Here is a 72,089-nt window from a genome sequence, read left to right as displayed (position 1 = left end):
CCCATTCTGAAGGCAAAGAGCCATTCACACCGAGTCAAAGAGCTATTCAGCTTCTAGTCCACATTTGCACACATCAACTTGATGTCCTATCACAGCCAATGCCAATGAGCAATTTGTGGAGGTCCCTTCTGCATCCTTGCCACAGCGCTATCAGTGGAGCCTCCACCAAGCCAGGGATCACCTCAGAGCGCCTGATTTATAGCTACTTCCCCATGGCTCCTGGAAAGACTGGAGCCGCGACAACGACCTTGCCTTCCTCTGCTTCCCATTCAAATAGGTTCTCTCCTCAGGGTTTGACAAATTCACTGCTCCCAGGAAGCCACCCTGGATTAGCTGCGAGTCTGTTCTGATCACAGTTGATGTGACATTCACCCGTCTATCCCCACCTCCAGTTCTAACCACAGCATTGTTCTGCTTAGTCATTAAGGCCAGGGGTAGAAGGGATGATAGCGCTCTGCTTTCTGAGATCAAAGGCTATATATATTCAGTTTGTTTATGTTTGTGGTCCTTTTTCGTTACTTTTGAGCCATTTTGCAGGTGTTTCTCTTGCCCCAATTACATCACAATTTCCTTTGAGGCAAGACCCACATCTAATTATCTTCCAGTTCCAATACTGTGTAACATATTTAGCTCATGATGGAGTAGGCAGGTGCTGGGAAGTGTTTGCTGGCTCATAAGCTTGGTGCTGTCAGGTGGAGGTTCTGAATAAGACACTGAAGCCAAGCCCTGGGGGCAAACCCTGGCTCCACCACCCTCTTAGCCGTATGAACTGGTCAACCTGCTTTGCTTCTGTCTGCTGCCCCCTCTGCATGTGTCTAAAACAGAGGTGACAATGGCAAACTCCCTGGTTCCTTTGTGTTGATCATGTGGTACAGAAAGTACCTAGAAGACAACCTGGGGCCAGGAGGCAATATGTGCTCCGAGAGGTCTTAAAACTCCACAAGTAAACAGCACTACATTCCTTTGCTCTTGGTCTCCCGTTCCTCTGGCTTTCCCAGAGCAGCTCGGCCAAGGTAAAGTGATCACAGGGCTAGTGGCGATGGTTTCTTTCTTCCCAGAACAGAGGAGGTCTTGCCTTAAAGACCCAGGAAGGAGGCCTGGAGGCATGGTGGGCTCTCTGGCTTGTGCCTTGGTGTGTGGCTTTTCTACTGCTGTGATAAAACACCATGACCAAGGCAACTTAGAGAAGAAAGAGTTTGTTTGGGCTTATGGTTCCAGGTGGACAGAATTTGTCATGGCAGGGAGTTATGGCAACAGGAATAACTCAGAGCTCACATCTCAAAACACAATGGGGAAGCAGGGCACAAGCTGAGAATAGTTCATAGTTTTTGAAACCTCAAAGACAACACCCAGTGACACGCTCCCTCCAGCAAGGCCACATCTGCAAATCCTACCCAAACAGTGATACCCACTGGGGATGACGTATTCCATAGGGATGAGCCTATGGGGTCTACTCTCATTCAAAGCAGCGCTGCCCGCTAGGCCACGAGCCCCCTGTCCATTGTTACTATTTCCGTGTCTACTCTGTCTCCCTCTGACCCCAAGTCTGCCCTACCAGTGCCGACGCAACTTTCATTTATTGAAAAGAACCATGATTCAGCAATGGTGGTCCCAGGACCTGATTGAAATCCCTGGCAGATATTTATTGCCCAAACATCTCTTTCTATAACAATTTAATCAAACCGGGGTGTGATAAGCAGTGAGGCAGCCATTAAACAAGGCTGTTAATTCAGCAGCAGAATCGGCTCCTGCTGATGGATGTGGCGTGGGCATGGCCGTTTGCTAGAAATTAAAGCGGAACCAAAATCCATTTGCTGCCTGGTGGCATGGAGCGCTGTTGTTACAGCTTAGCACAGCCACCTCCCCGGGCATGTGAGGCTGACACATGTAAAGCAGCCGCCTCTCCTGCCCCAGCTGTAATTCAGAGAAAAATATCACTTTGCACGCTTCCTCCACGGCCATGGACAATTGGCCTTGGAGACACTTGATTTTCGTGGAGCCACAAGTTGGAGGCAGCAGGAAGAAGGGCAGAAGCAGCAGATGAAGACAGTAAAAGCATGTCTCTTCCAGGGATGAAAGGCGGCTAGCTTTTTGTGTCCCCTGTGCTTAGAATGACTTTCCAGTGATACCAAAGTGGTCTCCACTTTTCCACCAGATCCTTCCTAATCCTCCTTCTCTGTGAGCCTCTTCTGCTCGCCCATTGTTATCACGAAGGGGGAGGGTGGGAGGAGCAGGGAGGGAAGGAGGTCAATGGGACAAGAGATACACAGCTCAGGCAGATCTCAGCAGCAGGCCCTGAGAGGTGAGGAAATTATTATTGCCATTCTGGACAGGACTGGATGAGCTTGAAGGCGTGGTCCTTGTCAGTTCTCATATACACGGATACCTGGTATAAATGCACGTACCCTGGGACAGGTCTTGCCTAGTTCCCAGCACATTCCCTACCTACAAAAAGTACAGCAGGTTGTGTCTGTGCTGGAGTTGTAAGTTCAGGGATGAAATACTTGCTTCTCACACAGAAAGCCTTGAGTTGGAGGCCCAGCTACACACAGAGAGGGAGGGAGAGAGAGAGAGAGGAGAGAGAGATAGAGATAGAGAGAGAGAGAGAGAGAGAGAGGAGAGAGAGAGAGGAGAGAGGAGAGGAGAGAGAGGAGAGAGAGGAGAGAGAGAGAGAGAGAGAGAGAGAGAGAGAGAGAGAGAGAGAGAGAGAGAGAGAGAGGAGGGAGAGATGGAGGAGAGGGAGGGAGAGAGAGGAGAGAGAGGGGGAGAGAGAGAGGAGAGAGAGAGGAGAGGGAGAGAGAGAGAGAAAGGGGAGAGAGAGAGGGGAGAGAGAGAAGAGAGAAGAGAGAGAGAGAGGAGGAGGAGGAGAGAGGGAGAGAGAGAGAGAGAGAGAGAGAGAGAGAGAGAGAGAGAGAGAGAGAGAAGAGAGAGAGAGAGAGAGAGGAGAGAGTCAGTCCTGTAGTGTTGCCTATTATTTGTCTCCCTATCACTCATCACCGGAGCACTGCTGAGCACACAATGGGTTTGCTTTATGATGAAGTGAATGGATGTATGAACCAAGCAGAATTTTCAGGCATGCATTTTTCTCTCTGTAAGATTCCCACTCAGCATCGCCCTAGGGTTCCCTCAAACACTCAGAGCCTCTAATACATTTTAAATCCAATTTGACAGAATCTGCCTTTCTCTCCCCCTGAACACAATCAGGTTCCTGTGTGACTCTGTAGAGCAGCAGTCTGATTTCATAAAGTAATAGGTTCTTGTCCTTAAGTTCTTGGTAGAATTTCTGCATTTAAAAGCACAAGTAGTATATCATCCTCTGTACCTCCGTGGTGCTTCGGGTAAGGGTGGGGTGTGTTTTCCTGAGTCCTCCAGCCCAGGGTCCAGGGCACCGGCTCAAGGGCAGTCTTTCAAACAATTGCCCATTGCCAGACTGTCGTCAGCTTCCTGAGCTTTGATCCAGGGTCACTAAGACTCTAGGGGAAAAAAAAACAGAAAAGGAAGGCTGTCAGCATCGCCTTCCCTGTCGAAGAATCAAATGTCCATTGTGAGAGTCTATTAGGAGCCACTCATTAAACCAGAGGCAACTGTATCGCTTGCAAACAACAATTCATTAGTTTAAATGGATCTGAATGTCATTCCCATCCGAGGAACCACCAGACAATTAATTACAGTGCAAAGCTGAAAGAAAGAAAGAAAAACCCAGTTTATAATCTAGTCAAGTTTTCTCTGGATTTCAGAAATTGAGAATGAAGAGCAATTCCAACAGACATGAATCCGCAGAGACCCTGCACGGGGATTGTGTGTGACAGGTTTCTATTTGTCCATCTTACTTCCTCTGCTGTGGGTCACCTCACAGGAGTCATTGTGCTGAGTCCTAAGCGATGGGCCAGGTGTAGCCCTGCTTTTGAAGTGTGGGCTTGCGATGTTGCACACAGCACAGGTAAGGACTGTGGGGGGCATTTTGGAATATTCCGAATTGGAAGATCAGGGAGACCTGGAGCAGCAGAAATCTTCTGGCTGAGTCTTTGTGCCCGGTTCCAGCTGCTGCTGCTCCACACAACGTAGGAGGCAGAGGATGGCTGCTAGTGCAGTTAGCTGTGTCCAGGGCTGCCTCAGGCTCACAAGCGCCCAGTGCTCTGGCTTCCTTTCCAAAAGGCTTTTCCTCTCCCCTCTGCCTGGCTTCTGACAGCTTCTAGATTCACTATAAGCTTCCTCAGAATCAGGAGAGGCTTCTCTGGAAGTACAGATGAGCTAAAGCAGGACTAGTTCTCACATGACCACCAACTACAAGATATAATGATATTGTACAGGTTTTTAATGCATATAACTCTTTGAATTATTTTATTCCCTACTATATCACTTTACATCATGTCTTAAATAACTTACCTAGCTAACCAGCCGAAAATAGATTTGGTTTGGTTTATCTTTGGGTTTGGGGTGTTATAACAAAAGTTGTTATAATAAAAGCTGGTGTTTTTTTCCTTCTCTTCCTCCTCCTCCTTCTTCCTCCTCCTCCTCTTCCTCTTCCTTCTCCTTTTCCTCTTCCTCCTCATCTGAGACAGGTCTTACTACAGCCAAATTATGCTCTGGACCTCATGACATAGCCCAGACTGGTCTCAGATTCACATGACTCATCCAGTCTCAGTCTCCTGAGTGTTAGGATTACAAACACAAGCCACCATGCTTGTTTGGGTTATCCTTCCTCTCTTTCCTTCATTCATTTTTTCCTCCCTCCCTCCTTCCTCCCTCCTTTCCTCTTCCTCCTCATTCTCCCCCCTCCTTATTCAAGCATTTCTTAGCTACTTAAAGAGAAATTTCATTCATCAATGGCAGGGGAGGTCTAGACTAGCTAAACAAGCTTTTCTTCTGCTGTATCTTTTCTTCCCCTGAGAGTCCTACCAACACACAAAAAGACATACTTGGCCAGACCCTTCACTAAGTCCCAATGTTAACGAGTGAGGCTCCGGTACATCCAAAGACAGTAGATTTAAACATAGGATAGTAACAAGGCATTGCTAGCAAAGGGACATGGAGATGTGTGTTAAATGTGAAGGTGTCTGTCAGGGAAAACAGTCATGCAAAAGAAAAAATGGTAGTTAGAGGAGTTAAGGAGGCTTTGAGACCTGTCAGACAAGGACATGAATCTAATACGAAGTGAAAGAGGAAGAGAGAAGATTAGGTGGATCATCCTAGATTGTCCAGCTCTGAGGGTTTGGCAAAGGCGTCGAGGAATACTTGAGCCTCGCTGGTTGATAAGGGAGTCTCAAGTCCACGGGCGGGGTCAGCTTCTGCATCCCTGCTGCACTCAGTCATGAAGCAGGGGCAGCCAATGGAGTGCATGCCCTACAGCGGAGATGGCTGTAGATTTCAAATGTAGTGGCTAGCATCCTGGTCAGCTCTTCCTGTAGCAGGAAGCTTGTGAGACTCATCTGAAGGCCCTCTGAAGGTGAGACTTATGCCTGAATGAGGGGGCTACTGATGGGAGGGCAGGCCACCCTGCAGCCCCCTTTAGGGCACAGGAAGTATCTTCAAGCCAGAATACTTTCAGGAGACCCTGACGGCCTTGCTGTCCCCTTTCATCTTCCAGTAGGAATGCCTTTAAAACCCACCTGGCACTCACTCCAGGCAATTCACTCTCCTAAATGCAACTGCCCTTGGGAGAGACAACACATTGAACTGTTTCAGCTAGTTTTCAAGATTAAACCATCATCTAAATGATTTCCTGATTTCACATAATTGACGAAGGGAGAACGCCGGGTGAAAATCTGAGATTGTCAAGTACCCTAAGAAAGGTTGGGTGACTCCTGGGTGTCTGATCTGTGTACCCTCTGCTCCACCTCTTCCCCACCTCCGCTGTCATCCTGCAGATACTTTCCTAGACTCTCTTCTTTCCTAGGCTCAGGGTGTCTACCTAGCAGCCTGCCTTACTCAGAAGTTGGCGATGGCAGGTGCCCTCCTATCCATTCCCCGGCAATTCTCCAGAGTTGCCTAGGAGAACCAGTTGTCTAAACTCAGCTACCAGCACTCACCTTGCTACTAAAAAGAGTGCCCAGGTGCTCTGAGGTGCTGGCGAGAGACCACAAGGTTTAGCCTTGGATTCAGGCTTCCTAACTCTACCTGAGAAAGCCAAGTACTCTGGTGTGGACTTTATTCCAGAAGGCATGAGTTCTAACATTCTTAGAATGTCTGTGGTGGCTTTTGATGAACAAGAGGAATACTCTAAATACAGCAGCAAGTCAGGTGGGGAGTGATATTGAGCAGGCAGGAAAGGGCCAGCTTCCAATAATAACATAGGCCAGAAAGGGCTTTTGTAAGTCACACTGAGACGTGTATTAATGCATCCCAGGGCCTAAAACACTTTCTTCTGGCATTAGAGGGAATCACAGACGGAGTCACATAATGACCCCTCTCAGGTGAGAAATGACCTGTTCTCCCCCATGACTGTTTCTCACCCACACCAGCCTGTGTTTCCATCTCCCTCTCTGTCTTAGGAAACATCCAGGTCTCCAGGTAAGCTCTCATCTTTGAGCCCTGGACTCCAGCCTTCATGACGGTTCCTCTGGTGTACCTCAGAGATGCTATTAAGTGGATATATTATCAGCTTAGCCCACAGCTTTCCACTACAGCTCTGTGTCCTTTTTTCCAGGTTCTATTCTCAGGCAGCATTTACTCTTCCTTCAGTTGTTCCCTCCAGAGATGGGTACCATCCAACTCCATCACATGCTCCTCACGTCCAAACCATCACCTTCTGTCCATCTGTCTCCTAAGTATTTCTCAGAGCCCACTGTTTCCATCTCTACTCACCACCCAAACTGTGGCAACATCCTGCTGATGTGTCTAATTCCAATATATTCCTACTAACACCTGGAGAGAACCTTTGAAAACTCCCCATAAATTATCTCCATACTTCTGATTCAAATAAGACTTTCAGTGGCCCTCAGTGCTCTTAGGATGAAATTGCACATTTTTACGGTGATCTACAGGCAGCCCTGGCTTGATCCCTGATCCCGGTCTGGAGTCACCACTCTGTATTCTCTGCCTCACTCTCAGGCCCCAGCGATACTGTCCTCCAGCCTCCCCGCTGAGCAGTTCCAGCACATACTGTTTCCCTGCTAGTCTCTGCAATCTAAAGGCACAAAGACAGCAGAGCACGTGTTCCCTAAGTGCCTAACAAATGCTCGGTTTCATAAGTGCTCCACGCACATCCACAGAATAAACATTGTGAGGCATGGGCTGCAGTTTTGAGAGAGGCCAGAACCCCTCCAAGAGCTCTCTTCTCTGCAGTATGCTCCTCTGAATAACCATCCTCATGAAAACAACATAGAAAATTGGATGGATTATATATATAAGAACACCTTCCTATAGATATTGCTGAATGAGGAGGAAAGTGAAGGTCCTAAAGGCTAAATACAAAGTGAAAGCCAAGACCTGGGAGGGGAGGGAGAGCCTCAGTCAGCCTTGGCCCTCAGCAGGTCTGCCAAACCCTGGGGACTTGAAGCTTCTATATCGATGGGCTGCAGGTCAAAGCAGGAAATAAAATCTCAGTTCACTCACCACGAGAGAAGGTAATGCTGTACATTTCATAAAGCCAAGAAAACAAAAGGAGCCATATCTCAGTGAAAAAGTGGATTAAAAACAAGGCTGTCTGGGCTCTCACTCCTAAACCCATTCCAGTGTACTCATGAGGAAAATGTAAGGCAAATCCCAGTAAAGGGACATTCTGTGGAATATCTCACCAATACCATTCCAAATGATTAAGGTAAGACTAGGGGTGTGGCTCAGTGGTAGATCTTGCCTAGCATAGGCCTTTCTCTATCTGCAGCGCTGTGAGCAATTCCAATGGCAAATATATATGCCTACATATACATGTAGGCACAATGACAAGAGCAAACTAAAGAAATCAGTAAATTACAGACATTGGTTAATAATAATCTATCCATAGTGGTCCTTAATTGTGAAAAATGTACCAAATGGATGTAAGAAGTTAGCAAGAGAGGAACTAAGTGTGGGATATATAAGAGTACAAACTAGTTTTTAAACTTCTCTGTAAATCTAAAATCTGAAAGAGTAATATATTAAAAACAAATCCATTATACAGGAGAGGACATAGAAAACTTGTAAGTCTTAACTTGATGTTGGGAAGAGGGCAATGTTTTCCATTAAGATTCCTAACTGTTCATTTGAGTTTGTGGTCTGAATCATCAGGCAAACAGTTTAATTGCACATGGCCTTGGGTTGTTATAACTCCCAAATACCTGGCAGATACCAATACAAATTTTCTCTGGAAAAGAAATGCAACTTCTCCGGAGGCCTCTACTGATTTCCTCAGATGAAATTTAAAGAACATGAAATTACCATTGAAAGTTTCAAAACATCTAAGGGGACAAATTGTGATAGGTGAAATTCAGCAAAAATGAAGGATACCAGAATCAGAACCAAACATTTCAGAAGTAGAATATGAGCTTCCATATAGACCCAAGAGCTTCACAGCAATGAGCAGAAAAAAAAGGGCTATAAAATTTTTAAAAATAAATAGAACTTCAGTGAGAAATATAATCGATGATTCAATAAACAGGGGAGTTAGTACAGCTGAAGGAAGAAAATTTTCTGATTTGAAAGAAAATTCAGAAGATGAGCAAGGGGAAGAGATAAACAGCCTAGCATAGCGGAGGAGAGGTAAAGGTGTGGTGAGAAAGTTTAGCATTTACTTGTCTGATTGGAATAAGGAGGAAAGAAGGAACAATGGAGAGAGAGAGAGAGAGAGAGAGAGAGAGAGAGAGAGAGAGAGAGAGAGAGAGAGGAAATGGCAGCAGGCGTTACCTTTGGAGGAGTGTGTGGTCACTGGGAGAGGTGCCTTCACTGCTCACTGGCTTTTATTTTAAAGAGTCTAGATGACAACGACATGAGTATTCACTTTGCAAAACATCACAGTATGACTCATATACACGGACATAAGAAATACATCCTAATTTTTAAATACCAGAGAGAAAAGACAGATTATATTCAAAAGAATGGTAATTAGGACAACTGGCTTTTTGGCAGCAGTAGTGGAAGCCAAAAAGATAACTGAACGATACCTGCAGTGTACCAGGAGAATGACTTGACTTCCACTCCCAGTGAAATCACCATTTGAGACTGGGAACGAAGTGAATACAATTCCGGATAAGGGACTGTCACTAACATAGCCTAAAGAATGAATGTGCATTAAACAGAAGGAAAATATTAATATAAAAATATCAGCAATCACAGTAAAAAAATTCAGGCTAAATTTTACTTTAATTCAACCAAATAGTTTTTATAATATGAGAATAAAAATTGGAAGTAAAAACATGAAAACATGAGAAAAAGATAAGACCAAGAGAGAATGAACAATTAAAAGCCAGCAAGGTTAGATTAATATTAAGTTAAATACTATATACAGCAAAGATGAAGTAATGTAAGAATTAATAGGTGATAATAAAAGCTGCCAGAAAGATTCAACAATTCTAAATTTCTCTATTTTTTTTTAATAATATAGCCTTAAAATTCACAGAGCAAAAATGTGATGGAGTAGCTATACAGTGGCAAATCCATAGTCAAATGTGAGATTTTGACACATTTTCTGGGTAATTAGTAGGTCTGGAAAAGAGAATGGTCAGTAACAACTGAACAATACAAGCTTCAGATTTATATACTAGACGCATACACACGCAGCATCCATTGATGGGGGTATGCACTTCCCAAGGACCCGTGCAAGTTTTGGATTTATATACTAGACACATACACATGTGGCATCCATTGAATAGGAGTGTACTCTTCCCAAGAACCCGTGGAATGTTTACAAAACCCCAGTACTCTCTGCTAAGCCACAAGCAAGTCTCAAGAAATATTAATCATATGAGATTTGCTATCTGAGAACTGTACAATTAATTTGAAAATGAATAGAAAAAAGGAAGTAGTGACAAACAAGAGATAAAACGCAAGTAGGGGGACACGAAAACACAGCTTAACAACTGATGGATCAAAAAGTCAATACTAAAAATTAACATTTAGAACTGACTGGTAACAAAAATGCCATGTGTCAAAACCTGTGGGGTGCAGCTAATTTAGTGATTAGAGTCAGGTTTATAGTCTTGTAACTTAGAAAAGGGGGGAGGATGACAATGAACTATCTTCTGCTTTTAACTTCAGCACCAAGAACACTGTATTGCCCCCCTCCCTGAGAAACTAGTTTCCAGGAGAAAATTGGCCTCTAATGAATTATTCCAAAGCTGTTAGTTTTTTTGTCCTTATGGAGCTAGTCTTGGTAGTTCATGATCTCATGTCAATGCTTTAAGGCTGATGATGCAACTGTCCGTGGGACATCTGCCAGCTGGATCCTTTGCCCTGGCTGTAGAAGTTAGCTGGTTCTCTAGTAGGCAGGCGTGCTGAATGCACCCTCTGACACTTGAGTGAAAGCAGAAAAAACAGCATCCTTTGAGTCTCTCTACTCTCAGTGGGATTTTTAAACAAACAAACTTCTACCAGAAAGACAAGGACAAGGAAGAAGTTACCATACAAAGGGAATGCGAGCATAGAGCCTCTTTGGAGGCCAAAATAATGCATATTTGAACTCTCCCAAGGAAATCATTTGTCAGAGAGAGAAGTAAGCCCCCACCCACCCAACAAAAGGAGAATGGAAGCCCAAGTTCTGAAGCCAGGAGCCCCGCAGTTTGTATTGATTGAGTGTGGAGAAGTGTTTTCCCCAGGGGCAGGCCCAGCAGATGGCAGCCTGGTAGAAGCAGCAGGCGCCCCCTCTCCTCCAACGTCAGTGCATTGCCCTCTCTTGCACTCATTCCGGCTATGAGTCTCTGTAGAATTCATTTAAGTATTTTAAAACCAGGGGAGAAAAATTAGCCAATATGTTTAGACTAGCCATGCACACATCACCAAAAATTAAATAAATAAGACAAAAGTGGAATGGGGGGGGACACAACAGAATTAACTAAGCTTTGAGTGAGTGTCTAATAAACTTGACATTTTTAACAGGCACGTTGAAATTCTCCTCATGTGCTGATGACAATGATAATAATTGAATGCAAAAGGGATAAAAATCTATTAAAAATAGTGACAGCAACCAAAGCTGTCGAGAGTTTTAACATTCAGATTTCTGTTTGAAATGCAAGATCTGTGGCATCTCGTCTCCTCAGCTAGCTTACTGTAGCTTTGCCTCTGTGGAAGCTGTGGAGGAGGCTGTGGACCCCTGCAGGGAGGTGCCCACCACATCCTGCTCTCAGGGGATCTGGGGCTAGGAGTCTTCAGGGACAGGCCCTCTTGGTTGCAGGGTGGCCTTTCTGAAGGGAATCTGCCCTGTATCTGCTCGAGGTCTGGAGGCAATCACAATCTTGGCTGTAGGCTCGTGCATGGTGGGATTACTCCAGCCTTGTCTGTGTTCTAAAAGAAATTGAAACCCCTAATTTTTAAGTATGAATGTTATGTAGCATGGTCTATGTCAAGTTCCAAAATATCTTCCATCATCCCCAAAATAAACTCTGTGCCCACTGAACAGCCTTTCCCTACTCCCTGCTGCCACCCTGGGGACCCATCAATCTGTTTTCTTTCTCTGGGTTTACCTATTCTAAACAGTTCACATATAATGAGATCATACAATATGTGATGTGATGTGTGTGTGTGTGTGTGTGTGTGTGTGTGTGTGTGTCCGTCCGTCCGTCCACTTCTTTCACTTAGCCTGTTTTCAAGATCCATCTACACTATAGCATGCATTTGTATTTTACCCCTTAATATACGTCGTTGTTATTCCAGTTTATGTTTACCGTGTTTTGTTTTGTTTATCTGTTTATCAACTGATGGAAAGAAGGTCTTTGGGAGGTGCTCTGGATTCGTATTATATAAAATTCCATATCATAAAAGTAATTTGGGGCGGCGGTGGCATACACCTTTGATCCCAGCACTTGGGAGAGAGAGGCAGGCAGATCTCTGTGAGTTCAAGGCCAGTCTGGGCTACAGAGTGAGATCCAGGAAAGGAGCAAAGCTACACAAAGAAACCCTGTCTCAAACAAAAAAAAAAAAAAATGGTATACTGGAGAGATGGTTCAGTGGTTAAGAACACTGACTGTTCTTCCAGAGGACCTGGGTTCAATTCCTAGCACTCATATGGTGGCTCACAATTGTAACTCCAGTCCCAGGGGATCTAACACCCTCTTCTGACCTACCTCCACAGGAAATAGGCATGCACTTGGTGCACATGTATACAGACAGGCAAACCATACATATAAAATAAATAAACCTAAAAAAATGTTTTAGCCGGGCAGTGGTGGTGCATGCCTTTAATCACAGCACTCGGGAGGCAGAGGCAGGCAGATCTCTGTGAGTTCGAGGCCAGCCTGGGCTACCAAGTGAGTTCCAGGAAAGGCGCAAAGCTACACAGAGAAAGCCTGTCTCGGAAAACCAAAAAAAAAAAAGAAAAGAAAAAAGAAAGAAAAGAAAAGAAAAGTAATTTGAAATAGAGGAGATGGCTCAGTCAGTAAAGTGCTTGACAGGCAAGCGTGAGGACTGAGTTCAAATGCCTAGCACCCACATAAAAGTGGGGTACAGTGGCATACATCTGTAACCTCAGTGCTGGGTTTGAGGAGGCAGACATCCTTGGAGCTCACTATCTAGACAGTCTAGCCAAAACAATGGGCTTCATCTTCAGTGAGAGACCCTGTCTTAGAAAAAAAAAGGTAGAGAGTAATAGAAGACACTTGATGCTCACCACCACCACTACCACCACCACCACCACCACCACTACCACCACCACCACCACCACCACCACCACCACCACCACCACCACCACCACCCACAAAAGTAATAACAACTGTCAACTGGAAAGTTTATTAGACTCAAATTCTTTAAGCTCAGGGAAAGGATAATGGATGATAGGTGGGTGGATGGGTGGATGCATAGGTGAGTGAAAAGGTAGATGCATAGCTTCACTAAATGGAAGAATACTATATTTAAAGTTCAGAAGCCCAGGCTCCATCTTGGCCATTGTAATTCCATGAATACAAATCACTTCCTGATGGGTCTTTGTTCTCTCACATGGAAAGGGAGGCCATTAAGGTAACTCATTTCTTGTGATCCCAAGACCCCTCTCCCCAACTCTCCCTCGGAGGATCTGGGCTAACTGATGAGTGACAAGTGAGGCTCCTCAGAGCAGATAAATGGGCAAGCTGCTTCACAGACAGATTCACCCAGTGTGAGTGCTCTGTAGTTGCTTCCCAACTTGGGCCGGGTTCATCTAGAACCTTCCTTTTGACTTGACCGAGTCCTGTCTTCTCATACATACTCCCCATGACTCCCTCCCCTGGCCATTCCTTACTCAGCGGCACACAGCATCCTTTACTGACTGCAGTTGTCTCCACGGTAACCTTTGTTTTCTCAAATGTGTGGTTTTCTACTCCTTGCAGAACAACAGAAGCCACAGGCTGGTCTCCGGAGTCTGTGCTCCCAGCTCAATGCTAGTGGAGCCAATTCCCAGCCCAGAGCTCCCCAACATCAGGCACTTGTAAGTTATTTTATCAACAAACTTGTAGGCAGCAAGTTGCCATGGAAATAGAAAACTGACTGTTGGCATTGGTATCTTGAAAATAAAGTGTGAGCCAAGCTGAAAAATACCAGAGGCAGGGGAGGGAGAGGCCGATGAAGAAGGAGACAGAAGATTTCCTTGGGAAAGGTGAGAAGGACACTTCTTGCATTACCTACCCGTGGAGAAATTCTAGGTGGCTATGGAAGAAGGGAAAGCCTCCAGGTCCCACTTGGGACCAATATTTATACCCTAGTGTGGAGTAAAGAAAATCAGAGAGTCTGCCCACAGCTTTCCCCCTAGTAATGAAGATTAAAACCAGCAATTAAGTTAGGCCTGGTAATCTGACCAATTACTATGCATCTTTCTAGAGCAGGAGGCAGGATGCTGGGCCCAGAGCTGGCCTCATGGATCACCATGACAGCAACAAACCAGGGATGGTAATGGCTTTTGGTTCCCAGCGTTTTCTTGGGGGTGTTCCTCCTTATGACCCACAGACAGGCTCCTTAAAGACTGCACCCTGGGATGACTCTAAGAGTCTTTAGCGGGAGCCTCCTCCTTATAGGCAAAGTCTCTGATGAAGAAATTACCATGCGTGGCTTGGCCTCAACACCATTTGTTCAGTCTTCATGGCAAGTTTGATCAAAGAAGCAGCCCCAACCTGGTGCCTGAGAGTCAGCGGGGCCCAGCTGGCTGGGTCTGTGTACCCCACTATCACATGTGTTAGTCCAGGCCTAGGACTTCTCATCTTTCAACTAAATAATCAACCTCCTTTGTCTTTTGTGGCTGAAGACCTATGAGAAAGTAGCCAACACAATGTTGGTACTTAACAAATAAGCATGCATTTCTCCTTCTGAGTTCATTGCAAATCTAGGAGTCTTTTTGCTGGGAAGTGGCTCCTCTGAGGCAACCAGATGTCTCTTTTGTGCCCATAAGTGGCACTGGAATAGAGCAGCAGATTCTGTAAAGAGGTGGAAAAGGAAGTGCTGGGGAACTGTCATGGGCTGAGATTATAGGGTACTTCAATCCTGCCTTCACCACAAACATGCTCACCAAGCCTGAGGAACCCTGTAGCTTCCATGGCTAGCCATTTAGCCAATGTATGTCTTCACCGAGAGAGGGGGGGGGAAGGGAGGGAGGGAGAGAGGGAGGGAGGTAAGAAGGAAGGAAGGAAGGAAGGAAGGAAGGAAGGAAGGAAGGAAGGAAGGAAGGAAGGAAGGAAAGAAGGAAGGAAGAAGGAAAGAAAGCCCTCCCTTTCTTAGTGTTTGGGGCAGGCTTCACGTTCTATTAGAGGAACTTTGGATTTCCTGGGGGGAAATCAGTATGGTATAAGGGGTCCTTCCTTCCCAGAGCCTCAGAAATCATACCCAGAAAACAGCTTCTTCATAGCCAGAGCCAGGCATGGAGGCAGTTGGGTGGTGTGGTCAAGCAAAGACAGAGGATGAGAACGGACTGCTGGTATCTCTGCTGGCTTCCGCAGGATCTCAGTCCCTCACTGTCCCTCACACAGTAACTGTTGACCTGACCTGGGCTTTCCTTGTACAGACCTCTGAGAGTCGCCTACATGCCATCAGAGATTCAGCAGCCAGCCCCCAGTGGCACCCTGCCTGGTGGATAAGGAGGACCAGACTTTAAGGAGTGTTTAGTTGATAAGCTTTGTGTCTTGGGGGGGGGGATCATTTTATCTCTGTGGGCTTCCTAGTTATTTTTAATATGGGGGTCTGGGTTGACTAATCTTGGAGGCATCTTGTGGATTTAGAGAATCCATGACTCTATTGAAAGGGGTTCACTCTTAGGAAACCTTCTCAGGCTGATAGTGATCTATTTCCTCTCACCCACAAATTGCCAGCAGTTAATTGTGAGAGATGGGCCCTGAGTTAGACGCTCACTTATTCACTCAACAGTTGTTAATTGATCATTTACATATGCTGGGCACTCACCTAGACATAGCAAAAGAGGAAAAATGCTCGCCTACAGAGTCTGCAGTTCAGTGAGGGACCGCTCAAGGAAAGGAGGAGAGATGTAGACAGCAGCTCTCCTCCCGGGGACACATTGCAAGAAACATAAGCAAGGCAGGGCTAGCATCTCCTTGTGCTGGGAGTGGAGGAGGATTCTTTGCTTCTTTGCGGGGTGTCTGGGGAAGACCTGTCTGTGTAGGAGATATGGGAGCAGAGATCTGAAGGAAGAAAGGGCAGATACCTAGAAGGGACGACGGAGAGAAAAAAAGGCCCAAATCCTTTTAGAAAGCATCGTGTCAGAGAAGTGGCTTCCCTGTCTCCTGCAGGGGTCAATGCAAGCCCTAGGCCTCCTTCAAATTTCACCTCCTAATCAGTTTGAAAAGCATCCTTGGATGGTACCCTTATTAACCCTTCTGCTGCCTCATCCCAGTCTGGCTCTGGAGTCAGGTGTCCTGGTGGAGCTCCTGCTTGTTATTTGTGTTTTATCAGTGCACTTAGCCCTTCTAGGCCACAACTCTCATTTGTGTGATAATAATTTAAGACCCGAGGCTTTCTTCAGTGGCTGAGGAGAACACTGGGGGAGTGCATGTCCCTGTTTCCAGAGGCCACACAGCCCCTCCTTCCCTCCCACTCCAGGACAATTCTAGCCGCAGTGAGCGAGACTGCCCCAATAGCAGAAATGGGTCTCTGTTTCTCTCAAGAGCCACACGGGCAGAGTGGCCAGGAGGCCAAGGTGGGAGAGCACTTGAGCCCCAAGTCTGCTGGGGCCACCTTGCAGCTCCGCAGGGACCAGTGACTGGGGACAGGCTGGGGAGCTGCCTGCAAATGTGATGGTACAAGGAGCCATTTAAAGTTTTATTTTACAAAACAGAATAAATTAAAAATGCATTAGGAACGAGGCCCTTACTTAACTACAGGGTGTGCTAATGGGCTTGGAGCCTGTACTCCCTCCTCCTTTAAGCTCTTAATGACTGAGCTTTAATGTATTTTATTTCTTGAAAAACAATCCCACAAGCGCTCAGTACAGTCAGAAAAAAACATTTCTAAAATCATTAGACCGCTGCACGGTAAATATTCATCACAACCACAGCTCCCACCTGCTTGCAATGAGCCATCGATTTTTCTCCTTGCCTTGCTCTGCTCTCTCCCTCGCCTTTCATTCTTCCCCCTCCCCCCTCCCAACCTCATCTTCACTGGAAGCTCAGGCAAGACTCGGCAAGGCTCTCTCTGAGGAGACACAGCTTCAAAGGGGGCAGAAGAGTCTCTGTCAATACTCAGTCCAATAAGAACTTCCCTGCCACCTGCTGCAAGGCCTCCAGGTATCTGTGGTGGGTGAGGGGCTTTGTGGCCCTGAGAATTGGCTTCCATCCCTCAACTGATGCTTGAAATATAGCAGGATGCATGGCTGGCTCACACTAGGGAAATGATTAGTTTGGCTCTTCAGGAATCTGGAAGGCACCCTCAGCCCAGGTAATATTACCAATTGACCCTGAGCAAGTCACATCGCTGTCCTAACTCCTAGAGTTGTCATTTATAAGACGACCACGTTAGACAAATTGCCCAATAGCTGATAGTTTATGATCTTTTAGGTGAAGAGCCCAGTTTCAACCTAATATTTCAACCTAATATTTCAACCAATATTAGCTATGTAACTATGTGCAAATTGCTTAAGTTTTTGAGCCCGTGTTTCTTATTTTAAAATTATACGTAAGCATATATGTATAGCTCAGTGGTAAATAGTTCACTGGTAGAGAACATAGCACATGAGTGAGATTATAAGTTCAATCTCCAGTACTATTAAAAAAGTTGTGTGTGTGTGTGTGTATATATATATATATATATATGTATGTATATATATTTACATATATATATGTAAATATAAATGAAACCTCAATCCAAAAGGGGTGTGTGAATTTTAAAGTACACATGAATGTAAGTCATTAAGCATGCTATCTCACAACTATAGACTCAACAGAAGTAAGGTTCTCTCTCCCAAAGTCATTCTCTACCTCCTGTGGTGCACATAGGAACCAAGAGAGAGTGGAACATGCGAGTTCTATTACGGTAGTCCTATGGACGCAGTATGGGAGGACGGGAAGGACAAAGACTGCCCACTTGGCATCTGCACCCATGCTTCAAGATCAAAAGCAAATCAAAGTGGCTGCATTGCCTCAGAAGGGATGAATTCTTCAGCCCCACCTTGTTCATTGCTCATCATACTCTTTCATTGAATCTCCAAAGCTTCATTGGGTGATTAAGATCATTATACCCAATTAGCAAATGAGCAAACTGAAGTATGGTGGTATTTTATTTGTACTGAAATGTGATTTTAATTGTATGTTAATAAATAAAGTTGCCCAGGGGTCAGAGCTATTAGAGCCATAGCAAGAGTGTGGTGGTGGTGGTGGTGGTGCACACCTTTAATCCCAACACTTGGTAGGCAGAGCTAAGCAGATCTCTGTGTGTTCAAGGATACAGCCAACATTGGAGACACACACCTTTAATCTCAATACCATAGAAGACCTGGAGGGCTGTACATACAGGCAGTGATGAGGCAATCATGTGTTTGGGTTTACAACCAATGAGAAGGCAGAACAGAAAGTCTATATAAAAACAAACAGACAGGAAGTAGGTCTCTTTCAGAGAGGTCTCTTGGCTTAAGAGGCTAGCTGCATCAGGCGGGTAAGGCTCTTAGCTCTGATCTCTTGGCTTTCTTCTTTGAATTGGTTCTGTGTTTCTTATTTAATAAGATGGTTGGTTACATCTACACTGAAGTCCAGTGAAGTCTGTTCTGAGGTAAGTGACAGACAGAACCAGTTCACACACCCAGACCTACTAACCCTACAGTTGCATGATAATCATATTTCTCTTTACTCGCAGCTTTTCAGGACACAATTATGACAGTTCATCACAAATATCATGCCAAAGAGGTGTGTCATTAAATTTTTGTGTATAATACCTACTACTGTTGATAGTTCCTTCATTCCTTCCATCTGCCATCAAAGAATAAAGATTAACAATGTAAGTTCTTAAAATTCAGCCAAACTCCCAGCTAAATGAGAAATCCATAGACAACATGACTGGAGTGAGAGTCCTGGGACCTGTTTTAAATCACAGGTTTCTTTCCCTCCATAGCTATGTAAATTTGTCTCACACATTGATTTTTATTTTAAGGTTTATGTATTTTGATTTTTATGTGTATGGATGTTTGGCTCTGTGTGTGTGTATGTGTGTATACTGTATCCATGCCTAGTACCCACAGAGGCCAGAGGAGGGCATTGGATCCCTTGGACCTGGAGTTATAGGTGGTTGTAAGTCACCATGTGGATGCTGGGAACCAAACTCATGTCCTCTCTAAGAGCTATAAACATTCCTAACCATGGAGCAATGTTTCCAGTTCCTGATTTTGCAAAGCATGTGAAAGTTTAAGACATGCCAGGCACTGTAATAAGTAGCTATTATACATCATCTCAGCTAATCTTTGCAACAACATCCCCATTTTATAGATGCATGGAAGGGAATGTTTCTTTAGGTTGAGTAATATAAAGTCATATAGATAGTGCAGAGTTTGCAATTAGTTTCTCTTACTAGAGATTATAAAGCTAAAACATAACCTTTCATACTATTTCTGACAATATGATGTAACTTAGTAAGACATGAATTGACCTTCCTTGGAAATCTCCTAGAACGTTGTTGGTTTTTTTTTTTTTTAATCTGTTTGATTGACTGGTTGATTTTTGAAGAACAGATTCATCTACCATGCCCCTGGCTGTTCTTCTTCAACTGAAATATGGTCGCAAAGCCTGGAGCTCCAGTGTTCACTTTGGAGCCCAGAAGGGAAAACTCCACATGATTTCCCTTAACATCCTGGAAAGATGAAGGAGCAGAGGTTCTCAGTTGAGGTGCATCAGCTTTCTGCTGCCTTCTTTATGTGAGGAACGATTAGCCTGTTTGCTTGTGAAAATTTGGCTTACTTTTGCTTGGAGATATTTCTAATCCTGTATGATACACAGAGAGATAGTATTTGGTTTTTATTGTTATGATTTCTTTTTAATTTGTTCTTCAAGTTTCTATGACAAAAAACTGATGTAGCTCATCTTCAGGGAAGCCTATCATACATTCGTGAACAAAATGTTTCCCTCAATCAAACCTTTCCGAGGCACAAGGAAGACAAAGCTCTATTATGTAAGAAACAGAAGAAAGGTTCAAAGGCGTTGAAGCTGCTAACTGGCAAAGTTGGTGGTGATGGGATGTCTAGAGGTGACAGAGAATTAATCATCAGGTCCGAAGGGATAGAATAAGAAAGACAAGAGGTCATGGTATTATCTCAGATTTTAATTATTTTATTATCTATGGGGGTTGTAGATCATCTCCTTGAAAACACACACATTCACACAAGTTAATGCACATACACACACAGAGGCAGGAACTTATTTGACCATTAGGTCGCATGCTGATGAGCACACTTGTAGGATTGTTGAGTTTGGAGCCATTGAACTGAAGATATAAATAGACTGTACAGCAAACAATCACACAGAGAGGGGGAGTTTTAACTAGGCCAATGGTGAGAGGGTGGGATTTGTTTCAGATAACTTACATACATCCTCAAAATGGATGCCAGGGCAGCAATTCTATTAAATAAACTCCTGGCAGAAAAAAAAAATGCAAACCCTAGGCTATTGGATTACAGATTCTAGTTTTTAACTACTATAGTATCTGACTCTTACCCAAACTGGCTATTTGCCAGTAAATGTTGGATAAATATGAGAAAAAGATTACCCAGAACTGATAAAACAAATCTCATTGCTGCCACATGAGTACCACGTTCAATTTCAACCAGCAATTTCAAAGATCTAGATCTCAAAGGTCTTTCCCACTTCCCCACCCTCAGGAAGGCTGGCACTCAGCAGACAACATGAAAGCTATTCTCCAGCCAAATGCCACTTCGTCCTGAAGGCAGGAAGAGGGTAGAGGCTGTGTGGACCCAGTTTTACTTGTTAATTAAGTGATGGTTAGAAGAGGACAGCTCTGTACTGTTGATCATTCAGAGGACCAAGAAATGACCAAATCGAGGCTCCGCAAAAAGAGGTCTGCTATTTCAGCACCTTGGAGAGTGCACAGCTTTCTGACTGAGACACAGAGACAATGCTAGAAGCCTGGACTTCATTACTGGAACTTGGGGCACCAAATGCTGGCATCCGAGAGACTTATTCCCACGTATAGGGAGCTAATCCTCTTTGTTTTCACTGGGTCACTGTGGTTACACAGCAAGTCTCAGAAGTCACTGAGTTCACCATGACCAAAGAATTCATTGGTTGAAGAGGCCTCCTGGCATGTACTACATAGAGCTCAAAATGATTGTTTAGTGAATGAATCACGCAAAAATTATTTTAAAGTGCCTATGTGATTGAGAATGTTGTCCTTGGGAAGTAGTACATATTATAGTAGAGACATGGAACTGTTGAAACTAAATGATTAATATCTCAGTGGTTAGGTTTAGAGGAGATAAGATACCTAACCTTGAGACTTCATATAATGATGGAGTTGGCAAAAATTGAATTGATTTGTTAGCTTATTATTACAGATATATAAAATAAAGAAAAGTAAAGTGACCTTTTTAAAAGGGAAAGCAGTATTTGTGAAGAAAGTTTATCTACTCTTATTTCTTTCTATGGAGGAAGAAATTGAAAGAGTGAATCATATCTGTAGGAGGAGGTATTATGGTCTAATCAAAGAATAAGGAGCAAGGAGAACTGCTCTAAGTACCCTCTAGATATTTCCTACACTCACTGTTGACACAGGAAATCCATGGAGGAAGTATGAGCATGGCAGAGATGCTAAAGTTGGAGACAAACAGGAAAAGATTGGTCTGGCCCCTTCATCAGCAAGATGTGTTGAATCCCCTACCCATCTATACAGACCCAATGACTAAGAGCTAGACTGGTGCATTCAGTAGAGTTTTGTTTTTGGTGGTGGTTTTTTTTTCCCCTTTTTGGGGGGGAGTGAGGACAATTAAGAGGCAGGTGTTATACAAGGAAGAGAGAGATAGAGGGGGCTATGCCTCTGATTCATATTTACTTTCAAATTTGAGGTGCAAATCAAGCCCACTCCCATCAGGGTAGGGAATCTTTAAATCAATTAAACATGAGATTAATGTTTTTAATGTGGAAGTTAATAAACATTCAGCCTGGTGTGACAGAAAAGGTAAAGAAGCAGGCTGAGATGTTATCTGGGATGTCTTTTCCCCAGTGAGAGAAGGAGATTTGACATATTTAATGGATTCTCTTAACTGTCAACTTGATTGGACTAAGAAGTGCCTGGAAGATTAGCAGAACACCTCCAAAGGTGTTTCCAGAGATGAGTAGATCATGAGGGCTCAGAACTAATGAATAGATCAATCTCTTGATAGAGTCAAAGCATGATGCCATTACCGGGAGGGGGTGGAAAGTGGGGAGGGGGGCTTGGTTGGAGGAAGTAGATCACTGGAGGCTTGTTTTTGGAGCTATACCATGCCCTGATCCCATCCTGTACCCTTTCTCTCTGCTTCCTGTCTGCCATGAAGGATGAGAAAGACCCTTTACTATGTTTCCACTGCTGTGACATTCTGACCAAGGGCATGGGATCAGACAACTGTGAAATGAACCCCCTGAACCTATGAGCCAAAATAAATGCTTTCTTCCTTAGTTAATTCTTGTCAGGCATTTTGTCATAGCAACAAGAAAAGTAATGAATACAATATATGCAATTATTGGAAAAGTAAAAGCATCCTATGTTTATAACTCAATGAATTTGTAACATTCAAACTTGTTACATTTGTAATACACCATAAAGTACAAAACTCAAGACACAAAATTGTATACATGTTATGATTACATTTTGTAAAAAAAAATATGCAAAGAATTGAAACAATTGGAATGATAGGACTAGATGAAATGATGAGTAATTTTAATTTTCTCCTCTAAGCCTTTATTTTTCAGATTTCCTCAGTGGATTTATATTACTTTCATAATCAGGAAAATATTCCAAAAAAATTTGCTTTCTATATGAGTTTTTTTCCCCAAGGCCCTACTTTTGGGTACAGGCTCTCCATCATTCTTAGCTTCCTTGATGCTAAAGTTCCCTCCAAAGACAAAGATGCACATACAATTTGTGTGTGCAATACAGCTCCAGTCTAGTCCCTATTCTATTTCAGAGGTTTATTTTGGTACTTGACCTAGACCTGCAGAGTCACAGCTTCTCAAAAGATGGACCTAGGGCTCCATGGTCTTTTCCACTGGAAATGGAACATTTTTAAAGGAGCCACGTTCTCAGGGGGAACTGATTACTGTGTCAACTCCAATTGGTTTTCCTGGGACTGGAGGAGCAGAATAGCAAGTGCTTGTAGTACATCATGAGAAGCCTGGTGGGATTTTAGCCGTATAAATAATCCACATAGTGTCAGCTCAGATTTTTCATCCTTTGACATAGAAGAATGCTTAGAACAAGGTTAGAGAAACAGAACTTTCCCAAAACACAGTTGTTTGACTAAAGATGAGACTTAAATGAACTAGTTTACACAAAACCACTGTCTCAAGCCCTCAACTGCAAGCATCCAGCTATGTTCATGTTCAATTAAAGTGTCACAGCCATCCAGACGCCACTGGCCTCAATAAAGGAGTAAAAGGAAAGCCATTAGGGTTTGGAAGAAGGCAGTAAAATAAGACTGCATGTCTACTAACAATTTTCTTTATCCAAGTATTTACACTATTCCATCCACTTTACACCAGCAGAAAAATAAAAAAAAAAATGGAAAACTAACAAAATGCAGAAGAGGGGGATTTTCAAAGGCTGTCTCTGGGATGTTACTCAGAACAGCGCCTTAATACCCTACTCTGCTTCCGTAAGACATCAGGGGTTAGAAAATGAGCTGTGTGAAAGACGGACCTGCATTCTAGAGGCTGCCTGTTCACAGCTTATGCCTGTGGCAGAAGGGACTTCAGTGGGCTTCATTTGTCCTACCACGGACAAAAGCCGCAGTTCTAGTAGAAGCCAGCCACCGCCCTGCTCAAAGGACATTCCTGTGTACTAAGGAAGAATATCAGTCTCTCAGACCCTCTCACTCCTGCCTCTCAATGCCCGACCCCCTTTAATAGGAAGCAAAGCCTTTAATACAATGAAAAGGGAAGGTTTTTGTGTAACCAGATCCCTTGGGAAGTAAACATCATTCCTTAGATTTACATTAAGGGGTAGGTGACTAATATAAATTGTGTTCCTGTGTTGAAGGCAAGTTTTCATAGCCACTGAAGGATAGAGATCCAGAGGTGGCATGTGTGAAGAAGAAAAAAAGGTCTAGCTGACCAAGAAAGGAGAAAAAATAAAGGGGAGGGTGAGGGTGGTGAAGTTACTCTAACCTCGCCGTCTAGCACAGAACTGGTGGGGTTTTCAAAAGAACACAGAAACCTTCCAACTCTGGGTAGGAAACCAACACACACTGAAAAACCCTCTGGTTGTTTCTAATTCACATCTCAGTTTTCAACCCTAGGCCTGATCTACACACAGGACTCCCACTAAGAACAGGAGGACTATTAAAACCAGGGTTTAACTACAGTGCATGCCTAGTATACTTTCAATTATCCAGCCATGAAATGCCATTTTGCCAAATTTGCCTTTCCAGTTGTGTATTTAACCAAGGTTTACTTTTCATGTGAGCTGTGCAGGGGATGGGAAGAAAATCAGGCATGTGAGTTGGGGAACTCTCAATAACAATTACCACACCAGCTTCCATTTCAAAGCCATTTGGACTTCCCTCTGGAGCACATTCCATTACTGGCAGGGACTCCTCAACACCACCTCCAAGAATTATCCACAATCTTTGACCACAGAATTTGGCATTGTCATAGATGTGGGCCCCCAGCCAGGGCTTGGAACGCTTTTGTTGTATAGCAATATCCATCACAATAATGCTGGGTCAAAGCGCTATAATGTGATTTCCCACAATTAACTCATGTTAGCCTCAGATCGATTTCATTTCCTTCCCTCCTCCTTCCCCCACGCTCATAATGGTCACCCTGTCAGTGGCCTTGCCCTTTCTCTCCTGCCTTGGAAGAAAAGCTACCTTTCTCCTGCCCTAGGCTACTACTCTTCCTGTGCTGGATATTACCCTAGCCTACCCCCTCTCACCTCCTCAGGGACCAGAAACTTTCCTCCTTCTGATGTTTCCTGTCTTTCTGACATCTTTATCTTCTAAGCCTGGCTGTCTACTGTGGTCACACAAACAGCCCAAATCTCTCTTTCCTCAAAACAAACCAAGAAAATTGCCATGAGGAATCAGGAAGATGACTCAGTCAATAAAGTGTTAGTTGTGCAAGGAACCTGAGTTCGGATCCCCAGAAACTGTGAAAAAACCTGGGCATGGTGGAACATGTTTATAATCCTAGCACTGGGGAGGCGGATCCCTGGAGCTTGATGGCCAGCTAATCTTGCTAAAATCGTGAACTTTTGGTTCAGAAAAAGACCCTGTCCCCCAAAACTAAGGTAGAGACAGATGTAGGAAGACAGCTGGAATCAACCAATGGTCCCCACTTACACACACACACACACACACACACACACACACACACACACACACACGTCAGTGTGTACCAACATACACATACACACACACACATACACATGTATCCAACACACACACACACACACACACACACACACACACACACACACACACACACACCTTGATTGCATGGTCCTCACTTCTCTTTATTGTTCAGTTTCTTTTCTTGTTCAGAGAAGATAAACTTTAACTGCTGCTTCCCTTTCCTTCTCTCATTCATTTCTCAGCCCACCTCATTCTGACATCCCTCTGCTAGCTCTCTACTGAGATCATTCCACCAGCAGGTTCTTCTTGGTATCCACCCTTTTTTTTTTTTCTTTCTGGGATTGGGTCTCATTGTAGCTCAGACTTACCTAGAACTCATGATATAGCCCAGGCTGGCCTAGAACTCATAGCAAATTTTCTGTCTCTATCTTCCAAGTGCTGGGATAACAGAGTCTTCTGTTTGCTGAGCTACAAGACCCTTTCCAGTCTGTAAGTTTACTTGTCTTCCCTTTAGTCGGCTTTAATGACCACATCTCCTGGAATCCCCTACAGTTGGCTTTAATGACCACATCTCCTGGAATCCCTGACAGTTGGCTTTAATGACCACATCTTCTGGAAATGTGCCTTCACTTTTCTGACCCTGTCTTACCACTGTTGTCCTGGAATATTCTAGACATTCCCTCTCCATCTCTCACATGAGCTTCCCTTTTCCTCCTTACCTTGTGAATGTTAATGGTCCCCAAGATATTGTCTACAGCTCTGTCATTGACTCTACACATTGCCCTGGGGTTGAGGAGTATTGTCCTTTATTTTGGTTTAGCCACTCCTGCAATTGATGGCTCTTGCCTGTGTCTCTCCTCCCCAAACCTTTCCCAAGTTCCAATCTCATATATCTATTTTGAATAGTGGAATTTGGGCATATCTACAACCAAGCATTTCCAGTCTGTGGCCTGTAGCCACATGCAGCCCTTTGCAGTAAGGAGTAGCTATGAATACAGCATGACATAAAATCAGACTTAAAACATTATGCAGTTTTTTTTATAACTCAATTGCATGGTCTTCAAATGTAAATTTTGTAGATGACAGTATCATGTTGCAATCTCCAAAGGTTGGATGTACCTGGAAGTTCAAGTTTATCATTTCTAAAATTGAACTTACACATTTCTCCTATAAAAGTTAAGTTCTTTATAAAAGAACTTTATATTTATATCTTTACTGTATGCCCTTAGCCTACCAAACAAAGGAGAAGATCTTTAGTGTAACCCACATGGTCTTTTGTGGAATCACAATTAGTATCTGCCTTCCTCTTCCAGAGATCACCAGAACCTTCTCCCCATCCTAAAATACATACATCCACTCTTCATTGGCCATACAGGACTTCTAGTATCCCATGAATGCATCATACTTGAGTTTCCCCCTGCAGGTCCTCTGCTTAGAATGGCCTCCATCTCATTTCTCTTTTCTTTTTTCAAAATCCTACTATGGAGCAGTCTATTCTCTGTGGACTTTCTTATGCCAAAGAGGAGGCTTTGCTCAGGTCCTAAGCCTTGCACATATTTAAACTATTTTATCTATCTCCCAGAGTCCTACATTTTTGTGGCATATTTGCCTTTCTGACTGAGATCTAGGGTTCTTTAGGGACCAGGGTTTTGTTTTATTAGTCTCCAAATCTCCCCAGCCTTTGTCTGGCCTCTAGAAAATACTCAGTAAATGCTTTTGTACCAAACTGATATTTCCCCTCATGGACTGAGAATTAAATGAGTATTCCTGATAAGTGATAAATACCTCTGGAATGTTCATCATTACTGTTGAGAAGGATCAGCAGGTTTTCCTCTCATCAGTTCCCCTTCCAATCTTGGTTGTCTTCAATTTCTTGAACAATCACTGACACTCTTCTCAAAATGACCAAAGCATAAAGGGTTTCCACATGCAGGAACCTTGTTAGAGTGAGTGATGCTGAGCAAGGATGTACATTTGTTTAGAGAGTAACTCCCAACTGAGCATGCTTGGAAAATCAATACCTTGCTGACTTTAATATAGAACAACAACTCAGAGAAGAAAGCTCTTGAATTCACATTAGAATCAAGGTCATCAGTATCAATAGGAAGGTAAACAGATGCTCCCAGGTCTTAACTTTCTTGATGAAGGAGCAGGACCTTGGGATTTAGTTAATAAAGGAGTAGAGAGCAGCTTGGAAGAATTTTTTTTCTAAATCATTGGGAAAACTAGCCTGTGAGTAATAGTAAGAAAAATAATGCAGGCTGATAATGCAGCTCAGTGTTTGCCCAGAATGTGCAAAGCCATAGATTCCATACCCAGTAATTAAAAAAATAATAATAATAAAAAAAAAACAAGGTCTGAATGGGAACTAGAGGGAAAACTAGATTCCAGTGTCTCCACCTAGGACCTTCCTCCTCTGTGGCTTAAGATCCTGGAAGACAGGTCAGAATGGCCATGGGGAAGGAAGGGAGGAAAAGAGGGAGGGAGAGAGAGAGGGAGGGAGGGAGGGAGGGAGGGAGGGAGGGAGGGAGGGAGGGAGGGAGGGAGGAAGGGAGGGAGGGAGGGAAGAACCCAAGACAACGGTTCTTGCAGATTGAGGAGAGTTTTGCCTGAATAAGAGGCAAATTAAGGAATCCATGTCTTTGGCTTGGGTGGAAGGTACAGCTCAAGTCTTTAATGACCTGGGGTAACCCTTTCTAACAGTGACCATCAAAGCTAAGCTGCAGCTTTTGCACATATTCCAAAATCTGTGTCAGACACGGTAGCTCACATCTATAATATTAGCACTTAGGAGGCTGAAGCAGGAGGATCGCTGTGAGTTTGAGGCTGGCCTGGGCTGCAGAGTAAGACTCTATTACAAATAATCACCACCACCACCAAACTGTCAACAACTCTGCTGGAGGCTCTTCTGGCATTTCAACCCTGCAGGTCCCGAATGATCTTGTCATCTGTTCTTTGTATCACCCTCCATTCTACCAAGAGCTCCATTTCCTCTAACTTTCCTATAATGATGTCCTGGGCTCACCCTTACTCCTGCTCTCTCTATATACGATCAAATGGCAAGTCCCATTTAACTTGCCAATGAAGCCCTTCCATGTCCATCCTTCCCTGTCCATTCCCACTGCCACGGCCTTTGCTTGGACCCTTATTCTGCACCTTGGAGCTCTTCCCAAGTATGTTGCCCTGTACAGGAGTTGTCTCACACCTCAATGCCTTTGCCTGGCTATTTGAGTTTCTTCTGATAACTTTTCCCTCACCTTAAGAATCTTCAAGCTGAGCGGTGGTGGCGCATGCCTTTAATCCCAGCACTCGGGAGGCAGAGCCAGGCGGATCTCTGTGAGTTCGAGGCCAGCCTGGACTACCAAGTGAGCTCCAGGAAAAGGCGCAAAGCTACACAGAGAAACCCTGTCTCGAAAAACCAAAAAAGAAAAAAAAAAAAAAAAAGAACCTTCAAATACTTCATCACACACAGTGAAATCCAGATTCACTACTTTCTAATACTTACGATTGCTTTGTATGGGGGATAAGGGGGACAAAGAGACATACTGGAAATCAAACCTAGGGCCTTGAGCATGCTAAGTAAGAACTCTACCACTGAGCCCTTTTGATTCATTTTCAAGTACACTCTCTAATATGAAAGTGTTTCTCTGTGTTGACCTCAGTCTACATTTACACCCTATTTCTCAGGTTGACCTCACCCAGGTCGTTTTATATAATGAGAACTATTTCTTCTGTGTTGTCATTTTCAGGTTTTGGAAAACTTATCTTCAAATAAAAACACCCTTCAGAGTCAAACTCAAATGTGACCTCTGACATTTGACCTGGTTTCCTTGTTACTAACCAAGGTAACGTCTCCTATAGCAATACGCTGAGCACTAACTTGATGCAACTTGCCTCTTGTCCCTGTGATGTGTGTGTACCAGACCAACTTCTGCAAGTATGCCAAGAGAAAAGGTTATGTCATATCAACTAGTACTTCAGGGCCACACTCATGGATGGTTCTTATTCATAAAAGAAGAGAATGAAGTAGTAGAAGAAAAATGTCTGGGACTTTAGAGGGGATGTGCCACCCTGGGTCAAGAGTAAAGCTCTGTTGCCTTCCCACCTACCTTTCCAGCCACTTCCCAAATCAGTCACAAGAACTCTGAATGAGGAAATAAGGAGGAACGGATTAGACCAGAACATTTCTTGGGGTGGATAAATTAGGAACTGTTTTAGAAGAAAAGTGAGGTGATGTTTCAATTAGGGTAGATGAAGAAGAGTGGGCAGTCAAGGAAAGAGGTAGCAGACATAGGAGAGTGGTATAGTAGCTGTTCTGGTAGGATCAAAGATGTTCTAAAATAGACACTGTGCTCATCCCTTTGTTGATCAGTCAGTTGAGCTGATAGACCACAAAGAAAATCTCCCCAGGAATCCCATGCTAGTCAAGGAAAGTCTGGAGCCCGGGAATCAGCTGCAGGGGAAGCTTGTCTCTAGAAAAACCATTCCCTGAAAAACAACTCACAGCACAGATAAGGGATAGGACCCGAGTCAATGATACTTCATTGATGAGCAGGACCAGACCTTAACCAGGACTGTTTGTTTATGAATACTGTTTGCCTCTACTTAAACCTAAACCTATCTCAGGATCCAAAAGACAGACTCGGGGGTCATTAGACCTCTTTGTTCCTCTTCTCAGTGTTGCCACATGAAATAAATCTCCTTTCTCTGTCTTTGTCCCTTGTTTGCCTGTTTAATTGGTTTATTAAGAATGAACAGCCCAGCTTAGCTTGTTAGGGCCACTAGGGTTTGACTCTAACAGCTCCAGCTGTCTGGTGAGCTTATGATGGAGAATATAGAACAGAGTCTTCACAATAATGAAGGATGCTAAGGGAATGGGCAGGGCTCACACAGGTACCTGAGGGCCAGGCAAAATACACTAACTATGCCTTCCTCTGGGCCTGTGTTCAACATAGTCCCAGAGAACTTGAAAGTCAAGGCATGAGAGAGAGAGGTTTATGGTCCTGGATCTACCACTTCCTATTTTAGGGGAAGTGCTCTAACTTCCATGCCTCAATCTCCTTATCCTAACAAGAGCTGTCCTCACAGCTGGGCTTATTATATCATCAAATAAAGAAATCATTCAGAACAGTAGCTAAATTATACAAGGTAATTAGTTGATTTTTCCACAGAGTACCCACACACACACACACACACACACACACCAATATGTCATAAAATTCATCAAAACAGGTCAATATTAGAACTCAAGAGGCCCACACTAGAACAGACTTCTATCTGTGCTCAATAAAGTTTTTCAGGACAGATCCAGGGAGATGACACAGGCAGGGATGCTTTGAGAATTAGGCAGTGAGTTTCAGATCTGCTGAAGTTGGCTTAGTAAAGTACTTGCTGTCCAAGTATGAGGACCTACACTGAATCCCCACAATCAACATAAAGCATCAGAGAACTTGGTGGGACAGAGACAAGCAGAGCCCTACCACTGGCTAGACAGCCTAGCCTACTTGACAAGCTCTAGGCCAATGAGAGATCCTACCTCAAGTTGTGTGAGAAAGTTCAGAGGGAGGAAAGGAAAGGAAAGGGGGAAATAGTGTGTTTATATTATAACCTCAAAACAATAAACGAACAAGTCAGGTGAACAGTACATAAGAAATAACATCTGAGGTTGGCTTCTGGGCATGCGCATGTGTGGACACACACAAGCACATGTACAGGCACACACACATGCACACGCACACACATATACGCATAAAGAAATTCTGAAATCTGCACTGCATAGGAGACCCAAGGAGGGCCAAGGCCAAGGTCAGAGACCAAGGTCAGACAGAGTCCTGCAGAGAATGAGAATAAGTCCGGGGAAGGGAGGTGATGCAAAGCTGGGAGCTCCTCACCCCTTCATGAGGCGCAGGGAAGAGCACTAAGCTAGGTACTTCATTAGCAAAAAGAAGCTGACTTCAGAGCAGCCACAGCCTCGCCTATCTCCAGAAACGCTCTGAGAAAGTCAGAAAACAGGTATTTGGGGAGGCTTTCTCGAAATCCCTGTGAACACAATCTTAGCCGAGAATGTAAGTTGAGAGAGAGGAGCTGCCAACGTGTGCACGGGGCTGAGTATTCCGGAGCGAGCATTACATCCCACTCTGGGAAGGAGGACTGGCACAGCAAAGAGACTTAATGAGACTCGATATCCTGCTCCTTCGCTCCTCCTCTGCAAGGACTGGTCCGCAAAGCTCCCGAGTTGGCGAGGTTATTTGATGCAAAGTAAAAAGCAAGGTAGTTTGCAGAAACTGTTTGTTAAGTTTTCCTTGGGCTTAAAAGGCCAGCGGGGACCTTTCTTTGCAAAACAAGAAAGGGGAAAAAACAAAGGCTGTATGAGGAGGTCTTGCAAATTTTTCCTTTCATTAATTCTACCAGAATGGAGCCTGCAGGCCTGATGTGGTGTCTACAAACCTTTTTCTAAGCATTCCTCAAGGGGAGGGCTAGATCATCTACAGGGCACACTTCTCCAAACAGGGGAAATGCCACCATGTTTAAGAGACAGAACCTCTTTCCACCATGTGGCTGGAAAAGCAAACAAACAAAAACTATCCCATTTCTTCCTACCAGGGAGGAGACAGAAGTAATGATCAAAACCCAAACCAAACAAACAAGAAGCTGTCTTGAGGCTGAAGAGAGTGGAGAGTCACATGATCCAATTACCTTCCAAGTGCCAAATATTGAGCTTAGGCACACTGCATAAACGATCTGTTGGGAACACTGAGTCTAACGTTGGCTGAAAAAAATGCATGATTAATTGGGAAAGAAACAGAGAGACACAGACTGGGAAATGGAGAGTTGAAGAAAGAAAGGGAGGGAGGCAAGAGAGGGAGGAAAGACAGAAGGACCGAAGGACTTTGTAGTCAAATAAGGTTTGAATCTCAGGTCTGCCCATTGCTAACAGGTCAAGACTTCCGTTTCCTTTCCTTGAATCAAGGAAATCAATCACTGTTGCATGGATGTGGAAGTTCCTAGCATAGAGCCTGGTACACGGTAAGCACTGGACAGGTGGCTTCCATTCACTTATTTGCCTTACTTAAATGTGGGTTGTAGTCTCGAGATGAGAGCGGGGTTTAGAATCTGCAGATAAGCAGCTGAGTTTGACTTTGCCACTCGAAGTCACTCATTGTGTCACTAAAATCATTCAGCTTCTCTGGGCTCCAGATTCCTCTAGTGACGGCTAGAAACCACCCATCTGACAAGACCGCTGTGAAGGTGAAGAGAGATAATTTCTACAAAGTACTCAGCACAACACTGTACCCTCCGAAAATTCTCTGTAAACGGTAGTTGTTAGGACTAGCTACTTGCTGGAGGGGGTTTGGGGTGCTATAAATAGCAGTTAGCTTCCCAGGTATTTAAAGTTATATGTACAGATTCCCAGTGGCTCGACTCGATCTTGCATGAAAGTCCAATATGTAGCTAGGCTGACTGTCACCAAAGTGAGAGTGAGCTTCTGTTATGAATGGTAATGATATGAATGGTAGCAAGGTCAACATTAGCAGGTTTGAAATGCACTGGGAATGGACCTCTCCCTGTTCATCAGTCCTTTGGAAGAATAGGAATGAAACTACAGGACTTTAAGTACTGGTTCCCAGAACAGGATCTGAAACACATTCTGGTTCTGGGTGGAAACATGACACTTTGAACTGCCAAGAAGACTGTAAGATGACAAGCTGGCTGAAGATTCCCTGGTTAAGAACAAAGATATACCATTGTCCCTTTTCTTTACAATAACCCAAATGGGCCTGCCAATCAACTGTCTGTCTCTTCTACAGACTTCAGGAACGGTCTAAAACCCGTTTAAGATGTAGCTGAGGCAATGGTTCCTTGGGCCATGGCCCACACTCACCTCACTTTTCTCCATAGTGAACTCTCCCTATCGTCTCTGTGTCTCTCATTGGAATTCTTTCCATGGAGAAAACAAAGAACATGGAGCCAGGAGGAGGGCAAAGTGAGACCCCGGTCACAGGAAGGGCCAGTGAGTGGGCAAAAAAGTGCAGAAAAGCTGCTTCTGAAGAGTTTGCAGGTATCTGCACAGGAGCCTGCTGATCTTCCTGGCTCAGGTGGTAAAAGAGTTTGGGGATTTGGAAAGTTGCTTGCTACCTATGGGACTGTAGCATCCAACTCAGAAAGCACTGCTTACCTATCATTCACCGTAAAGAAAGTGTTAGATACCCCAGTCTACGCACCAGACTGCATTGTTGGGAAAAAGGACAGCCGAAGCGTCTCACTCTGCAGTAAGCTTGGTGAAGATGCCATGGAGAGAGCAGTTAGGAGGAGGGGAGGAGAGAGAGAAGCTGGTGTTCCTGCCCCACCCATGGGGTCCTGTCCCAGAGGGCATTCCTCTCCTTATTCCCTGCTGTTCCTTCCCTGCACTTGGTGAGCCGGGAAGTTGGGATGCTCCAAGCTTTGCCAGACTCATCTCTCATCTTCAATGACAGTGTGAGTTTATTAAGAAGTTAGATGCTGCGTCTTCCCTGCCAGGTCTTGAGAAAGGTTGATGATTAATGTTCCTGAGGCTAGGAAGCAGAAAGAGGGAGGAGCCTGTGCTTCTACCCTCTTGCAGTGAGGAAAATGAGGTCAAATAGGTATTTGAAGGGCATGAGAAGTGCAGAGTCAGCCCTCATGAGCAAATCCCTGTATTATACCCTAGTTGAAGGTGACAAAGTCAGCCCAAGGATTTTGTTGGCTTACAGAGACTCAGGTGATGTTCATTATCAGTCCCATTGTTTAGGACAGCCTTGTATTCAGGAAAATATGTGAAACAATGTGTGGTTGTCTACTGACCTTCTATTGCTTTCTAAACCAAGTTCTAGAAGAAGACCCCTTAGAAAAGATTGGAGAGGATTTTAAACCCCATCTCTCTCTCTCTCTCTCTCTCTCTCTCTCTCTCTCTCTCTCTCTCTCTCTCTCTCTCTCTCTCTCACACACACACACACACACACACACACACACACACACGGCCATATCTACTGAGAAGGTAACTGAGAGTTAATGACCTTCAGCATGGCTAACAGGAGACCCAAGTCCCTGCTTCTTCTGCTCTTCTATTTATTGAAGGTGATGGGTTTAGATGTCATTGATTCGATCCATAACTTTTTTCTGCATCTGTAAAGTGGGTAAAATAATGTAACTCATTCAGTTGATACTTTCAAGCTTATTGATTGTATCACTGTGTAGCAAGAATAATACTAGGACTCCTAAGATGAGTAAGACATGGCTTCTTCCCCCCTCTGAAGATCTGGTGTCCTTGTATCAGATATTCATGTGTCACTTCAGGTCCTATGATTTCACTTGTCTCTTATCCCATTTGCCATTGAAGCTTTTGGGTTTACATAGGCTCTACATTTCACATAGGGACAATATGACATGCCTTTTCTCTTGATCCCACTACACAATCTTCTCTCCTAACTCAAGGGTTACTTGTTGACAGGAAGGTATGGAACATCTCTGGTCCTTGTTTAGTGCCTACAGGTAGACAACCCAGAAATGTAATGGAGATAATAGCCTTTGGAGACCACTATGTAACAAAATCCACAGACAATTCTTCCCTGGTTCTTTCCATGGGTGGATTTTGCTAAATATAGTTTGCATGGCTTCTTAAAGAACATCTTGTGAATCTAGGTAATCGGTCACACTTGGCCAGCTACCAGTTCACAACCCATCCTCACAGCAGCTCTCTATTCTTCCTTGCTTCCCTCTTGAGCATGTTGGTCCTGGGGATGAATTTTCTTTAAAACTAAAAGTTACTGAATCTTTTTATCAGTCTGTTCTGTGAAGAACACAAATTAAGACAATTTATCTCAGGAGTGACCTAGAAGGCAGACTTTCAGGATGAGATTTGGGAAGTGGGATTACCCAGGCTCTGGGAGCAATAAGAATTCCAATGATACCCATGAGGAACGTAGTAACAATCTGTAGCATATACATCTCAGGTATAAAGTTGGAGTTTAAATACCTGGTGACTCAAAATGAAGTATAGAACAAAGTATTGGAATATCTAATAACTATGATACTTGAAAAGTATGGTAGTATCAATGATAATAGGGAATGAGTTAGAGTTTGTTAGCCACATTGGAAACCTTAACTAAAGGCTAAGGAAAGCTAATTGCCAAACCAGGACAAAATGTGAAAGTTAGAGGCTCCCCATGGAAGCTTTACAGACACTTTCAATTCCTAAAGGTGTAGGACACAGTGCTGAAAATAAAGCCCAGAATCTAATCATAAGAATGTTCTATCTGCCTAGATGATTCTGTTCACAGCCACTACTATCTTACATTTGAGTCAAAGCTCCAGCTAGGAAAAGAGAGGAATTATGAAACTCAAAGTGGAAGCATTGAGGTGGATAAGCACAAGAATTTAGGAACTTTAGGTTTATCTGAAACCTGTAAGGTGGAAAATAACAACTTATTTCCTCTTGTTGGTAGAATTATCCTCTTGCCTGAGAACTATGTAATAACTACAAGCAAGGCAGATATCTAACGAAATAATGACTGTTATCTTCAATATCTTCTGCTGTTCATTATGACTCCAGGAATGATTTTTTAATATCATAAGATCTCAGTAAACCACAAATACAGAAGTGTAGTTCTTGGCTCAGGAAGAAATAGTTGTATGCCGAACGAATTGTAGAACCTCTCTTCTACATGCCCACAAGAACCAGAGTACATTAAGCAGTGGGTCTTTGAAGGAGTAGGAGTCAAGTTGAAACCTAGATAAATACTGCTTAATGTAGGTGATTTCACCTATACTCTTACAAAGAACATATAGCTTGTCATTAGAGTGTGTCAGGGCAATGGCATTAGGAAACTGGATGGAGACTTTTGGGACTCCTTTTGGTATCAGAGGACAAATCAGAAGGCTTAAGAAAGCAAGAATGTTAACATGATGTGCCAGATGAGATCTGAGAGCCCATTAGCCACCCAGATCTTCTAAGATTTCCTATGGTGAGCCTCTTCAATGGAACACTGATGGACACCTGGATGAGGGAGGCACTAGTCACTTTGAGAATCTTTTCTTCTATAAGCTGAAATAATGGCTTTCCTCTATAAGCTGAAACTGTTGGTGGGTCTAGGATTCCTAGTAGCAGTGACTTTGATTAAGACTGAGGAATGGTAGAAGTTGGGGACTGCACTTACCAGCAGAGACATGGCAGATATGATCACTGTGATGGAGAGCAAGAATAGAAGTCAAGGTGTCATGCATATGAGGGCACTTTGTGGTAATAGGCTGGTAAATGTGTAACGACCATCTTCAAATAAACAGACAATCCTTCTTTATAGACACTTGCCAATTGTCACAGTATAAGTACTGCCACCATAACCATTTTCAAACTACCAATTTGCCTCCACTGAATATTGATGTAGGGAGAGATATGCATTATCAACACTCCGGATAGTGGCTAACATCTCATGATGCCCCTAGAATCACTTGCCATTTCTCAACTTTATATAAATATATTTATATGCAGTTATATACCACATATAGTGTGTGTTTCACAGATTTATACACATATACAATGTGTGTACATATAAAGCTATTTATCTGTAAAATGTGTATATTTCATTCAGCCATTAAAATGAAAAACCATAGTCACTCATTTATTTCATTGATCTTAGGCATCAGATAGCCCCAGAGGCCACCAACATAAGAGAAAAGTGGGTTTCCTCCAGGAAAGACCCAAAATGTCGCTGGAGTAACACATGCAGAACATTTCTCTGGTCATTCCCAGTGGGAACATGTGGCCATTTGCCACCGTCTGTTCTGTGACTTTTCAAGAACTGTTGGACATAGGTTCTGACAGTGTGATAAGAGTTCTGACCAAGGTCCTACAATGCCATCATAAGTTAGAGAATTACTTTATTTTATGAGTAGAATCCTGGCCCTAGTCCATCTTCAGCTAGTCCACTGAATCCTCAGGCACAGTCTATGATTACATCCACGGTCTGCGAGTATGTATAATTCAGACAGATGTAGCTGCAGAACGCTCCTTTGGTTCTCTGACCTGTGAAATAAGGGTCACAAAGCTAGTAATGGCCAAGTGGAAGACTCTGAAATTGATCAACCTCCCACTCTCTACACTTAGCAAAGTAGTAATCAGAAACACAGTCTAGGAAAAATCACAGAGGTTAGTAATACTGTCAAAGGCTTAAACAGTTAAATGTTTTCATCTGCATTTCATTTAAATGGAATAAACAAAAGTGCATTAAGGCAATTATATGGTAGCCTACCATTACTTTAAGGGAGTAGTTCTAATCATAGTTGTGGTGGATATGGTATCTTAATGAAGATAAATTAATTTCACTTGGAATGTAGCTATTCATCTTTCAAGGACATAGTTCTCAACCCCCATCAATAAGATCAAACATAGTTATCTGAATATGGCAGAGACAACAGTATGCACTCATTGTCATTCTCCAGGGATATATTTACTTTCTTTTTCTTCATCACACTATGGAGATCTTTACCATATTAGATTCCTGTAGAATATGTACCACAAATGAGGTCTTACTGTTCTAGTTATCTTTCTGTTGTTGTAATAAAGCATCAACCAAAGCAACTTGGGGAAGGAAAGGATTTATGATGTACAGGTTATAGTTCATCATTAAGGAAAGCCAAGGCAGGAACCTGGAGGCAAGAATTGAAGTGAAAACCATGGAGGAATGCTGCTTACTAGCTTGTTACTTTGCTCACCCACTTTCTTGAACAACCCAGGACCACCTGCCCAAGGATGGCACCCCATAGCAATATGGACCCTCCCATCTCAATCATTAATCAAGAAAATTCACCCACAGACATGCTCATAGGCCAATCTGATGGAGGAAATTCCTCAATTGAGGTTCCCTCTTCCCAGGTGACTGTAGCATGAATCTTTAAAGTTCTTATTAATAAAATCAAACCTGGAGCCAGGTATTGGGGTGAATGCTGGAAGATCAGAGAAGCAGAACAAGCCACAGCTACCTCACCTCACCAGTTCCTCAGCTGATCCTGTTTCCTCAGACTGGAAGCCTCTCAATCCTCATCCATAATGGGTCTCAGCTGAACCTAAAAGCTTAACCAGGCCAAAACCTTCTAGTTTCTGGTCTTTGCTACTTATATATCTTTCTGTTTTTGCCATCACTCCCTGGGATTAAAGGCTCACTTCTTGGGATTAAAGGCGTGAGTCACCATGCCTGGCTGTTTCCAATGTGGCCTTGAACTCACAGAGATCCAGAGGGATTTCTACCTCTGGAATGCTAGGAAAAAGGTGTAAGTGCCACCATTTTCTAGCCTTTGTATCTAGTGGCTGTTCTGTCTCTGATCCCAGATAAGTTTATTAGGGTGCACAATATTTTGGGGAACACAATACCACCACAGGTGACTCTAGTTTGTGCCAAGCTGACAAAAACTAACCAGCAGAGTCCATAACTGTACTAAGTATACAGGAAGTGCAAGCACTCTAGATATCCTAGAAAACATTTGTATATTAAAGTGTGAGAAAGGAAGCATAGAAAGATTCAGGTATCTCATACATTGGTGAAGTTTTAGAGGTTCTATGGTGATGTGGAATAATCTTTTTGTACACTGTGAAGATTTGACACTATGATTGGTTTAATAAAAAAGCTGATTGGCCAGGAGCCTGGCAGGAATTACAGGCAGGACAACCAAACTAGGAAAATGATAGAAGTGTGGAGAGAGGGATGACACCAGCAGAAGCAGGGAGAAGCAAGATGGCATGCCATACTGAGAAAAGGTACCAAGCCATGTGGCAAAGCATAGATAAGAAATATGGGTTAATTTAAATGTGAGCGTTAGGGAGTAACAAGCCCAAGCTATTGGCCAAGCATTTATAATTTATATTAAGTCTCTAAGTCAGTTATTTGGGAAGCAGCTGCCAGATATTTGGGAGCAGGTGGTCAGGACAGAAAACTCACACCTACACTATGGTTTGAAGTTTACTAGATACTAAGATACTATCTTTAATGTAAAGAATATTTATATTACTATGTGAACCTGCTACTACATAATGATGGCAGATTTGGGACTTTGGGGTAGACTATATCTCAGTAAGGAATATTACTCTGACAAAAAACATTGAATGACTCATGGCCAACTTCAAATAGGGCTATGAGTAAGAAAGAACTTTTCACTAGCACCTAGCTTCTGCTGGGGATGTGTGACTCAGCGTGTCTGATGGTGTTTGAGATGTCCCAGTGGGTAAGGTTGCTCCTATTGGCAAGCCTTAATTGGAGAGTTAAAGTGCGGAACCCAAGGTTCCGGAAAGGGGATATAACTTTTGTAGTAGAGAAGTCATTTCCATTTGAAAATAGCTTCTGGTGATGGTACTCAACTCCCTAGCAGAAGCTAGATGTCTGACAACAAACGATTAATGTGACTTGAGCTGTCCCTACCTGATTATTACCAGACCCACCAAATCATAAAGTCTGATGAAGATGGCGACAACCAACTAATGAAGAGAAGCTATATTTTTGGAATCAGGCCTATGTTGGCTCAAAATACACAAATGAATCACGTAAACATGTAAACCAGCGCCCCATTTCATATATCTATGGCACACCGTCTCTCCCAGATTTCAAACCCATAGCTCATGACTGTTTGGTTTACAAATAACCTAAAACAGTACATTGGGGCTGACAGTGAGCTTCTGCAGGCACAGCACGGAGCTGTGGTGAATGCCCCAGCTGAGTAGTCTGAGGTTGAAAGGGAGTTGACTGAAAAGTTGAGGGCAGAAGCTAAAGGGGTGAGAATGATCTTTGTGTTGAAGTGTTAGTCCCTCATCCTGTGATGCTCCTGAGCCTCTCTTGAGCCACTCCAGTCCTAGCACAATAAGCCCATTAAAAAAGTGAACATTGGAGCATGAATGAAGTCATGGATGAATGAATGGTGTCCCTTCACCAAGGTGAGATGCAGACTTCTACTGTGCTCTCTCTTTCTCATGGTTTTATGCATCAAAGAGACTCATTAAGAGGCCAGAAATCATTTATTACCATTCAGTTCGGTTCCTCCTGATTCAGAGCTGAGAGGCTAGACATGCCTAATTGACCAACATGATAACCCACACAAGATCAAAGGGCTTCTTTTTCAGGAACGAGATGTGACAATCGGCACATAAACATGGGATTCTTTGTTCTTACTATGAGTGCCATTATCCCACCTGGCAAACTGCTGGTCTAACAGACTGAAGGAATAAGGTGCTAAAATCCCATCTACAATTCTAGTCTGGGGACAATATTTGGGAGTTCAGAGTAACTTCTTCAATATAATGAAACGGAAGTCACTGCCCCCAGTGCCGTGGCCCAGGAGCTGGAACATTTGGAAACATAAGCAGGATTGGACCTCTCTCACTCCAATGTCCCACTCTGCATACATTTAGAAGTCCTATCAAGTGACAGTGTGGTGTGTTTCTTTCTGGAAATATAGTCAATCCCAACTAAACTTGAAACTGGTGGTAGGAGATATGTTGAAATCTTGGGGTCTTTTACCAGAAGATTTCAAGTGTTTCTGTGGTGAGTAATAGTGGAAAAGTTTTGGCAGCCATAGCTAAGACTTCTTGGGGACAAAATTGGGTGTCCCAACTGTCAATCAATATAGACCAGCTGAAGAGCTAACCAAATTATGAGAAGAGTCCAGAGAAAATAGATACTGGAGGGGCCTCATGAATGTCTGATATGGTTTGGGACTGTAACTAACAAATGACTAACAATAGAGAATGCAATTTATCTCCCCAACTCTCACTCTGTAGAGGTTGCTCCTGCAAGCATCTTGAAAAATACTCTGTGACTCACTGAACTTGTACCTCATTCTTCTGGTAGGGGTGGTTGAGGTCATTTTGCTCTCACAAATATGGAGGCTCCAAAGGGAAACGAGGTGTCAGATAGTATCAGGAGAATGAGACTACAAGGAGTGGACTGTATCAGACAAGATACCTTCCATACTCTACTGGGGTCCTCTTGGGTCTGACTCTTGTCTCAGCTTCAGACATCCTGTTAAACAGCTGTGTCTGAGCTTGGACTGACTTTGATTGTATCAACAGGCAGTCTTACAGAGCCTTGATTTGCTCTGTACCCAGATCACCCTGCCTTACAACAGTTTGCCTGTTGTCCCCTAGGTAAACATGCTGGGGGCTGGGGTCCTGCTTAATATCCACACATTTGTAATCCCCCAGATGTGAGGGTGTCAACACTTTGAAAGGGCCAACATTTGACTATGGATAAATCATTTCTTGTTTCCTCTCAGAGGGACCGTTATGAGCAGTAATTTATATAGCCTCTTAGAGCATGACACCAAGAAATCCAGCAATCAGTCACAGAGCAGCAGCCAACTCGATAATTCATCCATATATTGAGGGTTTCACTTCCTCCCATCTCCCCTTACCTCTGTTCCTTGGACTTGCATGCCCTAATAAATTAACATTGCATAAGCTATTACCTTAGATTCAGCTTCCTGGGAGACACAGACGAAGACACCACTTGAAAAGTTGCTGTGAGGATTGGATTTTTCTAAAATACCAGATATCAAAGTACTTTGCAAGCATATTATGTAACAGCTTGGGATGTAAATATCAGCTTCTAACTATTTGATCTATTTCAAGTTTATGTTATACATATAATGGAACAGAAAAATCCATAAGCAGTAGAGCAAGTAAACAATCATTTTCTTGGCTCCTCTCCCAGTCCTTTTCTTTGAATCATAGTTGTGAAGTACAGAGTCCTTTCCACTCTCTCTACCTACTCTTATTAAATTTCAAAGAACACCTCCTCCAGGAAGTTTCCTGGGTTTATTCAGCTCCATATGTCCCCCCATAATGACCACCACCAACAGCAGCGAATCATCTGAGATGTGTGTTTTGAGTTTCCCAAGAATTGTCCATGTTAGTCCTTGACTGTGACTCTAGGGTAGTAAAAACATTACCTGATTCTCTTGTGGGATGCTAAGCTTTCCTAACACAGTGGGGTCTTCAGAGCTGCATGACCCAATTCCTCATAATATGTTTGTCTCTCCTATATGTATGTATGCATGTATGTATGCATATGAAGTCAAATAAGCTAGAAGCTGTAGCAGGAATCTTAAAAGTTCTTATTAATAAAATCAAACCTGTGAGCCAGGTATTGGGGTGAAGCTGGATGATCAGAGATACAGAACAAGCCACAGCTACCTCACCTCGCTGGATCCTCAGCTGGTCCTGTTTCCTCAGACTGGAGGCCTCTGAGTCCTCATCCAGAATGGGTCTCAGCTGAACTGCTGCTCGAAAGCCTGAAGCTTAACTAGCTAAAAGCTTAACCAGTCAAATGCTTAACCAGGCCAAATGCTTCTAGTTTCTGGTCCTCACCCCTTACATACCTTTCTGCTTTCTACCACCACTGCCTGGGATTAAAGTCTCGCTTTCTGGGATTAAAAGCATGTGTCACCATGCCTGGCTCTTTCCAATGTGGCCTTGAACTCACAGAGATCCCAGATGGATTTCTCCCTGTGGAATGCTAGGATTAAAGGCATGTGAGTGCCACCATTTTCTAGCCTCTGTATCTAGTGGCTGTCTATTCTCTGACCCCAGATAAATTATTAGGGTACACAGTATTTTGGGGAACACAATACCACAAGAAGCCTCAGAAAAATGAAGGTCAACATTGTATCCCCTGTCTAAGGCTGAAGGCCTCTGGGTCTTCCTTGGAGAATCACCTGTGTGAGTTCAGGTGAGGAGGCTGGAGTCTGATGCCTGTTGGCGATGCCAGCAGCAAGGCACACTTGTTCCGGAAGAACTGACTGATACATGCTGGCTGGCTTTCCTTTTCTGCTGTAGATCTCTTCAGGTCCCTAATCCACTGGACACTGCCACCCATTCAGGCTAAGTCTTCCTTTGCAGTTCCTGTCCCACATATCAGTCACCTCTGGAGATGCCCTGGCACACATATCCAGCAGTGTGCTTTGCTCGTATCTTAAGCATCTCTCAATACAATTAGCTGACAATCAGAATTAACCATCAAATTGCCTTCTAAATATTTAGGTTTGTATGGATAGACCTGGGCTCTTCTCAACCTTGATTCCAGCAGCTTTTGTTTGTTTGTTTTACAGTGAGCAGCAGTCAATACAAAGATGCATAATTGCCCAAAGTGCTGGGACCAAGAGAATAAGTGCAAAGCCTTAAATAGAGTATCTTTATCAGTCCCTGTCCCAGTCAAGGCTCAAGGAACACCTGGGGAAAGGAAGCAAGAAGAATGTATGAGCCAGCGAGTGGAAAACATTGCTATGAAATGCTCTCTTGTGAACACGACACAGCTGTCATACTCATGAGCTCATGGTAGCTGTGGTTACCTACATCAGACCTGTACACTCTCAAGACAATCAAAATTCTGGTACAGATGGAGCAAATGATCTCCAGGCCCTACACCTTGCTGAGGAGCTGTTGGCAATTAAAAGCTTTTGGGGGAGAGAGAAGTATTCTTTCTTGAAGGTGTTCCCATGGGTAGGTTTCCCATGTTCCAGGGAATGGCCTTACAACTGTGCACATCTGGGCAGCACTAATTGGACTTCATAGGCTACAAAAAAAATGACTGTAAAGTTGGGAGGGGAACATGATGGAGAGATACAGGGATAGCTGGAAGAGGAAAATGGGAGGCAGATATGATCATATTTTATTGTATACAAGTATTAAAATCTCAATAATACAAATTCATATTATTCATATTATATAATATAGTATGGATTTTTATATAATATATAGAAATAAATAGATCCATTGGTTTATACATGCAATTACCATTAAATAAATAGATACACTACATAATATCATAAAATATATCATATAGATGGTTTACTATGCAATATTATATAAGTTGTGTAACAATATATAACTTATTGGTGAAATAGGCACATAAAAGAATACATAATTACACAAAATTTGTTTTATTTATATAATATAATTTACTATTACATAGTATAGATAATATATGTAATATAACAACATTATATAAAACATGTATAAATATATACTGTCTCTTCCATTGGCTAGATATCTTTGGAGAGTCCAGGCTATGTTTCCTTGTATCTGAAGAAACCTGTATCCAGCTGGAAGTGTCCTGCAGGATCATGGTGAGGCACATGAGAGGAAGCATACAGAAAGGAGATTTTTTAATATCTCCTAATTTACTTATTTTAGGAACAGCTGTCCTGAGACATGGTTTGCACAACACAGATTTTACTCCTTTAATGTGAACACTCCACTCCACTAGTTTTTCATTTTCTTCCCAGAGTTGTGTAACCATCTGTACAATCAAACTGCAAAAATCTTTGTACACCTATCAATTGTAGCTATCACTGCTCTCTGTGGGGGGTGGGGGGAAGTGAGAGAGCGAGGAGAGAGAGAGAGAGAGAGAGAGAGAGAGAGAGAGAGAGAGAGAGAGAGAGAGAGAGAGAGAGAGAGACTCTTTAGCTTGAAGTAGGATTTGTTTTGCAACCCACAAAGCACAGTGGGGACCTTTTCTGACATTTGACTTCAGGGCGGAGAGATTTGCCCTAAGTCGCTGGGATCAGGAGAAGTGAGAGGAATCTGGCAAACAAAGCTACAGTCTAATATTTCATTTTAACCAAAAATAGCTTCTATTTGTGAAGTCTTAGCATTTGCAGAGGACAGCTTACAAAACCCATCTCATTTGACTCTTACAACCCTGTGAGGCAGACGGGAGTTCCCCCCTTTTACAGATAAAGAAACTGAGTGTATTAGAGTTTGGGATCTAGTCTGAGGCCTCACAGTGTAAGAACAGCAGGTAGGGAACCCACTCAGCACTATTTAGTCACTATCGCAGGTTTTTCTCATTAAGATCTATTCAGCTAAACTTGGCCTAAACCATCTTGCATGCTCTTGTTTGTTCAGTTCTGAACCAGGCAGCGTATCTCAGGTACATCAACCCTTTGGAAAGCCAGGCTGAGCAGCAGTGTCTTTTCAGCTCCCAATACACAGCTTAAATGCTAACGCCATTAAGGAAACAATTCACAACACATTTGATTTCTATCCTTGATGTCTGTTGAAGCTAAAATTAGGGTCCCGTTATTTTGGAAGGAGTACCGTCAGGAGACCATCCAAAGTTCAGTCTCCCATTAGGTCGTCCATGGATCTGGGATTGAGAAGAACATACCCACTCCACCCCATGCAAATCCCAGGCCACTCATTCAAGTTGACCTGTAAGCACAAACTTTTCTGCTAGTGCATCCCTCCTTTGGACTCTGTGTCCTCAAGGTTGTAGTAGGAAAGAATGATCTAATTAGGAAACCACCTCTCAAGAAAAGAAGAGAGGTAGCATATGGAAAACAGAGTGACTTCCTTTTAGTGGGGTTCTCAGGAGGGAGGAGAGTAATTTACCAAATGCAGGGCAATTTTTGCATCTGGCTAGTGCAGTAAGACACCATGGGATCACTGAGACTAAATTGCAGAGACTTTGATTATGAGACTGGACTTTCTATGAGCCCACTCGGCTGATAGCAGCTACTTGCCTCTTCTTCAGTGAGAACCAGAAGAGTTCACATTCACTCCAGCTTGGCAATGGCTCTCTTCCCCATCATTAGAACCCCAGGATGGAGGAGAATTTGTGGTAAGATTCTAATGAAGTTAAGTATTACAATCCTTCAGTGCAGCCAATAAACATTATCTCTCTTCATCAGGACCAAAGGAAGGGCAACAAGATCCTTCAGGGATCATCCACCCAGGATCCTGACTGTCTTCCTCATAGGTCTCTCTGGAGAGCTGCAGAACCACAGGACATGCTGATATTTTTTAGTGTTAGCCTATCAACAGCCAAACCTGTAAAAGGCAGGGCGGAAGAGAACTGTCTAGCATGTGACTTAGTAGTCCAGGAGAATGAAATGATCAATAGTGCATTAAAAATGTAGTCAGAGTCAGGATCAGCAGTGCATGCCTATATTGCCAGCATTTGGGGACAAAGAAAGGAAGATCAGGAGTTCAAGGTCATTCTCAGCTACATAGTAAGTTGGAAGCAAGAAAGAAAGACGACTGGCCACTTAAAGGCAGAGCAGCTTGGGACCCCTTTCCCTCCTACTGGGTTGCCTCACCCAGCCTTGATATAAGGGTTTGTGTCTAGTCTTATTGCATCTTGTTATTCCCAGTTTGGTTGATATCCCTGGGAGGCCTGCTCTTTTCTGAAGGGAACAGAGGAGCAGTGGATCTGGGGAAGAGGGGAGTTGTGGGAGGGAACTGGTTGGATTGGAGGGAGGGGAGGCTGCAGTAGGGATTATTGTATGAAGGAAGAACAAGTTTAAAAGGGAAGGTAGAGCAGCCTCATCTGGCTGTTGCCACTTCTCTTCTGCCTTTGTATTCATTGGGGCATTATAAGCTCTGCGTTCCTTGACAGTGTGGGATGTTTGATCACACTATGTGAAGATGTCTCACCTGCTTGCCTAAGGCACCTTCCCTTCCTCACCTGCCTAAGGCACCTTCTGATTGATCTAATAAAGAGCTGAATGGCCAATAGCTAGGCAGGAGAGGATAGGTGGGACTTCCGGGAAGAGAGAGGAACTTGGGGAAGAATCAGAGAGGTGGGGATTTGCCAACTCGGAGGAAGTTGTACGACTTGGTCATACAGTATGGAGGAAAAGTAATGAGCCATGTGGAAGAATGTAGATTAATATAAACTGGTTAATTTAAGTTTTAAGAGCTAGTTGGTAAGGCCAAGCTTTCACAATTAATAAGAAGTTTCCATGTCATTATTTTGGAGTTTGAGGTCCAAAGAAAGTCCGACTATAGCATGTCACTGAGCAGGACAGAGTTCCCATGGAAATCACGGCCATTGAAACTGCTCTCTATCTCTGGCCTTTATTTTCCACATTTCAAATCTCTTTTTAATTTTAAACATATAAATGTGTTTTTTTATTTAATGTATGCATGTGTGTGGGCACACACTTGTCACTGCATGTGAAACTAGACCAATGGACAACTTCATGGTGGAATGCAGATGGAAATCTGCTCATTAAAAGAGAATCCGAATTAGTAATTTCAAAACCTTACCAGATTTAATCTCACATCACACTAAGGTTTCATTTCACTGGAAAGGGCCTGATAGTGCTCATCAATATTTGTGCTAACCTCTGCTTCCAGGATCTTAGAAAAACTATGTTCTGAAGTCTCCTTTACAGCTCAGTGTAGCCATGTGTCTGAATTCTGACCAGACGGTAGGATAAGAACACAAGTGATGTGGTCATAGCTAGGACTAGTCCATAACACTCCCCAGGCATGACCTTCCATGTTCTTTCTTCACTCTCAAAGAGCAGGAAGAGAATAGAGACCAAGACAGTGGGAACCCAGGTCCCTTTGTAAGCATTTCAGTGCCTAGCCCTGGCCTCTCCCCTACCCCCTTTCCCCACACCAGCAGACACTGCATGAAATCATTAGAAATTTTGTCTTAAGTGGAGAGCAACTAAATACAAAGTCCCACGACTGACTCAAACATTCAGAGAAATCTTGACATGCTCTTAGTTATTTTTAAAACTGTAAAGTACATTTCTCTTTCAAGATATCCCTCCGATACTTCTGTTTTTGGTTTATGTTAGACCCGTGTTTCTATTGTGTGAAAATCATAATCCAAGAGCTACATCGCTAAAATTACTACATCAGATAGTAGTAAATCCAAATATACACCTACAAAAATAAATGCAGTAAAATTCCTTTCAAAAGACTCATTTCAAGTTGAGGTTTAATGCTTTGGAGGTATTAGAAATTGAACCTCATATACACTAGGCAAGAGCTCTACTACTAAGGGATATATCCAGCCTTCTTTTCACTTTTATTTTGAGATGGGATCTTATTAAATTGCCCAGACTGGCCTTGAACTCACTTTGTAGTCCAGAGTCTTGAACCTGCAATTCTCTCATCTCAAGCTCCTGAGTAACTAAGATTATAGGCCTGTGCCAAGCCTGGATGAATTTTTAAATTTTATTAATATGTTGTTGTAAGAGAGACAACTACATAAAGTAGTTCATAGAGACTAAAAGTAAAAAGGTTTGGGGCTGGAGAACGGCACAGCACTTAAGAGCATCTGCTGCTCTTACAGAGGACCTGGGTTTGGTTTCCAACACACACCTATCAGATGGCTCACAACCACCCATACTTCAGTCTCCAGGGGTTTCAATGTTCTCTTTGGGGCTCTAGAGATAGCTGCACGCACGTGAGCCACATCTATATACACTCAGGCACATATGCATAAAAAAATGAATCTTTTCTTTAAAAAAGTAAAAAGGATGCCTACCCAGGGCTCTCTGTCCTGGGGCCAGGGGGAGACAACACAGCCCACCTGGCATCCTGGGGCACCGGCAGTGGGGCTCTATTACAGTGAGCAAACCTAGAACGGGGTATGGAAGAGAAAGACAAAAGGATTCATGTCCTGCAGAGAAAGGCAGATCTGAAGAGGTGAAGGCAATGAAGAGCAAGCTGAGGTGGTGGCCTGCTTGCCACCCAGGGCCATGGTGATGTCCACACCTGGGCTGCAGCCAAGGGCTATGTCTGCACCCGTGGCCCTGGGGCAGCCAGGATCTGTGTTGATGTCGGTGGCTCCTTCCACATGAAGGGACTGGTTCAGCAGACTCAAAACTTCAGGATCCCTGTGACACAGGACCACAACAGGATATCCAAGAGGAAGCTCACTGAGGGCCCAGTATCAACAGTGTTGCAGAAACCAGAGGCCTTGAACCGGACCAATGACTCACTGCAGTAAACACTTGCAAGTAAGATTTATGGACGAAAGGGTATACTATGTGACCATGTCACACTACGGCTTCCACGATTGGATTTTTCTTTTCTTTCCTTTTTTTAAATTTTATTTTATTTTATCTTGGGAGGGAGGTTGTAAGGGTAGAAGGTGGATGAGAAGGAATGGGGAGATGAGTGGGATAGAGATGCATGATGTGAAATCCACAAAGAATCAAAAAAAAAGTTAAATAAAAAAAATAAAAAGAATAGTAAAAATTCACCAATCAAATGAAAGTAAAAGAAAGCAATAGTGGTCAGTGAATACAAATTAGTGTAAAATTTAAGCGAGTGACCAAATAGCACTCAAAGATTACTGTGCATGTTTATTCATTTTTAGTCATAGAAATTACCATGAGGACAGATTATTAAATTTTTTCTTCCATTTTTTCCTAATATTTCTAACAAGAGGCAATCTCTGTTAAGTACTTGGTGTGTGTATTTTTCAACCTTTGTATATGTGTATACTCACATTCATATGTAAATTAAGTGATATTATAGATTCTGTTCCATCATAATTGTAGCCATGTATATGCGTAGTTGTAGCAGATGAGATACATTTCCAAGAGTTGGTGTTTCATCCAAAGTCATGACTTCTCCGTGGGTAGCAATCAGCCAATCACTAGCATAGAGTCCTTCCAGCGTAGAACTGTTCTGTATTTATCATACCAAATTTCTCTGTTCCCGAGCAGACTTTCCTGGAGCTTCTGTGCAGCCCTAGGCTCTTCCTACTCTCTCTGTCTTCCTTTTCTTTGCTCACAGTGCCGATCCCATATTGAGATGAAGGTTCTTTATGTCTGTTTCGGTTTTCTTTCCCTCTGATATGTCGTGGTCATACTTCCCATTAAATGGCTGCACTTCTAATTCATCTCATTTTGCCACCTAAAAGACATTGATGCCAGAAATGTTCCAAGTGAATAAGGACAGACATGGAGTGTAAAGACTGGATCACTGCCTTCCCACCCTGTTGAATGGTATGTGGGACCATGGCACAAAGTGGTGGTTCAAGTGCTGAAAGTTTCTTCAATGGTCACTTACAAAAACATCTCAGGACTGGAAAACATGTAGGCATCTTTTATTATTATTATTATTATTAATTATTAATTATTATTATTATTTTATATCCTGGCCACAGTTTCCCCTCCCTCCCTTCCCCCCAGTCTCTCCTCCCACCCCTCTCTGTCCCTACTCCCCAATCCACTCCTCTTCCATTTCTGTTCAGGAAAGGGCAGGCATCCCATGAGTATCAATAAAACATAGCATATCATGTAAGACTAAGCACCTCCCTGTTTATTAAGGCTGGGCAAGGTGAGCCAGTATAAGGAGTAGGGTCCCAAAAGCCAGCAAAAGAATCAGAGACAGCCCCTGTTCCCACTGTTAGGAGTCCCACAAGAGGACCAAGCTACACAACTGTAACATATATGCAGAGTGCCTAGGTCAGTCCCTTGCAGGCTCCCTGGTTGTCAGTTCAGTCTCTGTGAGCTGCTATGAGTCCAGGCTAGTCGATTCTGTGAGTTTTCTTGAGATTTCCTTGACCCCTCTGGCTCCTACAGTCCTTCCTCCCCTCTTCTGCAGGACTCCCCAAGCTCCACCTAATGTTGGACTGTGGGTCTCTGCATCTGTTTCTATCAGTTGTTGGATGAAGCTTCTGATGACAATTGTGCTAGGCACCAATCTATGAGTATAGCAGAATATCATTAGGCATCATTGCATTGACATTTTTTTCTCCAGTTGTGTTTTGTTCTATCATAGATCTCTGGGTCATCCAGCCTGTGAGTTCTCATGCTCCAGGCAGTGTCAGGGGTAGGCTTACTCTCCTGGCATGGGTTTTAGGCTGGACCAGTAATTAGTTGACCACTCACTCAATCACTAGGCCACTCTTACCAAAGCACATCCTAGAGATAGGACAGACTGTAAGTTGAAGTTTATGTGGCTAGATTTGTGTCTCAGTAACTCCATTTGAAGTCTTTCCTGGTCACAGGAGATGGCCAGTTCAGGCTACATATAAAACCCCAGGTTTTAGCTGGGGTCATCCATGTAGAATCCTGGGAGTTTCCCTTGCACCAGGTTTCTACCTGACCCAGAAATGCACCTCCACTTTCCAGTAGTCTCGCTCAGTACTTTTCCTTAATAAAGGTTTTTTTATATTTATTTAGTGTGTGTTGAGGGTACAGAACTGTAGTATTCATGTAGAAGACAGAGGACAACTTGCAGAAGTCAGTTCTCGCCACATGGTTTCTAGAGATGGAGGTCATATCATTGGAATTGACAGAAAATGCCTTAAATCACTTAGCCATCTTGCTAGCCCTATTTTGGCATCTTTAAAAGTAATTGTTTGGGATTGTGGTAATAGGAGAGAGGGAAACAAGACATACTGTGCCAATGGAATTGGCTAGTTATTACAAAGTTAGGTGAATGTCCTACAAAGGCACACTAAATACCTAATCATGGTTAATGGTTACAAACCAAGCTTGAAGAGCAAAAGGGCCTCTTTGCTACATGTCCTCATCTCCTGAAGTGATAATGTAGACGTAGACACAGCTCAAGATCTCATGGCTAAATGAAGGTTTCAAAGATGTTTTCATGGCTTAACCAAAGCACTTCTAAGTATTATTGTAAGGACCCTTAGGCAACTTTGGGGCTCTGAAGGGTGGTTCTGGATGTTTGGGTTGGTAGTTTAGATGGTTGTATCTTTACAAATACTACTGGACTCTCAAAGTGCAACATAGTCCACCTATTTTCTTCTAATGTAAGAAAATACTGCAAAGAACTCTCTCACAAAGACAAAAGTGCTACCCCTAGGGGAGATGTCCCTACCTCATCCTGACTGGCATTTTGATATTTACGGGCTAGTCCCTGTGTAACTAGTGAAGGAAGCGCTGGGCTTGATAGGTAAGGAAAGAGATTAAATTCTAAGAGAGCTATGAGAATTAGTTTTAGGTAAGAGCCAAAAGCATACTCATGGGATTGACTTTTTTAGGATGGACATTCAAAGAGATATAAGAGTGGGTAGTCAAAGGTAGTTGACTTTGGGGTAGTCTATTAGGGAATGAGATTTAACACCCTGGTAAAGACACCAGAGAAACAAGACACCTATCAGAGTGGCTAATAAAGCTTGGAGAAGAGTTATGTCCTGTGCCAAGCCAAACTGCAATTCCTAAATTTCTACAGCAGATAGAATTGGGGATTTAAAAGGCTCAGGAAAGTAATGCCAGAAGTCACTTAATGACTTACATAACTTGGGAAGGCGCCGGTCACCAGGAGTGCCCTAGTAGGATGGATACCTGCATCACTTGTGGCTACCCTCTACAGCAAAGATGCTGGTAATTATCACAGAGCTTGGCTGCTTATCAGGGGGGACAATGACCTAAATACCCCTACATGAAGAAAAAGAAATTGGGTGATAACATTCAGCCACCAGAAGTCAGAAAGTTTTCACATCCATGACTGGCTGAGTTAGAGTGACACCCAAGGGAACCTGACCTGTAGAGAGTTATGGAGCTGATTAATAGAACTCAGGGATCCTAGCAGCAAAACAGACAAGCAGCCAACACAAGCTCTCCTTATTGCAGACAAGCACAAGAGTGTATGACCAGGAGGTCAGTTACCTAATAAAAAAGAACTCTCTCTCTCTCTCTCTCTCTCTCTCTCTCTCTCTCTCTCTCTCTCTCTCTCTCTCCCTCCATCCTTCCCTCTCTTCCCTCCCTCCTTCCATTCTTTCTCATAGGATCTCACGTAAGCCAGACTGGCCCCAATTTGCTATATAGCTGGGGATGACCTTGAATTTCTAATCCTCCTGTCTCCACCTCCCAAGTGCTGGGGTTAAAAATGTGTGCTTTCCCCACTTAGCCCCATTCCCCCTCCCCTCCCCTCTACGTATTCCTATACTGAATAAGAGCCAACTGAGTACAAATGCGTTCCGCTCTCTTCTTCACTGCTGCAGATGCCTTGTGACCAGCTGCTTCCAGCGTCTGCTGCCTTGACTTCCCTGCCTTGATAAAGCCTGTCTTCCTTTCGCTGGTTTTGTCATGGTATTTATCACACCAGCAGGAAAAGTTATGAAGACATCACTTCCCTTATTACAGCAACAAAATGCCTGAAAGAAACAACCTGGAGAAGGGCCTCTTTGGCTCACAGTTTCAGAGACTCCAGTCTGGGGGCCTTGCTTCTATTGAGTCTCAGTCTGTTATGAGAAAGGACATCATGGAAACAGGAGCTTATGGGGGAAGCTGTTCATTTCGATGCAGGCAGGAACATGAGGAAGAGACTGGGGATCAGGTGCTATAATCATCAAAGGTTTGTCCCCATTGAGCTCCTGAAAACCACTAGTCAGGACCAAGCATTCAACACATGAGCCTGTGAGGGACAGTTCACATTCAAAGCATAAGAGCACAGAGGAAAGCTAAGCCAAGCAACACCTGTGATTCTATAGTAGTAAAAATCCTAAACGCAATGCAAACCAATGAAATTTAAAATCACATTGTGTTTAGATGAATTATGACTAAATAAATCTTGCTTTAAAAATGTAAGTAGAGGTGCATATTGAAAATTATATTATGATAATTTAGAGCATGAACAAATCATTGATCCATTAGAAGACGGTTCCTAATAGATACCCATAAATCAAATATAAGTCAAGGTCTTTTTGGGATATATATACATATATATTAAATTTAATATATATATATATATATTAAACCTCTGAGGAAACATTTAGAGAAGAATATTTTCTTAATACATGATTTTTTTTTTGTCTCACATAATAGCTAACATCACACTGGGTGCATTCTACATTCTTACTTGGTGCTAATGCCGTACACATATTCCCATTCATTTAGAAACAACGTAAGGATCCCTGAAGTGATCAGCATTACCTATTACTGCTCTGAAAGCACTAGCTAAGTAAATAAGGCAAGATATATAAGTAATAATGGCAGTGACTGAAATCTTATTGTGCATTTGCTGTGCTCCAGACATTGCTCCAAGCCCTTTGCGGCATTTTCTTAATTTACAGGATCATTCTGTGAGATCACATCATTATTATGTCAATTTTTCAGAAGAGGAAATACAGTTCTGGATGTTTCAATAACCTGTCAAAGTAATAAATATTGAAAACAAGAACACAATAATCACAACCTCTGTGCATCATTCTTGCCTCCCTAGAAAATCTGGAAATTAGCTAGGAATTGCTTTTTTAAAGTTGTACTAAGAAAACCATCTACCCCACTCCTCTCCGTCTTCTCTGGGATGCTACAGGAGCTATTAGGCAAGGCAGATGTTTAATTTAGTCCTGGCAAGAAGAGATGTCTGTCTTCCCATTTACTCATCTTAATCCTTAATTGCCACCTGTCCTCCCAAGCAGTCAGCCTCATTTTCTTTGCTCCTACTTGCAATCAAGGGTTGAGCCCCAAAGACATCTGGAGTCTTAAAACCCACTAATGATAATCAGAAACAAACACAAAACAAAATAAAAACCCTCTAGAAATCTCTGGCTATGGGTGCTGTGTAGAGTCCTGAAAGCAAGAGGCCCCATGCTTAATTGCAGTGGAAGGAGAGGCAGGGTTGGCAGAAGAGCATCCCTATTGAGACCCAGGCTCAGATTTTGACCCTGACTCTGGCTGCCAACTGGCTAAGCCCTGGATCCCAGCCAGCACCTGCATCTGAGTTATCTGAGAATCAGAATCAGGCCCAGGGTCTGGTGGGAGGCCAGCTGGGGCAGCTTAGGAAAGGCTCAAGGCATCACAAAACTCATGGACAGCTGTGTCAGTGGTACCAGTGAGCAAGAGGAAGAAGGAATGGAGGATGAACACACTAGCTAGAGTTGGCCAACATTCAGCCTTGTGTCCTACATGGTCCATAACTGTTTAGGAAATGGTATAGCTGGGTAGAAAACCCACTGCATGAAGACCCTGCCTCACCAGGTCACTGCTAGTCATGTGCCTTTTGGTAAACCTCAGGAAGACAGAGCCTGCATGCTGTATCTATGAGAGAGTGTGGAAAGTAGGACATTAAGCAGGCTAGACTAATCAGAAAAACATGAGAATTCTTTCTGTGTTTCTATTCTGATATTTTTTTCATTTCAACTTTCCAGTCTTTCTCTGGGATGTAAGGCTCCATCAGTAGTTGGAGCCTTTGTATTCTATATTCATGAACCTTTATTACAGGAGTTACCCTTCATGCTCTATGGAAAACAACACTAACCCAGACTGCTGGGTACAGTGGGCAGTCAAGAAACACGTGCTTTAACGCATGAAATGGAAATGCATGTTCCTTCCCTGGTTGTCATATATTTCCTAGGTCTGAAAAACAAACACACAAGTGTTTTTAAACTGCAATGTACCAAAGTGAAGGAATACTCATCATTTGGCTGATATATCCTAAAATCATCCCTCCATTGTCTCTACTCATTGGTCAGTAAACTTTGCTGGATAACGCCTTTCTCAGACTGTCTTTGTGAAGGGCTGGGGAGGCAGCCCCTCAACAGCATGTGTGGAAGGCCCAGTCAGGTAAGATGCTCATCAGGTCCCAGGGTTCAGACACACACTCAGCTTCCTTCCTCCCCACCATCCCTTCTTACTTATCCTGCATCCCAAAGGCATTTGCATCTGACCAGTTCTGATCCTGGAAACCAGTCCCCCACACTTGCAAGTTCTCTCCTCCCTTCTTACCACCTTTGCATCCCCACGCATGTGTTCCCATCTTGGGAGGTCCTACACATTTCCACCTGCACTATGAGCACCATTTCTACATGATCAACAGAGTCCTTAAAAAATTAAATCAGAGCCAGTCACCTGTTTGCCCCATCCCTGGAGAGTGCTTTCTCATTTCAAGCCATGATTGCACCTTCTACATTTCCCCACCTCCTTCAAAACAACAATGAATGCATTTTTGTATACAGCATTTAATCCAAAGAGTCAAGGACCATGAGAAGTTAGTAGCCATATTTCCCTGAGAAACTGAAGCTGGCAAAGCAGTAAGAGCAAACAGGAAGAAAAGAAAGGAAAAGAAGAACAGGAGGAAAAATCTTTCCTTAGTCCTAAAAACACAGCACTTTCTGAGTCCCATAGATGGTGGAGGGCTAAGGGGATTCCAGCCTTTACTGGACCCTCTAGCAGGAATACCCACTTAGATGTGGGTCATTTCTAAGATGCACTGATGGATTTGGAACTCTCCAAAGTGCTGACTGGAAAAACCCAGTGCTTTCCAGCTCTTCAGAAGGTAATGTAGAAAGGAACCCACAAAACAAGGCAGGCAGGAAAGGCTGAGCTAGAAAACGGAGGGAAAGGTGGGCAAGACACAGTCTCTGCCAGTTGGCAGAAATGTGAGAGACCATCTGAAAGCTGAGGACACACAAGCTCATGCTCTCCAGCCACCTCTCTGTGCACCAAAAGCATGATTTGTAAGGCATGAGAAACATTGCCTGCTGGGAGAAATTCAGCTACGTGATGTGGAGATTAATAGTTGAATTATGGCATGAAGTGACTCACCTCTTGGGGACCAGAGCAGTAGTTGAGGGTCTTCGGTGTGTGGGGTAGAGACAAGAGGGGAATCTGTTTTCAAGCAATCTGTCTTCGACTGAGTCCCTGTGGTGCTTTCACCAGCCTGAAGATATGAAGGTAATGTCCCATTTAATTCCCTTGGTTCAAAATGATAGACACAGGCTCTTTTCGCCCTGTTCTCTCTTCATGCTCCATTTATTATGGGCACCCTCCAAATGGGTCTGAGCTTTTGAACACTCTTGGTCTGGGGCCTGTGGACTCCAAACTCTGGCTTCCCAGATGAAGGTGATGGTCAGCTGTCCCAGAGTTGCCCACTGTTACTTGTTAACATTGAAACCAGGGGACAAACAGGATTAAAGCTGTTTCCAGGCACAAAACTGGAAGCATCCCTAGGCTGTAATAATCTTCTGCCATGGGAGAGAAACTGAGCTCAAAGCCTGCCTTCAAGATCCAAAAGGGACCACCTCTGAAGCATTCTGTGTGATGGAGACTACCAGAAGTGCTGTTCTTTAGAGGGATCATTTATTTATGTTTGGCTTCCTTGAAAGGTCTGAAGCACAGCTAGATGGAACAAGTGGACTTGTTCATCTTTAGCTTATGTTTGCTAAAAACCTGTGTGACCTGTAATTCCTCTTGAAGACCACACAGTAGGTGGTCTCCATCTCTCCTGAGCACATCTCTCCCCACACCCTTGACCTCCCAATGTGTTCTCTAGACCTTGTCTGTGGCTAGTTTTTCAGGACTTCCTAGAATTGACCACATCTTGGACTGGCCTTCTAGGTAGCTGAAGAAGACAGTTGCCTATGCTGTGAGGTTTCACAGCCAGTAAATCATTCATTTCTTGGTAGCATTTTTGATAGCAATTGCCAGAGTGTCTGAAATCTTACCAGCAAAGATACATTCCCATGTGATAATATATCTCCAGGAGTTCTCCATTTGAAAATGCCTTCACCAGAAATAAAAATATTGACCTGTCATTTATATCCCAATGTTATCCACTTCTCTCCAAAACAGCCCCTGATCATTTCCAGGTGAGTTAATGTTATGACTATATGCCACTCTGAAAGCAAGTTGCCAAGTGATGGGAACTGCTGGGTAGGAGTTACAGCTATTCTTAGCTGATGGAGTTTAAGCAATCACTTGTTAACTTGTCTGGACCTCAGTCTCCACCACAAATAGTCTCTATTCTAATACACAGGGAAATCATTCCAACTTAATATGAGTGCTCTGAGGGGAAAAAACACATTTCAACTGCCATTTTTGTTCAATGACCATGGACCAACCCAAAGATGGTAGCTAGAAATTCTCAAAATACTTGAACTTTGACCTCTGCATGGCCCTTTGAATTTAGTAGGATCAATGATGGACACTCTGATACACAAGTACCACAATGTACATTATACTTTGGAGAACCAATCTTCAGTGCAATTTGAGCAAAGGAGATGAACCTTGGTTCATATTTCACAAAAATCATCCCAGAAAGGTTTTATGTAAATGAAATATTCATCTTGATTACAGTAGTGTAGCAGGTGGATCAGGAAGAGACAGAGAGTAGATATGCTCTGTCAGCTGACTGCAGTGCATCTCCAACAGTGTGTCCAGCTTTGCTGGCCCATGCTCATACTAGGATGCTGACTGAGCCCTGTCATCATCATGACAGCCTGGCCCCACACTGGGGCTCCTTCAAGGGCTTTTTGCATGACTGATGGAAAGTTTTCAATACCTTCTGTAGTCTCAGATGTTAAATGCACATAGAATCACCCTAAAGGGATGTGTTGAATAGGCTACCACAAGTGTCCCCTGCACCACATAGTCAACAATATGAATGAGACATAAGACCTCACTGCTACACACAAAGCTAATGTGTTGTTTGATAGACTAAAGACCCTAGAAATATTCTGATAGCATAGAACAGTGCCAAAAACCAATCGCATGAATTTAACCAGATAAATGTTAGGCCCTGCTTTCAGATTTCTTCCAAGTCAACTGCATAAGGACTAGCTTTGGGATATCTGGCTTGATGGCAGAAATAATTATGCACTCATAAAATGCTTGCTGAGAACCCACTAGAAGCCAAGCTTCCAGCTCCCCATGCTCACTTCTGTCACCACATAGGATAGATTTCATTAAAACTAGGTCTGCTTATTTTCTTACATGATTGGCTTTTCTAGTAAGGAATTAAGACTCATCTTTATGTCCCAGGAGCCTAGGTCAAGTCTAGGGAAAGACAGCTCACCATGTGGCCTAGGCTATCCTCAGACATTCCATCTTCTGCCCTACTCTATCCAGGATTACCAATGTGTGCAACCACACATGGCAGCAAAGGCCACTTGAGGACCCACATAAGCAATTGTTTCCATTTATAGCCTGTTTAATTCTTACAACAAACCTATTATAATCATTTTAAAGATGACACATTTAAGGATTAATGGTGTTAATTCAATTGCCTGTGGCTTGGTTGCTGGTAGATTTCAGAGCATCTACATCCAAGTGGCTCTCTTTCTACACTCCATTCTGACTCCACGTTTGCATACAATCCCAACACTACAGGCTGAGGAGACAGCTCAGGCTGTAAAAACGCTTACCTCACAAGCATGAGGACCTGAGTTTGATCTTCAGCACCCACATAAAAAGCTGTAATCTTTTAATCTTTTACTTGTAATCTCAGAGCTGGGGAGGAGACAAGCGGAACCCTGGAGATCACTGGTCAGCCAATTTAGTCTAATCTAGTTCCTAGGTCATAGTAGGAGACCCTATCTCAGAAACAAGTGGCTCCTGTGGTGTGACACCAGAAGTCATACTCTGGCATCCATGTGCTTGCATACTACACATGCACACACACATGAACCTGCATTTTACACACCACACACACACACACACACACACATGCATGCACACATGCACACATGCATGCATGCACACTTTCAATAAGGCACCTTGTTGTGAGGTATAGCTACAGATGTACTCATTGACTCCTTCCTATCAGCAGCTTAATAGGCAGTGTTTACCTGGTAGAGGGGCTGGGCTGATGGGAGGAGGTTTTTGCTGGCCACCAATCCCACATGTCCCTCCTTGCTAGCATAGCTGATCAGAAGGTAAATAAGCTGAGGCTGCCCTGATGAGATGATGGAGTCAGAGCCAGGACTGGGATGGTCCATGGCACTCCTCCACTACCCAGACCACACCCAGACTCCTGGTCCAACTCCAACCAAAGAAACTTTTAAAAGAAACAACTGCCAATAGAGATGATTTAGAGGGTCACTTTCAGCATCATTAGTGTCTAGATGGCAGATCACCTGAAGAATGGGATACAGATAGCAGTTTGGTAGGAAATTTATTATTTCTTCCAAATACTTAAATATGCAGTTGCATAGCTTTCCTGTTGAGTTGGTAGACAATTACTAGTGTCGATGTGTTGTGATTTCTCAGAGTTGGTGAGACGGGAACTGACTTAATATATTCATTTGTGCCTGGCCTCTCAAATACATCTATTCTAATTCTTTCATAAGTTATCATCAACACCATCAATCATAATTATCATCATTATCTTTGTGTGTGAGGGAGAGAATGGAGAGTGAGGGGGCTGTGTGCCATGGTATGAATGTGGAGGTCAGAGGACTTTGCGCAGCAGGTTCTCTCTTTCCATCTTTATGCGGGGTCTGAAGATTGAGTTCAGCTTCCCAGGTAAATGCCTTACCTGCTGAGCCATATTAGACATGCTCTCATGATACCCTGTCATGTCCTCTCCATTAAGAAAGAGCCTACACAATTTGGCTAGTGCCGTAGTTCAAAGACGGCAGAGCTAGGGCCCATTTGTTGCTGCCCTTGTGAACCGCACCTTTGGTCTTTTTCTACGCTTTCCCTGTGATGGAGTTGGGCCAGGAGGGCAGCTGCAATGGATGGGCCTCTTAAAGGCATCCCCCCCCCCAAGAAGGGAGTCCACGGCTCATGGATAATTCTTCCATTCATTGTATCAACTTCCATATTCCTAACCACCTATACCCCAAATCCAGACTCTGGAACTGGGTCAAGAAGCTGAAGGACACGGTGGAAAGGGGCACTAACAGAGGTGCTTCTCATTGAGCGCTTCCATGCCATTTAGAACCAAGTCCCCACCCACCTCCCATCCTCACCTCTCACTGCCCACACCACCACTTGTTTGTTCTCCCAACTAGACTTTCGTACAGGCTCTTACTTTTGTCTTAAATAGATTAATGGTATTTTCTTTGCCTCCTTGATATCGATTCAGCCCAGAACTTGCACGCTCGTATTCCTCAGTGGCCCCTGACCTTCCACAGGGATCAGCATTCCCTCCTCTGTGCATACATTGACCTGTGTCTAGCTAAAGCTTAACACTCTCCTCCCAGTTAGGATATCCCTTGACCCCTTAAAGGAAGGGATGGAGTTGTGTTTGTTTTGTGTCTCTGGGCATAACTAGTAACTGGTACGTGAATGGATAAACGGAGTTGTGTTTGTTTTGTGTCTCTGGGCATAACTAGTAACTGGTACGTGAATGGATAAACAAACGTGCTCTGAGGCCAGTGAGATCTTAGTTCTTTGAGGGAGGCCTCTCTCACTCACAACCTTGGACATTACCAAATCTCAGAGTGATGATGCCCTTATCTGATCATTGGTAACAGTAGCACAGACTTCAACCTGTCAGTGAAGAAACCAGCCCACATAACTTCCATGGTGGTGAAACCAGTGGAACATGATGTTCTTAGACTCTACACTGCTCTCTTGGCTCACTGAGAAGTTTTCTTACTCTGTAAAGCATTTTATTTCCCACTGCTGAGAGTCAAAAGCATCTACCAGTTAAGTATTTACTTCTAGGACTCAGTATAGACAGAATGCAAGTAGGCATTCTCTTTGAGTGTGACATACCTGCCCTCTCCTGTCCCACTTGAACTGAGGAGATAGATGGAGCATGATAGCTACCCTTGGACACCACAGGCCACCAGTTCCATTGTAGAACTGTCAAAGGTCTTCTGAAGACCATACTGTCTCCTTTGCCTTTCTCAGCCAGCTCCTGTGGGACACAGCTCAGATGTGACATCTGTCCAGACCATACCTCTACAGTAAGGAAGGATGTTATGAGGTCGCAAGCAAAACACTAATCAATTTCCTCTAATGGCTTTTCCCAAACTCTATGCTGACAGTCACTCTTAGATCAGGCTGTCTAGTGACTTTAAGACTCTCTAAATATGTAAATAAGTTTTGTTACATCATTAAGCTTGTAAGAAATAAGACATTAATTAGCATTAGCATATTGAATCACTTAGGTGTCAGTAGCTAATATGGCTAATTGACATTTAATAAGTCTTGCTATCTAATTTGCTATGAATTATGTTAAATGTTAATTAATTACTTAGTTATTCTTTACACAATTATTATATGTTAATGTGCATTTAATAGCTTATTATTTGGGTAATTGTCTTAACGGTAAACAAGTTACCTATAAACATACTGGTTTGAACATATCTAGACCACTCCTGAAAGAATTATTTTAGACATAATTAAGGGGTCAACCAATATAATTTGAAACTATTGAAGAAGAAAACTATGGATCTGGGGGACACAATCCCTTGGTTCAATAGGTGAGCTTCTACTTATCTGTTAGCAGCATCTAGGTAATCGAGTCATTACCCATTCCATTAAACTGCTTACAATAGCTCTATGAATGAGCACACCTTGGAGAGGGGTATTACTGGCCTATGTTTAAATCTCAGAAGTTTTGTTAATAATGTGGCTGGCGCAAAAGCAGATGCTGTTTGAGCTGCATTAATGGAAGTATAATGTCTAAAGCAAGAGATGTGAGAGCACTGCCCTGCCTTGCTCTGGCCCAGCCAAACTTGGATATTTTGTCATTTAAAGACACACACACATATAAATAAATATATATATTATATTATATATATTGTATATATATATTCTTTATATATATGTTATATTATGTGGAGAATTAGAGAAGAATTCAAGTTTTTTGTTTTTTGAGTGTTTGTTTTGCCAAGCTTAAGGGAAAACTGGTACGAAACAATCCTTCTTGACATGTATGATGAAGTCTGTGAAGGGTGAATTGTTGTTCTTCTTTAACTTATTGTTTTGTGTGAGAGCACTGGCCATACGGTAGAAGTTAAAAGGAACAGATTTCATACCCAGTCAGAGCTAAGGATGGGAGAACGTGCTTCTGGAGTAATGAGCTCCCCAGCTCAGGAGAAATCCAAGCATTATCTTAGCATCGGCCTGTGCAGAAGGGACTTGAGCTCCAGGTGTGTGGCTGGAGGATGCCTGGTGCCTTGGATAGCAGAGCCTGTGGCGGTCATGACCTGGGTATGCCATCCCCCTCACTGGCCTGGTTACCCAGTGCATGGTTCACTTTGGGGAAATCCTTCCAGGTGTATGTAAGTGCCACTCTGTGGTGTGTGGTGTCCTGGTAGTGGGCACTGTCTTGCCATCTGACTCCCCATAGGTCTGGCTTGCAAATTCCTTCAGGTGTCCTCCACCAGCCCATGCTCCAAGTGGGGCTCATAAGGGACCAGCTGAGCCACTGCAGTCAATTATCTTTGACAGGACAGGACAGGAGAAAGGGCAGGCGCCTGGCAGGCAAATAAACTTAATGAAGTTTGTAATAGACTGCGGAAATATCAGCCTCGTGATCAAAGCAGGAATAAGCCACAAGAAACTATTAATTAAGACTCTCCCACTATCTCCTCTTCGCATTTCCTCCTCCACTGTGGCAGGAACATTCTAATTGTTCCCAGCCTTTCATGATGCAAAGGCAGCTTTTCTTTCCCAGATTTCAAAATGTCCTTGGGGGTCAAGTGTCTGCTGCCATCAATGTCAGACCTTTGGGTCCCCACAGTCCAGCTCTGCCCTCTGTGAGCAGAGGAGGTACCCTGTGCTGAGTGCCTGCTCCCTCAGGCCTCCTCCTCACAGTCTCCTTGTCCAGCCAGAATGTCCTTGCTTTTCTAGAGCCTCATCCCTTTCTCTATGACCATGCTGTTGCCCACTGGCCCTTCCCACCAGATTGCTAGTTTGACCTTGAAACTCTTTCTAGTCTTGAGCTGTGTGTATTGGGCAAAGGAAATAGTCAAAACATTTAACAGCTAGTATTATAACTCCACACATGAGTCAGTCTACAAACAATGTTAAAATCCATTTCCTTTCATTTCTAAACTAAAGCTGCTCATTCTGTAAATCATCTCCCATACCAGTCCAATCTCATCCTATTCACTGATTGATTTTTTTCAGAACTGTTGATGTGACCTTTTGTCTGATACAGGTGCCACGGAGTAAAGGTTTTTCCACAGGAGCCAGAATCAACCCCTACCCAGTCACTGCCATTCAGTTCCTAGCCAGAAGAGCCTCCGAGTTGGGAACTGTGTGCACAAGTTGTAGCACAGTGAGACACACTCTGCTGGTGATTCCCACCCTCCCTGAGGATGAGCACCAGTCAGGGTCCCTCTCACAGTGTGCCTATCCTGCACCTGCTTCAGGGTCCCTTCAAGGCTAGCCCACTTTGGAGAACAGAGGCTTGCTCAGCAGCTGCTGGGGACCCCCACATCTGCTCTTCACTATTCCCGGGCCTAAATGCCGACCACTCTGGTCACCTCTCAGTGCCATCAAGTGGTTTATGATCTGTTTCCCAGCCAGTGTGAACATGGCTTAGTATCCCAACAACTAGATCGTTACAGCTACATACTTCTCTGACCCGCCTTTCCACATGCCCTGTCACCTCCCCAAGGGCAGGTGTTCTAGAAGGCAGCTGCCCCTTTCAAAAGGAAAAGCAAGTTCGAAAATGGTCCTAGGGGATAGCAGTGAACGCCACTTTTCCCTCTCCCAGCACATGCCCTGACTAAAAGAGAATCTGGACTCCGTTCTTTGCCTGTCTAGTCAAGAATGTCTTCTGATTCAGATGTGTGATATCACATGATAGAATCCCACAGTCCTCTCCTGAAAATGCTAGAGAGAACCAGGGGGTGCCCACAGCAGAGGTAGCCACAGCTCCTGTGGGAGATTTATGGAGACGGATGGCTACATGGAGCAAGAGGGACCAGAACCTGGAGCAAAAGAGATGACTTATGATCACTGTCAACACAGGCGGGCCCTTGTTGTTGAAAATGGCTTTCTTGTTGCCTGTGTTGGTTGACGCCTCAACAAATGTAGAAAGATGAACTGGGAGCTCCAGCAGGGGCTGAGATCTTCAGAGGTGAAAATCATTAGCAAGAACAATTCCTCTCCCTGCATAGCGTTTATCATTCCTGCCCTTGGCTGGGGCTGGTGGATCTCAGTTCCAGAGAGGAGCAGTGGGCAGAATCAGGTCAGGCTGTGAATGACAGTGGGCAAATCCAAAGCTATTATCACCTGCCCCCCTGCTCCCCTGCCTTCCGAAGTTGGCCTGTTCAATTAGCTTAATGACATGGTGGAAGATGGTATTTCCAAACAGTAGAAACAGCTGGGCTGCAATCGTTCTGCTTGCTAGCATGAAGCATGTCAGGCTGCCTCTTCGGTGACACAGGGACCCTATCAGCATGAACCACACTTTGGAGAAATGCTATAATTCAGTACTGACACCTCCATCAATGGTCCCCATTTCTAAGCTGTCTGCCCCGGGAAACAGAGAAAGTATTGGCCTCAAATGACTCCCCAGACTCTGTTGCTATGGTGTGTCCCATCCACCATCCCCCTTCCTACTTCTGCTGGTTTCTGTGTGTCACTGTTCCATCTCATTGAGCATGGTGGCTGAGTGCAGCCTCTGAGGTCAGATGTGGCCTGAATCTTCCACCACTGAAGCTGCATAGGACCCTGGGCCAGTCTTTACTTTGTCTTTCTAAAAATGGGAACCAACCAAGTCTAGCTGCTGGAAAGAAAAAAAAAAACCTTAAGATAATTTCCAGAGAGAATTCAGGGTCTTGTCCTATATACTGGAAGCCTTACCTAACTTGGCTGCCAGGCTGGGTTATCCTTTTCTGCCTTTTGCCATTCCTATGGTTTGGCTCTCTTTTGGTCTGCGTGTGTCCCCACATACTCCCCTCCAATCCTGGGCCTAGATGTGTCTCTGCTTCCAGTTGTCTGTGCCTTTGCTTCTACCTCTCCTCAGGACTCCCTGGGTCTCTTTGTCAGGTTCTATGTCTCCCCAATGCTCTTCTTGGCTGTTTCATATGGTCTGAGAGCCGTACCTCATTCCTTATACCATGGAACACTACGGAACCAGAGAGCTTTTAAATCCCATGCAGAGAGAACAAACCCCTCCGAATGGTGATTCCCCACAGCCTTGGTGAAGTTCAAGCTGTGAAATACAGATTTTACTACTGTAATTATCCTGCCTGAAGCTATGCCAGCTTGGCTGGGCTGGCAAAACAATGTGCCAGTCAGGATCCAATCACCCCCTTCCCACTGATCATAGAGAAGCTGCTAGCCTTCAGCTGGATGCTAAAAATAGGCCTCAGGGGGCTGGAGCAGCTAAAAATACTCTTTGGCCAGAATAGCCTTCCTGTGTCCCACAGGCTGAAGGTAGAAGGGACCAGAGGCTTTAGGAATCCTGGGGTCCACAGCTGTGTGGTCCCAGATGGGCAATATAGAAAGGAGGAAACATGCAGGCAGGCACTCAGCATGGCAGGCCTACCAGTAACTTAGGTAGCACCTAGAGGGAGAGCTGGTCCCAGAACCTGAGGCTACAGAGCACACACAGGCAGTGAGCTGTTCATGGCCACCCACATGAATAGACATAGAAGGCAACATGAAGGCTGGATACGGGAGGCCTTCTTAAACTTTGTCTCCTCACTCTGGCCTCCACTGGCCCCTGCAAAACCACAAATACCATTAACTCTCGGGTTCACTTTGCCCCTGGAAAGATGTTTCACCACCAGTCAACCCTGTCTCCATCTATCCAACTGTTTGCAGCACTGTCCAGTGTATGAGGCAGGACAATGATTGTGTTTGCTGGATGCTAGTCCCAGGCCATCCCAATAGTCCTTCCTGTGAGGCCAGTGTTATCATTCTCTTCAAATGACAGATGAGGAACTGAACTTGGGGGCTGGGGGCATACACAGTAACTTCCCCAAAGTTTCCCAGTTAGCCTGGGTATGACTCTTACTCTAGCTGGCTGTGGTTCCTCTGAGGTATCCCCTACATCAGTCTTTTTCCACACGGGGTGACTTGGCTTGCCCTGTAGGGCCTGATAAGATCTGCAAACTATGTTGGTGATTCTAACTATGGGACGGGTTGTGACAAACACCAAGTGGGCAATGACAAAGGACACTCTTAAATATCTTACAGTGCTCAGTGTACACCAGAACATGGCTCTGCAGCTCCAAATGTCAGGAGCACTAACCAACCTACCGGGGGACACCACTCTACTACATGCTTTGGCAGTCCGTGTCCAGTCTCTGGGGTGTTAACCTGGGTACATCAGAATTACCTGGAGATCTTGTGAACAGCAGAGCTTTGACTCTTTGCTCAGGGGTCTCTAGACATCCTCTCCACTCCTCTTCAGGAGACTCCCATTCAGATATTGTAGCTGGCCAAGAAATACTTTCAACCAACAGAATCGTAAAGGAGTGGACCCTGGGTTTCTGTCTTCTCTAAAAAGCCTAACATGTGAAGGTACTTGAAAAATATGTCCAAATAACACACACACACACACACACACACACACACACACACACACACACACACACACACGTACCAAAAATCCAGGTAGCCTCAAAAAGAGTCCATCAAAACATTCACTTGGCCTTGCTCTCAGATTTCTCTCTCACAGATGGGAGTGTTTGGATTAGCAGCTGGAAGTCAGGGCAGTAAGAGTCAGCTTAAGACAAAGGAAAACCAAGAGGAAATGACAAATGCAAGGGGCGTGGCAAGAGCTAATCGGATGAGTAACTGAAAATTCCATCTAGCCCATCCCCCGGCCTACCTTCTTGACCCTTTCTTGTGCAGCATCTAGGAAATATCCCAAGCCTGAGAGTCTGGATGGATGATGCACCTGTACCTTGTCAATCACAGTTTCCTATTGTTATCAGTTTGGTTCAACAGATGTTCACCTGAGACAGGGAAGACAAATGGGAAACTACTGTAGAAAAGAAAAGCCACATGCCCAGGACATCTCTGCTCCATAGGGAGGTTTATTACAAGTTACAACTAGAAGAGTGAATGGCATCCAGACCATGAGCACAGAGCCTTCCTCCAGTCCTTTCTCTTCCTGTCTGATGTCCTTTCTACGACCGGTCCCCAAGTACTAAGCAATGGACCCATGATGACAAGCAAGCCACCAAGATATATTCCCAGCTCCATTTTTAATTTTGATTTTGAAGTGGTCTCACTAAGTTGCCCAGGCTGGTCTTTCATTTGTCATCCTCCTGCATCAGCCTCCGTGGGTCTGGGATTTCAGGCTTGTGGCAGCAGGCCTGTCCTCTTTTCCTTACATGTCTCGCTCCCTTCTTTTTCTTACTTCTTGTCTCCCCTCCCCCCTTTGTTCTTTCCTTTTGTCACTCTCTCTTCCTTCTTAACTTCTTCCCTCCCTCCTCATTTGCCTCCCTCCTTCCCTTCCTTCCTCCTTCCTTCCTCTCCATCTTTCTCTATTTCTATCCAGCTTACCTCATCAGTCCTGCCAGCCTGCCCTCTGAAGACTTGAAGCTTTGGTGGTCCTGGTGGAAAGCATCCTCTACCCAGATTGCTGAAGGATCTCTCAGTCAAGGCTTCTGCAGCACAGGCTGATGGTGAAGTTAGGAGTACTTTCACCCCTGTCTCCATGACTCAGAAGATGGGCCCAGCAAGACAATAGGACTCTACTCACTGGGAAGGGTTATTGGATAGAGATAGGTGATTCTCAAGACCAAGAAGAAAAGAAGAAAATGAGTTTATGCCCAAAGGAAAAAAAAATATCCTTAACTGTCAGCTTGACAGTTGGGAAATCCTGACAGCTGTTGTAGCAGTTTGAATGTAATTGGCCCCCATAAGCTTATAGAGAATGGCACTATAAGGAGGTATGGCTTTGTTGGAATAGATATGGCCCTATTGAAGAAAGTATGGCACTGTGGGGGTGGGCTTTGAAGTCTCACATATGCCCAAGCCACACCAGTGCTTCAACCCATTTCCTGTTGCCTTCTGGTCAAAATATAACCAGCACCATGTCTGCCTGCATGCCGCCATGCTCCCCACCATGATGATAGTGGACTGAACCTCTGAACTGTAAGTGAGCCGCTGCAATTAAATGTTTTCCTTTGTAAGAGTTGCCAAGGTCATGGTGTCTCTTCACAGCAATAGAAACCCTAACTAAGACAGAAGTCTGTACAGGGACTAGGGTATTGCTGTGATAGGCCTGACCATGCTTTTGTTTGGAGGAATTTGGACTTTGGGACTTTGGTGTTGGAAAATAGTGGAATGCTTTAAGCACTGCTTAATGGGCCATACTCGTACAAGCATGGAAGCCAGTGGTGCCAAGAGTTATTTGAACTGTCAGGGGCTGGCTCAAGAGGTTTCAGAGGAGAACAAGTTTAGTACGTTGCGTAAATATTGTTCTTGTGATAGTTTGTGAGGAATGTGGCTGCTTTTTGCCCTTGTCCAAAGAGTCTGTTTGAGCCTAAAGTGAAGAGTTTTGATTAATTCCATTGGCAGAGGAAATCTCATAACAGCCTAGTATAGACTCTGTCGTGTGGTTATTAGTGGGACTCTAATGAAGATTTATAATGAAAAGGAGCAAACTGAGAAAGGAAAATTACAAAATGTACAGATTGAGAAAAGGAGTACCAGAAAGTGGAATAGAGCTAAATCCTATGTTCAAGGAGATAAACTAATAAAGAAATGGAATAAAGGGAGCAGTGACCTCAGGGAAAGATCCTACCAGCTAAGATTCCAACTTGTGAAAAGGAACTAAAGAAAAGTTTAGAACCAGTAGTGGTGGTGCATGCCCTTAATCCTAGCACTCCAGAGGCAGAGTCTGGTGGATCTCTGAGTTTGAGGCCAGCCTAGTCTACAGAGCAAGTTCCAGGACAGCCAAGCTTGGGCAGTGAAGTTAACAATCAAAACCAGAAAGCTGGTGAAGATATAATTCAACAAGGGGGCCATGTTTCAGCCCAGGCAAGAAGCAAAACTTGGCAGCTTCGGCCACATAGTTCTGGCTTTAGAGTTAAGGACAGAAGAAATGGGTTATGGAATTTGCCTTTGCACCCAAGGAAAGCCACTGAAGTCAGGCATGTGTCAGGGGTGTCCCTGAGTGGAGGCCTAGAGAGACCATTCCATGAAGCTATGAAGTTGAAGCCTGAATTGCCTTGGTGACCCCAATATGTTAGATATGACAGAGCTGTGGGATACCTGCCAAGGAGAGCTGCTAACAGGGAGGGAAAACAGCCCAAGAGAGAGAAATATGTTGAGATCAACAAAGCTGAAAGGAGTTGAGATCTGAAGAGCATTTTGATATCAGACATGGAAATACAGTTTGAAGTTTGCCCAGTTGGTTTTTGGTTTTGCTTTGGTCCAGTATTTCCTCACTATGTTCCCTTCCGTACATCTTGGAATGGTAATGTATATCCTGTGGCATTATATGTTGGAAGCATATGATCTGCTTTTTTATTTTGATTTTATAGGGGATTACAGTTAAAAGATTACATGAATCTCAGAAAAGACTTTGAACTTTGGACTTTAAAACATTGTTGAGACTGTGATAGACTATGGGGACTTTTGAAGTTGGACTAAACGTATTTTGCATTATGATATTGTTACAAGCTTATGGGGGCCAGGGAGTGGAATATAGTAGTATGAATTTAATTGGCCCCCATAAGCTCATAGGGAGTGGCACTATTAGGAGGTGTGCCTTTGTTGGAGTAGGTATGGCCTTGTTGGAGGAAGTATGTCACTGTGGGAGTGAGTTTTGTGGTCTCATATATGCCCAAGCCACACCAGTGCTTCAACCCATTTCCTGTTGCCTTCTGGTGAAGATGTGACTGGCATCATGTCTGCCTGCATGCCTCCATGCTCCCCACCATGATGATAATAGACTGAACCGCTGAACTGTAAGCCAGCCCAAGTAAATGTTTTCTTTTATAAGAGTTGCCACAGTCATGGTGTCTCTTCATAGCAATAGAAACCCTAACTAAGACAGATGTAGAATTGATGTGGAAGCCAGAACATATCAAAAAACTTCTGTGGGGTCCTGCTACTGTCAATTTCTACTGTGAGTAGCCCACAAATTAAAAGTGTGCTGAATGAATATATGCACCCTCTTTGTATCAGTGAAGATGAAGAGTGGCAGGCCATCTTCTGATGGTTTAATTTCTATCATATTCTATGTGTTCTCACACTTGCTACTTTATACATCTTGAATCAATAGAGTGATACTCAGACTTACAAATGCAAAGCCCCTCAACATGTCTGATTTACAATGTAGCCAGCCAACTCTTGGTAGTATCTGCTGCTCCTGAAAACCTCCACCTCCATGCCTTTAGTTCTCAACCTCCATAGCCTCAGGTGATGAGCCAGGCATGGATTCAATCCAGGCTGGACCAGTCATGCATGCAACAAATATTTATTGAGCTCTTAGTAATACAAATCATAGTGGTAACCAGTGAGAATACAATGAGAAAATAATAGATACAATGACTTTTCATCTAACTACATCCTCTATTCAGAGAATGACATTCATTAGATTTTGATAAAATGATGAAATTCAGCTGTGGCAATTGAGTCTTCTGGATGACAGTCACAGGGCAGGATGCTGAGTACTTTATGAAGTTTGACCTGACAAAGAAATCTTCCTCTGAAAAAGTGGTACTTTAGCTGAGAGCAGTAGGGCAAGCAGAGTGTGAAGAGGGTGGGGTGGGAGGGCAAGGTTTTCTACCTTTCTAGAGAACGCCCACTTGAGGAAGTTTGTTACTGCTAAGAATATGAAGCCAAGGCAGCCAGAGAAAAGCCAGCACCTTCACCAGCATGTCACCAACATTTGGCAACCTAGGAGCACACTCCATGAGTGTGTGACCTGGCATCTTTTTTTCTGCTGAGTTTGTCCTATGTGACTTTGACTAAAGCCACTGTGACAGAAGCGGGGAAAAGAAAGACATGCCAGAAGACAAGGTTGGAGAGACAGGCAAGTTAATGAAGGCGGATGGTGAGGATCTCCAGTTGCATTTTAAACTCAAGGGGGATTAATTAAGGAATTTTAGGCACTGAAGTGTCTTTACCTTCTGCGTAGTTTGGGTTTGTTTGTTGTTGTGTTTTTTTAAGCTTTCTTCTGAACCAATGTGTGGGGGTGGGGGGGTGGAGGGGGTTAAGTTAGAATGGCCAGAATGTTAGAGATAGGTCATTGCATGTCTCTGAACAGACAAGTTACAAAGCTATAGCATAATCCAGGCAAAAGATAATAGTTTTAACTGAGGTGGGGGTGTTCTAGGAAGATAAAAGAAGAATGATTCTGAGGGATTTAGGAAAGAAAATCCATATATTTGATAATGGACTAGATATAGAGTCTGGAGTGGGGAAGATATGAAGGACGATAGCAGAGCACTCACTCCTGACGTGTGGAGCACAGGAATGCCACCTGACTACATGACTGGGGACGAAGGTGGGAGGAAGAGCATGTGCTTTGTTCTCTACATAGACGGTTGTGTCTCTGGGACCAAAAGAAAAAGATACACAAAGTAAATCACTAGATTTGTAAATCTTGAGCTTAGAAGAGGGTGGACTGTTTTATTTAGATCGGAGTCATCAATACGGTCCCTAAAACAGTGGAAATGGAGAAGCC

The 72,089-nt window shown here is 43.6% G+C and overlaps 1 long non-coding RNA gene across 2 annotated transcripts; it reads right to left on the bottom strand.

The window, feature by feature from the left end:
- Positions 1 to 37,038: 37,038 nt before the first annotated feature.
- LOC143273944 (uncharacterized) lies at positions 37,039 to 71,484 on the bottom strand. 2 transcript variants are annotated; one of them, XR_013052282.1, is made up of 4 exons: positions 67,952 to 71,484; positions 67,272 to 67,398; positions 56,345 to 56,459; positions 37,039 to 37,115 (listed from the first exon to the last, which is right to left on the bottom strand). It is a non-coding gene; the product is annotated as an uncharacterized LOC143273944 (long non-coding RNA). The 2 variants fall into 2 exon arrangements; XR_013052281.1 differs by lacking the exon at positions 37,039 to 37,115 and adding an exon at positions 49,182 to 49,739.
- Between the last annotated feature and the right edge of the window lie 605 nt (positions 71,485 to 72,089).

This window comes from Peromyscus maniculatus, chromosome 6 (genome assembly GCF_049852395.1).
Source record: "Peromyscus maniculatus bairdii isolate BWxNUB_F1_BW_parent chromosome 6, HU_Pman_BW_mat_3.1, whole genome shotgun sequence".
Taxonomy (NCBI): Eukaryota; Metazoa; Chordata; class Mammalia; order Rodentia; family Cricetidae; genus Peromyscus; species Peromyscus maniculatus.
Note: the sequence above shows the minus strand (reverse complement) of the source record. Positions and strands in the feature narration are given on the sequence as shown.